General features: G+C 41.3%; 2 protein-coding genes across 3 annotated transcripts in view; both read left to right on the plus strand.

The window, feature by feature from the left end:
• The first annotated feature begins 9,555 nt into the window (after positions 1-9,555).
• FAM160B1 (family with sequence similarity 160 member B1) lies at positions 9,556-43,824 on the plus strand. Of its 2 annotated transcripts, XM_027884852.1 has the most exons (18): positions 9,556-9,801; positions 17,617-17,695; positions 19,722-19,891; positions 21,946-22,050; positions 22,398-22,520; positions 23,873-23,911; positions 25,657-25,950; positions 26,779-26,975; positions 28,166-28,280; positions 28,386-28,462; positions 28,563-28,755; positions 29,970-30,139; positions 30,969-31,112; positions 32,820-32,910; positions 34,651-34,794; positions 38,303-38,443; positions 39,453-39,556; positions 39,647-43,824. In XM_027884852.1, the coding sequence occupies exons 1-18, from the start codon at positions 9,757-9,759 to the stop codon at positions 39,750-39,752; spliced, it is 2,337 nt and encodes a 778-aa protein (XP_027740653.1). In that variant the 5' UTR covers positions 9,556-9,756; the 3' UTR covers positions 39,753-43,824. The 2 variants fall into 2 exon arrangements, with proteins under 2 accessions (XP_027740653.1, XP_027740654.1); XM_027884853.1 differs by lacking the exon at positions 23,873-23,911.
• Positions 43,825-70,943: 27,119 nt separating this feature from the next.
• The window catches only part of TRUB1 (TruB pseudouridine synthase family member 1), a 29,905-nt gene continuing 28,759 nt past the window's right edge, over positions 70,944-72,089 (plus strand). Inside the window, 1 exon segment of the mRNA XM_027884892.1 lies at positions 70,944-71,101. Coding sequence (XP_027740693.1) covers positions 70,957-71,101 — 145 coding nt within the window. The 5' untranslated portion in view covers positions 70,944-70,956.

The following is a 72,089-nucleotide window of genomic DNA, read 5'->3' on the forward strand; positions in this document are numbered from 1 at the left end:
TATTTCAAAGGAGCCTCAAATTACGCACACCAAATATTAATAGAAATCTTCACTGAAGTTTTTTTTCCCCCAAATAGCCCACATATAAAGAGACTTAACCATCATACAAAAAAAAGAAAACCAAATCAAAAAGATAGAAAGTTCCCTTGAGTGAAACAAATCCTAAAGTCATCTTCCTTGTTTCTTCTTATTCCAGTTGTCTTAATCCTCTGAATGTTATTCAACTCTCCACATTGTCTGTGATATATGCACTTCAATGGCAAAAATTATAATATTGAACCTCTGTTATCCCAAGTCAGTACAGACTGTTGGACTTGAATAACCCAAAAACTTTTACACAGATTATGTAAGATCATGCTATCACATAAAGGATACAGGTTTTATATAACCAAGAAATATTGGCAATCCTGGAAAACTAAGGAAAAGCATGCAGATAAGCCTATTTATATCTACTCTGGATTGCTCTTCCATCAAAATGACTACTGTGCCTGTGGGAACTTAGGACAGAAAGGCCAAAATGACAATTCATTTCTGAGAGTCAAGTCTGGAAAGATCATCACTGGGCAACATTTACTGCTGAAGAAGTTCAGCATCACCCCTATGCGTGTATCCTCATCAGGAAGATCCCAAGAAAGAGTTCAGAGTCAAAAACTTAATCAGGTTTTGAATGAGGTTCTCACAGGCTCACACATGAAACATGTTCTGTGAGTAAGAGCTGTGAATACAAGTCTATGGGAGCTGAGGAGATGCATCCCAGAATCCTGAGGGAATTGCCAGATGCAGTTCCCAAGCCACTCTCCATGATACTTGAAAACTCAAATGAAGTCCCTGGAGACTGGAAAAAGGAAAACATCACTCCTATTTTTAAAAAAGGAGGGAAAGTAGGACTCTGGGAACTACTGACCCATCAGCCTCACCCCTGTGCCTGGGAGGACCATGGAACAGATTGTCCTAGGATCTATGGTAAGGCACATGGAGAACAGGGAGGTGACTGGAAACAGGCAGCAGGGCTTCACCAAAGGTGAGATTTAGAGACAATCCCATAAACTGCATTGGTTGGTAATTATACATTATAGTTTTTAGATCTGCATCAAGTAAGGGCATTACCTCACTGTGTGCCCTACTTCACCCTTTACCCTAGAGAATTTGCTGTGGCAAAGAGTTGGTTAAATGTGCAAGTGTTCTTACATAGAGTAATTTTTACACCATGTAAAATGTGGCAGGCATTTGCCTGGTCAAAGTTCACCTTAGTAAAGATCTTAATGAACAGCATGGCAAGAATAGCAAAGAATATTCTGAATAAACTATAACCAAAATCTCTCAGCTTTCCTACATATGGGAAAAGTTTGAGGAATGAGAAGTGAAAATTCACCTGCAGTTGTAATTACAATGAACAAAAATCTGAGAAGTGTGTAAATTACATTCTGTGTGAATAGCCAGGCTTGTGTGGGGCTACAAACCTGGGGTCAAAAAAATTATTTATCTAAATAATTGTGAAAGTTCATCAGTGTGTAATTTGATATCTGGCCATAAAAGATACTTATGTTTGTCCCTGTACTCTTGGAATTCACACATTGCTGAGGCTGTCTTAATTTCTCAAGGCTATTTTCTTTATACATATTTTCTGTTCTGAATACTGTGTTGCAGGGCCCTCTGGCTGAGAAGTACAGAACTGGACAGGCCTCCCTTCAGAGCATTTCAAGATCATTCCTTAATTAGCTGGTGGATGCAATTTGATTTGAGAGACACAAAGTACTGGCTCTTTTTCAGGAGATGTATGCCTTGTTCCTTTTCATAATAAGTCAAGATACCAAGCCCTGGCACCCGACCTGGCACTGATCAGTTTTGTAGCTCAGGCACATGCCTGCAGGTACACAACCTCTTAGACAAAATCTCCTGGAAACTGTGATGGCTGTTTCACAAAGACTAGGGACACACTTGGGAAAGAACATGGGCCAACCAGCCAAAGGAGCAGTCTTGTGACTGTAACAGTAAATGTAACTAGTAACAATAATTTGAATCCTGAAAAATTCCTGAAGAGATTTGGAAAAAGAGAAAAGCACTTTTCTTCTGTTAGTCCTGCCCAGCACATGCAGGTACACAAATTCTGGGTATTTTCTCTCTCTCGCCTATTAGCCAATAAATTTCTCTGTTGTACGTGCAAGATATTCAGAACTGAGCTTTCTTACATAACATTTTTCTTTCAATATATTTTTTTAAAAAACAGTACCAGGTGGTTTAATTTAGCCATGCTTTTCTTTTTTTTTTTTTTTTTTTTTTTTTTTTTTTTTTTTTTTTTTTTTTTTTTTTTTTTAAAGTCCACTTTTGAATCTGTTGGAGCTTAGGGCTGATGCTGATTCTCCACAACATTCAGTTGTTTATTCCCCGGCAAGTCATGCTGATAGAGACGCCAGCAGATGACGGAATTCCCAAGTTGAGCACATCGCTGGAGTAAAACACAGCGTCAGGCTGCCCTCTGTGGGCTGGGATTGGCTCTGGGACGAGTTGTTTTGCAACAGCTCAAGGAGATCGATTCACGTTAGTCCAAGATTTCTACATTTGAACACAGAATTTTGACTTACGCTGTACATGCAGTGCTGGTGTCACAACTGGGTCTCCGTTGCCGAAGAGGCAGCAGGAAATGCAGACTGCTGCAGACTGCAGGTGCCTGATGCAGCAGTCAGGCACTCCAGGTACTAATCACAGCTCAATATACAGCACCTGGGAATTCCTGGGAGGCCCAGACACTGGGGACAACAGCTCCTGAACATAAAACCAGAGAAACTAAATGGCTGGAAATACTTCACTTGGCACATGAGCTGCCAGGCAGGAATCGAGTACAGCACATTACAGCACTACTCCAAGATCTAATCAGGAACAGGTTCCATTATATTAGACATATTACAAACACAGGTCTGCTTACTTCAGCATTTCACAACATGAGGACTGAGTGCCAAACCAGTCCAAAGCAGCCTGAGGCAAAAGAACAGGGATGAGCAACAGAAATATTCCTGCATGACACTGGGTCTACTACAGACTTCATTTTCTTTGCTCAGTCAGTAGTGCCTCCAGCTCAGTTCCTTAAAGGCTTCATCCAAGTACAGACACTTGCTCCTACAGGGCTGATGACTCAGAAAAAATTACAGAGGATCGAGCTGTCCATACTTTTTCTGGAAATGCAGTTTGGCTCAGAGTACAGCTTCTGAACATGAAATTCTATGAGAAAGTGGAGAGGTGGAGGTGGCTCCTTCTACCCTCACCTACAGGTAAAATAATGCAATGGAGATGTACATGGTCACTCTCACCTCCGTGGGAACCGCACGAGAATTCAATCAGTTGTCACGAAGGACCAGTCTCTCAATACAAGACTCTTCCTAAATTCACTGAGGCTTAGTTGTTGCAAAGATGATGCAAAGAAGCAAATATCATGTGGCAGCCACGGGGGTAAGTCAATGTCTTTATAAACTCAAACCAGTCTCGTAGCCTCAAATAACGTGATTTGAGAACCAAGCAGGACAAGTGAACTGCTAATGATGGGCTGTCACGTGTAGCAACCAAAGCTTTTACAAGCCAAGCAATACACAGCAGTTAAGCCCAGAGACAACATCACTAGTTGACATACTAGTTCGTTCTACAGGGGATACACAGGGTTATTTTTTTCCCCTAAAAACATTCTGTGAGGGAATCTCCCTAAATCCCGCTGCTCTGTGTCCCAGAGGTTAAGCCAGGTCAGCTGCGCTCTCTGCTGGTGAGAGCTGGAACTCTCGGGAGTCAGTGGCCACCTTCCCGGTAAACACCAGATTGGAGAACAGCGCTGGAATTTTGTCACGCAACTTTATGGGCAGTGAACGCTGGAGAGCGTTGTGACACTAGTATTTGGGCCTTTCTAGATAATTGTGCCATCAATAATTTAAAATTAATCATGAAGCCGCTATCGAGTGCCTTGCAACATAAATATTTTAGACACTTGCTTCAAAATTAAGACATTTTACAATGCCAAAATTTCAAGTCAGGATCCATAAGAGATTTCAATTATGCCTCCGGATGGAGATATGTGAAATGAACCTCTGACAAAATCCTACTTTTAATTGTGAACTAATGAGAAAGAGAACCCTGCTAACAGCTTCTGTACTTGCATGGCAGTAGCGTGCCTGAATTAATTTGCATAACTCATATAGACTATCAAGATCAGCTTTTGCTTGTGATTAAACAGATTATCTGATGACATTTTAGGGATCAACAGATTACAGCCCTTAATCTAAAGATGTAAGTAACAATGAAATCTTATTATGCATTAGAAAACAAACAATGCAGTCAGAGCTGATCTGAATATCACTTGGAAATCTCTCAGTAGGGTCAAGGGCTAAGCACCTAAATTCCTCCCAGAAACACCTGCAGATTCTGACTGCCAGACTTCTCTCTCTGCAAGTGCTCAGATGAAAGATTGAGGGAACGAATTCATAGCAGACAGTCAGTCAATTATATTGTTTCCAGTATTTCAGGGCAACATCCAGTTTTACAGAGACTCTTGCAGTCATTACTGTTGCAATACAGCATAAACCCAGTAGTCTATCTTTAATCTCTTTGCTTCAGCTTTCACTACCACAAGAACAAGTAAATCTCTACTCCTGCTAACCTGCAGACTTCAGTGAAATTGGTTAAGCTCTAACTGGTCACATTCGAATGTATTTTATCTGGTTTCAGTAATTTATTATATGCTAACATTTGCAGATACCCTGTTGCAGAACATTCATATATTTACTTATGGAGGAAAACCTAGATTATAACGCTGCCAGTGGAATAGAAACATTTCAGGAAAGCATGATGTGTTTGCAAAATAAATGTCTCATTTCACTGACAACATGTACTTCTGACCTCCTCGTGGTCTCCTTTACAAGCCATTATATAAGATAAATCAGGGTAGTACAGACAGTGTAACTGAAGCATAAACATAAGCAACAGCTCCTGGGCAGGCAATATTTGCCCAGTATTGTGTCTTCCACAGTATCAGTGAACGTTGGTGTCAGAAGACACTTGAAGATGTGACAAGTAAGCAATTAGACAGGAGATTAATCACTAGGAATTTTGTAACCCATCAGGAAACAAATGAATATCTGCACAGAAGGAGCAGATGTGCAGATGCGGAGCAGGACGCGCAGGCCAGGAAATGCCTGAAAATGGGATTTATGAAATACTGCATGCGCTGATTACATGGTGCTGCCAGCAAATCAGCAAGGAGGGAGCTGATGCACACAGATGAGAGCACAGACAGCCAGAAATTCATGGCAGAAAATTACTTCAGTTCCACTGCTTGCTCTTCGGTATGTAATGCACAACATGCTTTCTTTCTGTAACAAAGCCCAGAATCAGACAGGTATGAAGATGAAGTTAACAATCCCTTTAGCCCTCCTAAAAAGCAGAGATCATGCTGAGCCACTGAAACTTCATTCTTTATTTCATCCAAGTAGTCACTGAAAACACAGATGTGAATCTGATTATTATAAACACAATAAAATCCAGAATATCAACAGATATTGGGCATAGCTCTACCAGCAAGTTTTCATCCTAGGGTACAAAAATGCATCTTCCAAATTTTCAGCCTCTCTGAAGTGAAAGTCCAGACTGCAAGAAGTTCTTCAGTAATGTAGATAAATGCATCCATTAGACACTGGCTTGATGCCATCAATCCAAATAGCAGAGAAATTTTCAGATAGAAAGGCTGGCCAATTATCTCACTGTCTCACTCCATCTAAATTGATTTGATCTAGACAATTTCATTAATTTGTAAGAAGGAGAAAAGTTCCCAAAAGCTCTATCAATTAGAACAGCCTCACTTTCACACTCTGTCTTCTCACATTCAAGCAAAACACTAACTCAGTGCATTTATTGCCCCTAAAAAAGAACTACCTTGCCAAAAAAAAACCCCAACACCCTCAAACCATCAGAACTCTGCCCTCAAGGGTACTAAAATAGGTAGTAATACTTCAGTGGAAACATTGTGAAGCATGAGCAGGTGAAGATGTATTATTGCACGTGATATGACACTAGTAGCCCATCCATAACTGCATCATCTCCAATTAAATAATCTCCAGGGAGAACAAGAAGTATCCAAACAAAATGTAACCTTAGCTAAGTTCTTGTGCACTGACACTGGTGAAATAATTTTCCCCTTAGTTTCCAGTGATTTGCATTATTACTGGTCTGTGAATAGTTATCCAATATTCCCTGTAGTGAGAAATATATACATATACTTGAGAAATTAAGAGACTATTTTAAAAAAGCATTCAAAAAGTATATCTATAATTTGCAACAGATATAAGCACTATAGGCTGGATTCTGCATGTAAGGCTACAAATTCAAGCTAAATCTATTGGTAAATAAATGCAGGCTTATGTGCAGAGACTCAATTTATTTAATAAGCTTAGGAATAATCATTTAACTGTGGTATTTTCTTTGTCTCCTCTAGTGGAAGGCATTTCACATTGACAAGTCCTAATAAGAAGTCACTTTTACAGTCAAAATCTTAATTTCAACAGCTATGAAATGTTCTGTTTAAATAATAATGAATTTATATACATTAGGCACTCTTAGAAAAGCTTTACCTCACCATCTGTGACTCTGTGACTTATGATTTCATAAATTGTTAAGTACGCTTAGGAATACTCTCACAGTCATAAAACTGCCTCTTTTTATATCTTCATGATATCTTACTGTTTCTTTATTCATTCTGCTGCTCAGAAATGGGAAGGCCCAGGCACATTCTAAACACATTTTTTCAGAAACAAAAAGATTGCAAAGAGCATCTTAAATTACCGTGTTCTCTTAGACACTCTAATTAAGTACACGTGTCTTATATTCACATTTTCTTCTGAAATGATGCAGGCTCCAAAACGGCATCTATAGTGAGAAAATGGGAAAGTGCCCATTAACATCACAGTAAATGACATCACACTGATGGAAGGAAAGCTGTACCACTACTCAATGTTGTGCTGACAACATCTGCATTGAAAACTACAACTCATTTTTATCTTTTTAATGAAGGCATTATGAATTTTAAATTAAAACCATACAAGCAGGCTGAGAGTAACACTTGAACTGTACTTATATTTAAATAACAATATAAATAAAATAAATAGCAAAGTATTACATATTAAAATACACATAAACATTAATAATAATCTGTATGTATTGCAAAACTGTAGTCAATGACACCTAAATTCATCTCAAGAAGGATTTTCCTCCTAGAGCACACTTAAAAAGTCTAACAGAACTTTTAATGTTAAATGATAGAAGACAGGTACCTTCCAAATGCAGCATCTGTCCAGTCAATAATTGCCTAAACACAGAGATGGTACATATGTTTCATCGTGTGACTGCCCACACAGAAAATTTACATTTCTATATGAACATCTATAGAATATAACTTGACAAACCAAGAGTAAGCAGATTTTAAAAACCCAACAGGTAACACTTTTAAAATTCTTACTATTTTATATATATGGATTTTGAGAAGGAAATAACTAGCTCTGCAGCAGAGGTGTCCACATACAACTACTATTTACTTCCATAGAGTACTTGGGCTGTAGCTCTCTGTGCCTGCAAAGCACAGAGGTAGTAACAGCAACCAGTACAGCAGAATCATGGTAGGACTTTATCACTGGGTCAACAGTCATAGTCTGACTTCCCAGGTGACACAATTTAAAGAGCAGAAGTTAAATAGTAGTTTTGTCGTGTCTTTGGCTCATCTCTCTCTGCTTTCTCCTAGCATATGAGGAAATTGTTGTTCATCTCCAAAAATTAACGAGGCAGCTTTTCTTCATTTGGTACTACAGGTTCTCTTCCTTTTCCCTTACTGGTCTGTCACCTTCCCAACATTTCACTCTTCTCTGCTGTGCCAAAGCAATCCTGTTCTCCTACTTTCAATTGCCCAGTGACCAAATATTATCCCATGAATGGCAGCTGTTCCCAAAACATCACACTGTTTGCTAGCTACATCCATAACCTTTGTTCAACCCACCTTATCTCTGCTTCTTGCATGGCACTGGAAAATGGCATGGATGATCTTTCTTTTTGAAGTATTTGGTTTGGAGGTGAAATAAAGCCCTCTTAGTCTCTTTCTCTCTGGAAAACAAACAAACAATCAAACAAACAAAAACAAACACACACACACACACACACCCAGTGAAATGGGTAATGTGCACATTGCCACAAGCCCTCTTAGCTGTGGTACCCTGCAAGACCCAGGCTGACCGCAGTCAGACAGGATCATGCCACCCACTCCACCTGTCTCTCACCCAGCAGCAGCAAGATTGACTCATTAAGGCTGGAAAAGACCTCCAAGATCCTCAGGTCCAACCTTTGACCTCATAACACCATGACCACTAAACCATACGGCAAAGTGCCACATCCACTCATTTGGTGTAGACTCTCCACGTCACTGACTTTTGGAGCTTATCACTCTTGTGCTGCTTTGTGGAGAGCTGGGCTTGTCACTGTATCCTTGAGGATCTCACCATCCCTGTGGACAGTGACAGACCCAAAATATTCTAGCAGACAGCAAGCTGGGCCTTGGGCCACCCACGCCAGGGCTGCTCCATATCTGTATCATGTTGGCAGGCAGGTGGAGGTGGCTGTCTCCCCACCCTCATGATTCTGAAGGGCACATGTAGCCACAGAGACCTTTGTGGGAGACTGATGGCAGTGTCTGGGCACAGGGACAGCAGAGGTGGGCAACTCTTCCCCTCACCTGAGCCAGTGTGTGTGCAGGCAGCCAATAAGACCAATGGCATCCTGGCCAGGATCAGGAATAGTGCAGCCAGCAGGACCAGGGAAGGGCTTATCCCCTTGTGCTTGACAGTGGGGAGGCCACACCTCAAGTGCTGTATCCAGCTCTGGGCCCCTCAATTCAGGAAGGCCATTGAGGTACTGGAGTGTGTCCAGAGACGGCAATGGAGCTGGGGAAGAGACTGAAGCACCAGTCCTATAAGCAGTGGCGGTGAGAGCTGGGGGTATTTAGTCTTTAGAAAAGGAGGTTCAAGGATGACCTTATCACTCTCTATAACTACCTGAAAGAAGGTTATGGTGGATTGGGTATCAATCTCTTCTCCCAGGCAACCAGCAACAGGACAAGAGAACATAGCCTTAAGCTGTGTCAGAGGAGGTTTAGGTTGGACATCAGGAAGAATTTCTTAACGGAAAGGGGTATTAGACATTGGAATGGGCCTAGGTAAGCAGTGGAGTCACCATCCCCGGAGGTGTTCAAGGAAAGACTGGACATGGATCATGGTGCTGTGATCTGGTTGACCTGGTGGTGTTTGGTCACAGGTTGGACTCGATGATCTCAGAGGTCTTTTCCAACCTAATCGATTCTGTGATTCACCTCCCTGCCCGGGAACTGCCCGCAGAGGCGGGGGCTGCCTCGGGGCTCGGTGCCCGCTGCCAGCCCGGCCCAGGCGGCCCGGGCGGACCGCGGCGCTCCGGGCGGAGCGGAGCGGAGCGGGGCGGGCAGGGCAGGGCCGGGCGGCGTGCGGGGGGTGGCGGCCCCTGCAGGGCACCCGGAGCCTCGGCAGCCGCCGCCGCCGCGCCCGGCGGTGTCAGTGCCACGGTGTCCGCCGGGGAGCGAGAGGCAGAGCCGGCGCCCGCCCGATCCCCGCGGCCAGGCCCCCGCATGCAGCCCTCACCCTGGAGCGGCGGCGGCGGCGCATCGAGGAGCTCTCGCGGTCCTCCCGGCAGCGGCTGCTGCAGTCGCGGGACAGGATGTTCTCCAAGTTCACCTCCATCCTGCAGCACGCCGTGGAGGCGGTAAGGCCGCCAGCGGGCCCCGCCACGCCGCGCCGGGGCTGCGAGCCGGGCCTAGCGCCGAGCGCGGGGCAGGGGCTCGGGCGGGCTCGGTGCCCCTTCCCCGCCGCCCCCCGGGGCTGCCGCCGGCCGGGACCCCGCGGGGCCGGACCCGGCTCGGCCCTGCCGCGGGCCGGGGAGGCGGAGGCCGAGGGGGAGGCTCCGCAGGGAGAGCGGGGAGGGAGCGAATCGCCCCAGCGCGGCCGTGCAGAGCCGGGGGTGCCGCGGGAGGACGGAGCGGCCGCTGCCCCTACGGTCCCGGCTCCGCTCCTGCTGTCACCGCCGGGCACTGCCGGGCCCGAGGGCAGCCCAGGCCCAGCCCTCCCTCGGCCCGTGCCTTTTGGCGAGACAAACAATACAGGAGGTGAACCAGGAAGCTCCTCAGGGTTTTCATATTGTAGCGGCCAGCAGACAATAGCCGCCGTCTCCGGTGCTTCTGCGAGACGGTGTCACTTTCCCAGTGATGTTTTTGACCTCTGGTTTATTTTTCCGCTGCCCGGGGGCTCCCGGGGCTGTGTTCGTGCCCCGAGCTGTGCTGGGCAGAGGAAGCGGGGCCTGTGTGTGAGCTGCCATTGCCGCAGGCCGCGTTCGGCTCTGCCTGTCCACACCGCTTATTTTTGTTTGCTTTTCGCCCAGGCGGGGTCCTGGTGGTGATTCCCTGCCTCTCAGCGCCTCTCCCAGTGAGCCAACACGCCTGCGAGATTTGACTGTGAAGGGGTGCTAAAAACTGGCGGTGAAACATTGCTGGAAATGAAGGTGGAGAGTGTTGGAGGAAAATTGTTCAAATGGTTGCAAAAAGAGCTTGCAGGCTACATCCTAATGGTTGTAAGAAGAGCCTGAGGGCCAGCCTTTGTGCATTAATGTTTGCTGCCATCCTGCATTTGAGGACATGCTTGGCTTTACGTGTGCTTGTGGTTCTGTAGGAGCATTCAATTTTAAATTTAGGCATGTATTAATTGCAGTTTGCTCTTTTAGTGGTAAAGTGGCATTTGGAAAGAAATGTTTTAAATAATGACGAAATGTCTTATTTGAAAACATTCTGACCACATGAAAATGCCTTCAATAGACAGTTCTTGGAGAGGAAACAGAAATTAGTGCCTGCCTGACTAAAGAAAGCTTGTTATGGTGACCTGTGCCACATTTTGAGTAAGAATGGATGACAGGGAGATGCAGGAGTGGAGGAGAAGTTACTCTTTCAGGCCTACCAGTTCAAGAGATCTAATAGAAGTTATTCCTAGAAGAATGTTTACATTTTTAATGTGTGCAAAAATAAACAATAAATAAAAAATAAACAATAAACAAAAAGATCTGCATTTATTTGAGATCCATAAAAAGAAAAATGGGAAAAACGAATGGGCTGAATGGAAAAGGAGAAAAGTAGAGGTGGTAGGGACTAGACAATCTTTTTTGATTAAAAAAAAAAAAACAACAACAAAATGCAGAAACAGATTGATACCATCATTTTGCAAGTGAGTGCTATCTAACAACATGCTATTTGTCCTTGCTCAGCTCTGGTGTTCCTTTTAGAATTGCCTCATTCTGTGATGGATCTCCTGATAACAAATACTGCACTAAATTGCATTTACAGTGTTGTGACAAATACTGAGCACCACGCACTGGGAATGAAACATGGACTCACAAAAGCGAGAGGATAATAAGAATGTTTCTTGCTGGATCTAGAAAGTTGGACTCACCAATTCAAGACTGAACTGAGAAATAGAAATTTTACACCAGTTTAGGGGCTGTATGTGACAAAAGTTGTTTCATTCTGCCTGTAATGAAAGTAGATGGGCTGCTTCGCTTTGCTATGCTGAAAATGAGAACTGGTGAATCCTAAATATTAGATAAGTCCACTTTGATGCTGCCTGCTGTTTTCAGAACCAGCTGTTATTGCTGTAGTTATTAAAACCCCAAGTGGACTCTGAACCCTGAGTATCAGCAGTGGAACTGGTTACTAAGATATTAATTCTCAAAGGTTTTGGGTGCCTGCCTCTCATAGGAGTTCAGTTGCAGCTGAACAGTTTTCAGCTGAGCTGGACACTTAAATGCACTTAAAGAGTCTGGGCTTGGATTTCATGGGGGGGACTACTTTAAATCAGAGTGGTTGGTGTAGCCCTTCTCCCCTGTCCTTTCTCCTGCACATCACTTACATAATGCTCCTGCCCTGCCTCAGGGCCCACGGGCCCACAGACTTCAGAGAGATGCATTTAAACAGTAAGTTACTATGCTATTAGATAATCACTGCTATCTTACCCTCCCTGTGCCATCCCTCTGAACTCTTGGCAAGGAGTTCCAAAGGTTGACAGCCTGATAGACATGGTTGTATTTACCTTTTACTTGTTGTGAATGTATCACTCTTCAATTGACTGCCTTTGTGGCAGGACTGCTGAGGCAAATATAAAGGATCAGCTGCTTTTTATTAAGACTTTTTCATACCAGGACTTTTTCCCAGAATGGTTATGGTGGTGTTCAAGACCAGGCTGAATGGGGCTTTAAACAACCTGGTGTAGTGGAAGGTTCCCTGCCCATACAGGGGGATTTGAACTAGATGGTCTTTAAAGTCCCTTCCAACCCAAACCAGTCTATGATTCTGTGATTCTACCTTGAATAACCCAGAACTTTCATTTTTTTCTGCCTGAATTGCCCAAGTGTTTGAAATCGTATTCCCAATTTTCATTACAATTGAACTCTAGTTTTTGCCACCTCTTCTGTCAACCCTCCCAGTGTTTCTGGATTCCTCTGCAGCATGCAGATGAGCAAGCACCACTGTGTCACTGTGTTGACAGGGCACCCTTAAATTGGGTTGGGTGGGTTGGTAGGAATGGTGGCCAGGACTGCAATCCTTGTTCTCTTAACCTTACCTCAGGGCAAAACAGAAATGCTGTTGCTTCGTGGGGTTAATATTACTGAATCTGTGACAGTTTATGTATGGCTTGTCCTCGAGATGTCTTCTGTTTGCTATGCATTTCTGATATACTTTTATCCCAAAGGGCTATCCATGAGCGCTACATTCTCAGCAACAACAGAATGTAGTGTACAGTAACAAAGCAGCAAATCAGACTTATTTTTCTCTTATCTTGTGCTCTTCATTTGTCTTTCCCTGGACAAAACAACTTGTCTGTAAAGTGGCCAGTCACTGTTCAAAGGGCTTTTGTTTGTGTTTGATTTTGGCTTTTAGATGTTCCACCTTAATAGTCAACTTAAAGGGAATTTCCTGCTGTGTACCTTGAGCAGGAAAAATATAATTTTGGTTGTTTTGAATTGTGCAATTTGCAAAATTGTATATTTTTATTTGCATTTGTGTGTTATTTATTTGCAATTTATATTTTTATAATATATATTTGTATCTAAATTTATATATTGATTTATTTGTATTTCATTTATTTATTTACCATTTGCAAAGTTTGTATATTTGCATCTCTCTGCTGGTACCAGAGAGTGAATTAAGATTTAGGTGTCTGCTGCACATTCTTGAGACCCCCTTTCTACCAGCCTGTTATTCCACTATATCTCTTTAACTGGGAGCTTAACATACTTTTAAGTAGGTTCTTTTCTGTTCATATTTTTGAGGTGGAACTCAGGTTTGAAAGAAACTGAGTCACTTGGTGTAGGCATTGCTCCAAAATCATGAACTGCATAGCTGATCAGAACAGAATTTATTCTTCTTGAACCTACTTTATTTAATGTAATGACCTCACATTACTCTTTATTTTAATGTTGTGCTGCTTTAACAAATTATGATGACAAAATTTAATGCATGGCTTACCAGCATCTGCAGCCTTAATTTTTTATGTGAAAGCAGTGGCCATTATAAACTCTGTGCATCCATCAACTGAAGATCAAATAAACCTTCAAGCATTAGTCCTCTTACACATTTTCTGTCAGCCCAGGCATTCACACTGGTGCAGTGTAAGATTGAAGGAAAACATCAAGTGACTGCTGTAGTTTTCCTTGCTTCACTCAGGGCAGTGTGTGAACACTTCCCCTTTCTTTCTCTTTGACCCAGTTTCTACTTTCTTTTTTACTGTGGCATCTGACCAGACGGTACCTGTTATTTTTTTATACAGTGTTCTCTTTACTTTTTGTCCAAAAGATACTCATTCTGAGCTTGTTCAAAAGATAGTACTAGCTTCTGATGTTTCTATTCTTTTCAGTATTGAATTGCACTTCTGAGAAGCATACATGAAAAATACATGCACAAAAGAATTGCTGTTAAATACTGAATATTTCTAAATGTCTTTGCCCTCGATGTTACTTTTTTTCCTGCCTAAACCCAAATTTTACATACTTTTAAAAACTACGTGGAACTGTATTTTGGAGAGGTTCTGTAATGAGCAGGCTGTAGCTCTGGTCAAAGATCTCAAGTTCTCCTGAGAACAACACTTTTCCTGGAAGGAGTGGGGTTTGATCTTTGTTTACATATTGTCACCAGAATGGTAAGGCAGCATGTGTTAAGTTTAGCTCACTCCCAGGAAGCCAGGCTGATGGAGTTGGGCCACCAGATGGAAGAGCTAATCAGTATCTGCTCAAATGGGCTGCTTTTTAGTAGTGTTCACTGAGTTTTGGCTATTTGATATTCCAACATCTACACTGCAGTCTTGAAGATGTTGGGGTTTATTCCCCAAAGGAGGAGAACTTCGCTTTGAGAGTAGGAATCAGTAGCTCAAAGTTAGTAAGAACATAGGTAATTACATCAAGATTAATAAAATGGTGAGAAATAACTGTGCTTTTTAAATTCCTTTAAATTAGACAAATAGCAGGAATTAATGGCCACCCCAATGAATTTTGGTTTGCTTCAGGATCTCTAGACTAGTCTGTGTACTTACACAGTAGAGTGGTTATTCATGCTGGCGACTGTGACGTGTTTCATCTCATCTGATAGCTAATAATTCATCCTAAAATAGAAACTATGACTTCATCCTAGAATTACCTGTCATGATAGGGTTATAGCATGTGAACCGCGTGTTTGGGAGCTGACATTTTAATAAGACCTTCCAGTGCTTGGCTTTGTTCACATGTAAGGTGGTATCTTGGTCTTTACCTTGATTTTGTGTCTCTGAAGGTTTTTGGATTTGTTTCTGGGTGTGTCCTTTGGTGTTTGGTTTTTTTTTTTTTAATTGGTAAAACACTTATCTCAGAATAATGGTGCTGGAGTTATATCTCAGTTGGTGGCAAGGCTGATCATGTGTTCCCAATAGGATACCTGTACACGTGTACAGGTGCACACACCTATTAATAGTATCTCTGTTTGGTGTGTCTGGCTTGCAGTCCTCAACCAGAGGAGACTGTGGAATCACTGAGTGTTTTAATTTAAAAGGGCAGGACCTGCCTCTGGATTATTTTTTCACCTCTGAGAAGAGTCCCTGGAGGTGTTTGTTGGGAGGGAGAGTGTCTGTATCCCCAGTTCTCTCCCATGGTAGATAAATTATTGACAGTGCTGAGAAGTGAAATCCTTTTCCTGGCACTGCTCAGAAGCACTTAATTCATCTTGAGGCAGATGAGACTAGAAGAAGTGGAGAGGAAAATCACATCAGCCAAGGATAAATCTTTAACGTTATCTATCATGTGTTACTTTGTAAATAGAGTGGTCTGAAAGGCCTGTATTCCTCAAAAGTTGTCTCTGCTATCTATCAACCAGTGTTGAGGTGTTTTGTTTTTTTTTTTGCAGAAAGATGCTAAATGATCATTACATTGCTTGAAATACACGTCTGCAGCAGCGAGTGCGACATACGAAGCATGATACAAACTTATCACATGCTCAGTCTTCAGTTTGTTGTTATTCTTCTGAATTTCAATAACCTCATAAACATCACAGTAAAATAAACTGATTTTGTGCAGTGTGTGCTGCCCTGATACTTACTCTGTGGTAGCTGGTGTGCTCAGGTGCTGCTCCCAGTGCCCAGCCATGGAAATGTGGAAGACTTAGTGGGTGCACACTGTCAGGGAGAGGATAAGCACTGTCAGTTTGATTTCCTAGTTCCCAGTTTCCAGGGCACATTTCCACCCAGGATGCAGGCAGAGATAGTTGCCAAGCACCACTACTTTTTTCAGAGTCTTGCATGTCAAAGTCCTGTGTGCAAAGGGCCATTAACAATTAGCATTCCATTTATCTCACATGGCATGCTGTTCATATACTGGGCTCTACAGCTTTACCAAGATAAATTTAAGTGTCATTAAATTCAAGGCAAAGAAAAGACTGATGTGGAAGAAGTCCAGAGCTTTTTCAAAGAGACCAGCACTACCCAGGGAAGACTATACAGATGCCTGGGCCCTGTGCTTATGTTTGCCCAAGAACTGAGACAAGTCAGCACTTTTTAGATCCTACAAGGAGTCACCAGAGGAGTTCAGAGTTACTAGTCCGAAATGTGATATCTATAGTTTTTTTGGGGAGAAAACTTTCTCACTGTGAGATTGACTGAACCCTGGCACAGGTTCCCGGACAGGTTGTAGAATCTCCATCCTTTGATATATTCGAAAGGCATCCAGATACAGTCCTGGGCAGTTGGCTCTAGGTGACCATGCTGGAGCAGGGGGGCTCCAGAGATATCCCCTTCCAACCTCAGCCCCTCTGAGATTCTGTAAAGGACTGGACTCCATACCTTGCTGGGATGGTTCAATTCCTTATGCTTCCAAAATGGACACACCTATTTATACTTGTGATCCTTTGTGTTTGCCCACAGGGCTCATTGCTGCCATCATGTCAAGTGATAATCCCCTATTTCAGGATTACCTTGAGGACTTGATAGTCAAAAAAAAAAAACAAACCCAAAACCTCAAGGAAGTAGGATTAGACCTCAGTAACAGCAGACCTTCATGTGATCTGTTGAGTGGTGGGGGCTTTCCCTACAGGATTGCTGATTTTACCAGCTCAGAACATTTTATATTGTGGTCACAAATTCAGTGTTTGCCTTAACTCTTGCTTTGGAGGACAGGGAGGTGAAATGGTTGTGGTCCTCCTTTTCTCACGTGCTACTTATGGTGTAATGGGCCACAGGGCATCAGGTCTCCAGCTCAGTGGGGAAGGAGCAGTGCTGATGGTGACTGAGTGGGAGGCTGTTTTATTCTTGCAGCATGTTATTCCTGGATGCTGGTCACACCCAACCACCCATCCCAAATTCCTCTAGAAAAGAAGAAACTTTCTTTTCTCTCAGAAATGACATAAGAAATGTGTTTGTTTAAAAAAAAACCACAACAAACAACCTGCCAAGTTCTGGGGATGGGCCTGCTGTGAAAAAAAACCAAAACAAACCCACAAAAACAAAAAACCTTCACCAAAAACTGAACACAGATCTTCTTTTAAAAGAACTTGTGGTTAACAGGAAAAAAGGCACAGCAAAAACGGTATGAAGCAACTGATTGGTATTTTTAAGGGAATAGAAGAGGAGAGGAGAACAGAGTGTACAAAAAGGGAAAATTGCATCAAGAGCAGATGTAAAAGAACATGATTTTTTTCTGCAGGACAAAACTGTGATCTAAATAATACAAACATAGGTTTCCAGTGTTTCTCTGCTGTATGAGCAAGTGCTTTTGTTGCTTCAAATAGATTGTCTGGTCATAGAGACATCACAGAGATTATTACTGATGTTCACAAGCCAGGCAGCGTGACATGGGACCCAGCCATGAATAATGTATGTAGGCCTTGTTAAAGGTAAAAGACCAGAGACTTAATTGTACCACTAGTCTGCAGCAGTTCACTTCCTAAGGTAAAATTCAGTTTAATCTCTGAGGAAACATGTTAATTCCATTTGTAACTGGTTTTTTTTGGTTTTTTCCCCATAGCTCGCACCTTCCCTTCCATTACAAGAAGATTTTGTTTACCACTGGAAAGCCATCACCCATTACTACATTGAGACCTCAGGTAAAAGAAGAAAGCACTCTGGGTTTGTCTCTGCTGTGAAAACTAGAATTCTCAATTTCAGTGTTTTTAAAAAGAAGAGGTTAAGAAATACTAAAGTGAGTCATGTCTTTTATCAAAATGCCAACAGTAATAATTAGTAATCCAAAATATTGTGTACCTCCACACCTTAAAAAGGAGGCATGAAAAAGGATTGAGGGAGAGTCATATTTCTTAAGTACCATGTAGAGAACTGTACCTTTTCATGTCTGACCCAATTTCTATCTTCACATATTTTGTTTAATCTAAACAGACAGCTACAGAAATGTGGTCCCTGCTGTTAACCTTTCTATTGGTTTGCATCAGAGATTTTCTTTTCCTTTCCAAGATTTTAATAAAAGTAATTTTGTGGTCATAGATTTTACCAGACAGACATGAATTCCATGTGCTCAATATTAGGGGTTTTTTTTTGCTTTACTGACTTGTCTCAATGAAAGATATTTTTTGATAATATAGCTCTGAAAAGTGAATTTGTGAGCAGATTAGAGCACGTTTTGTTAAACCTTATCCAGGTGTTACTTTGCTTGTTTAAAAAATGCACATTCTGATGAAATGTGGCTGCAGTTGGTTTTTCTTAAACTTTTTTGTGGATTTTCTTTTTTTGTGTGTGTTTTTGTTTTGTCTTGGTGAGGTTTTGGTTTTGTTTGGTTGGTTTTGGTTTTTGCTGGGTTTTGTTTTGTTGTTTTAGGGGTTTTCTAAGTTATGCAACTTGTACATTTTTTTATTTTGTTATTAAACTACTGTGTTATAAAAATGAATGTTGCCATGCCATGCTTTCCTCAAGTGTACTACTTCTGCATTTCTGCTGGAAGAGCTGTTGAATCTGTTTGTGTCTGGCCTGAGGATTTTGTTTATATCAATATTTACTCGTACAAGCTACAACTTGACCCTTGGTTCTGAATACCCATCTTTTGGAACACGATGTGATGTTTCCTAAGGTGGAAAGGACAGGGTGTCAGGGGGAAAGTGATACCTGCAGTGACGTGGTGCAGAATAAAAGCTGACCTCTCTCCCAGACTTTCACAAATCATTTGAAAAACAAGTTTCCACTGAGTGGATATATTTCTGTTCCTCTGCAGTAGGAGCAGAATTGTGCCTCGGAAATGCAAGCAAAACACTCCAGGCTACTGGCGGTTGTGGCAGAGACCAAAATCACTCTGACATGGCAGTTTTCCTGTGTGGTCTCGTTGCCATTTGCATGTTGCAAGTGACAGTTATTTTTAGAGTATTGCATAAGAAGGAGTAACCATTTCCCGAGCTAGTGGGATAGCTGTTCAAGTAGAATTTTGCTGAAAAAAATAAAAGAGGAAAATCTTCGTGTTGTGGATATGCTCTACAACATGTTAATGCCAGCTCCCACTGCCAGTGGCATAAATCCACTGCAGTTTCATGACCTTAGTATAATGAAATCAGTCTTTCCCTTTCCTTCATGCAATTTGACATTATTGTATCTCAATGCAGAAAGCATAAAAGAGAAATGTAACAACTTGTGAAGAATAAACAGCATGGAGTTTTCTTTTTTGCTATCATTAGGAAAAAACCATTTCTTTAGTTTTCAGATTTGTAAAAGAACTAATCAGGTGCAAATTAAGCTGATGTTAAAGGCCTTTTAGAGCTTTGAGAATACTACATGAAGGGTTAAAGAGGAAGTTAAAAAGACAGAGTGGATACTAACCAGCAGACTGAGAGTTGAACCTTTCTCTCCCAAAACTTGGTTTCTGGCTGTAGAATTTTGCCTTTTTGACCATGTTTTGAATTTTGGCATTTCCCCTTTTGCCCACTGCAAGGTCAGATGTCTGCCCAATGCATATTCCAGTTTGAATTTCCAGGTATGTTTCTGAAAATTTGATTTAGGACATGGTAAAACCATACTGTATGTAAGATTCTTGAAATGAGTGGTCATGTTATTAAATCTTAAATTTGGAACTGAACTTAAGAAAAGCGAGGACAATATTGTAATAATTCTCAATTGCCCATCTCTTCTATTCAGATGACAAAGCTCCCGTGACTGATACCAACATTCCTTCTCACCTGGAACAGATGTTGGATATTCTAGTACAAGAAGAAAATGAGAGGGAATCAGGCGAAACAGGACCATGTATGGAGTATTTGCTACATCACAAGATTTTGGAGACACTCTACACACTGGGAAAAGCTGATGTATGTACTTCTCAGCAGAACGGATTATTCTTTTGTGTGAGCTCCTAATTGTAACAGGGACTGAAGTTCTACAGTAGGTGGTAGTGTGGGACGCCGAACTCCAGCAAAAAGCTGTTTGCTTATGCTTCCAACATAATACAAAAAACAGTCTTTTACAAATGTGATCAAAGTGATATGACCAGGGAGATGCTAAGACAGAACCCTGAGATTTGTTACTCGCTGCTCTGATAATACGGACTGTGAAATGAAGAGAAACATTTTTGTTCAGTCTAGAGTTTTTCTGGCTTCTACAAGACAGTATTATCCCTCTCTGTCCTTTATTGGGAGATTCTTGGGTGGAAAGTGCTGTATTAGATACAAACTTCTGATAAATTTTTCTGAGTGTGGTGCATTATTGCTCAGAAAGACTCCTTGTCAGAAAGCATTAGTTAAATCTGGTCTCCAGACAGTTTTCACATCTGAGTCTTTGGTATGAATATAGCCCTTGGCACATGTGTGGCACACATGAAGTTCCCTGCATGGTCTTGGTGCGTTCTTGCTTCTATCTGTCTTGGAAGACTTCTGAGCCAAAGTGTGTGGGGTTGGATGGGTCATGGGGTGAATGAACTTGGCAGTCCTTGTGCTAGAACTTTCTATATCACGATGCAGATGCAGTTAGGGAAACCTGGTGTGTCTTGTTCCATGGACAAATGGAGCTCTCCAGGGTTTCATTCTCAGTCTTTTACACATTTTTTAACCCACTCGAATTTTTTTTATAAATAGACAACTTAGGATAGGAGCCGTCTGAGCCCAGGATGTTCCATGTTCTGAAAGGGCCAGAGATCTGCAATTCCTGTTGCTATACCAGCTGTCCTACAATTGGGCTAAGATACCTGCTGTATTGAAAATACTTGCTCAGAAATACAGCTCATTCAGTAATCTATAAACTTTTTCAGGAAACCAAGATGAAATGGTGACATATGTGAAGCGGCTAATTGGTGCTGTGTTTCTAAGAGTTGAGAGAAGTAATTTTATACTCATGCAAATAATCCTATACAAGCAATTCTTGTACAGCCTGTCTTTACACTTTGCCTTTTGTGAGTTGATACATGTGAAGTAAACACACAGTTCAGTGCTTGCAAGATGGTGCAAAGATCTGGTGCTTAAAAAATAGTTTTCTTTCACAGCAGTAAGTTAGACTTTCTTCATTACTGTAGATGTGCCCTGATGGTAGATATTTTGACATTTTATTCAACATGGATTACAAATCTAGGAGTGCTTACTTTGAGAGGAGAGTCAGGTTGGGCAGTTGTCGTTCCTGGCTGTTGCTACCCTTGCCCCATTCAGCTGTGCAGCGAACCAGAGGAGGGAAATTATGTGGCTTAAAATGAACTTATGGAATTACAGCGTTTACACACGTGGTAGAACACATGAGTTTTGGGGGATTTAGCAAGAAACAAAGGTACATAAAGGACCACAAGCCATCAGATCTTTCAAGTGATGAGGTGCATGGGGGACAGTAGAACAAGGGTCTGCATGTTGCACAGATATTTGTGATTTGTATTCTGCTCAGGGAAAACAGCAGCTTTCTCTTGTCCTGGAACATCTATGCGTTTATAAATGCTTTATCTGTCTAAGGTTAATTGCTTGTGACTTCAGGAAACCTTTTGTAGATATTAAGATGTTTATAGTTTATAATTCTTTATTTGTATGTACTAACTCAGCCAGTTGCTGGATTTTGTGGCACAGTAACCTAAAAGAGAGCTGACCTGTAGCAAATTAATTCCATACTAATTTCCCTTTATTACTGTAATGATATGGAATGTTTTCTGGAAAGATTGGTAGAAGTCTGCCCTAGGGCAATTAACTGAAAAAGAAAACAGCGGTGAGATGCAACAGTTTTGTTGGTCTCTGTTAATATCAATAAAAGTCATGTGTTAACAGATGATTATTTTTAAAATACTTTTGGGTATATTATTGCTGTTTAATTAGCCATTCTGAGTGAAAAATTTGCATCTGTGTTTTTCTCCACATTTGTTATATTTTTTGTTATTGTTCATCTGGTTTTGTTTCAGTGTCCTCCAGGAATGAAGCAGCAAGTTCTGGCTTTTTATACAAAGCTTCTTGGAAGAATACGGCAACCTCTTCTCCCCCACATAAATGTGCACAGACCAGTGCAGGTACTGCTCAGATCTGAAGTAAACTATATTTTTGCATGACAAGTTACTTTTATTCTACCGTAGCTGATGGTATCTTTAATTCTTCCATTGTCAAGTGAATGAAAGAAACTCTGCTCGAGTGCAGTATTGCTTGTAGTGTGTTGATGATTAGAGCCATGAACTACCACTGCAATGTGAGTCATAAATAATAAAGAAAACTTGTTTATGGCAATCTAAATCTAGAGCAAATGTTCAAGCATAATAATCATACATAATTGTAGTATGTGTATAGAAAAATAATTCAGTCCACTGTTCCTAGAAAAACCTAGAGCTAACTCTCTGTCTTCATTGTTTGCTTTATGCACCAGAAATTAATCCGGCTGTGTGGTGAAGTTCTGGCAACACCAACAGAAAATGAAGAAATTCAGTTTCTCTGTATAGTATGTGCAAAACTGAAACAAGATCCATACCTGGTCAACTTCTTCCTTGAGGTGAGTAAATCTATTCAGAATTTCATGAGACTTCGTTAGTGTTCTTCCCCAAAATAGCAAGATTCTCATATTAAAAAACAGACTTGGAAATCCAGATGATTCCAAATTTGAAAGGGATCTGTAGTTGCAAACAGTGCTGACTGTGGAGTTCAGGCAAGCTGATGAACATTTCTTGTAGCTCCTGGTTCCTTCACAGCATTATTGTGAGTATTGTAGGCTAAGGCGTTTCACAGCATGGGTTGGTTGTTTCCCCATGAGGTACATGTGGTGCAGAATTGTCCTTTATTAGGATAGAATATTCTGGTTGTTCACATCTAGGCCTCTTAGAGGTGCTGCTGTTGTGACTTGGTCACTGTTTCTGACCTTCAAGTGCACGAAAGGGCAAATTTACAGAATTCTTTGTGGCATTTCTCTCTCAAATCTCCAGCACTTATAAACTGAAATGCAGATGGATCTCACCAAAGCATTGTGTGTCTGTCTGTTAGTTTTGCTTCCTTCTTTGACTGTTCCTGATCGGTTTCTTCAGGACTTTATGGGCATAAAAGAACTGAATATGTACAAACCCAGAATTTCCTTTATATGATTCCATATCAAATAGAGTGTTTATAGAATGTTGGTTATATTTTAGTAAAATCTTTCACCTGTATTGCCTAACCAGTAAAGCTCCATGGCATAACTGTCTCTTGGGCAAGTTACGTCTCTTGTGGAAATAACAATTTGAAGAACTTCATTCTGCTTACTTAAAGCTCTAAAAACCCTATACTAATTTTATTTTGGTATTATTGTGCTCTTTTCTTTAAACTGAGTTTTCCTAGCTCTTCTGTAAAGAATATACATTGTAATGTTTGACTTCTTAGCTCTACCTCAGCCATATTAAATGCTAAACTTGCCCCATCTCATCCCATCTTAGGCAAAATACTCCTTGTAACTGATTGTTCCATACAAAGGGACACTTAATTCTATGTATTTCAACTTCTGTTCTTGAGACCTTAGAAAAGTTCTAATATAGTGTCTGCTAAAAAGTTGTGCCTTCAGTTTATAAAATGAACAATAGTTTCACTATTCACTTCTATTTTCAATACTACAAATTATCAGCTTTATGTTTCTCACCACAAATCAAGTAAAGATTCTCATCAGCTGGGATATCAATCGATTTTTTTTCACAGAATTATTTTTAAATCTGTCTGAACTTAGACATGGCGTCATCCACCACAGATTTTGAAACTCTGACAGTTACATATCACGAAAATATAAAAGTATTTTTATATTGTCAACTTTCTGCTGATGCTGAATTGACGAGTACTTTGTATAGAAAGCATTAAATGTGTGTTCTATGTAACCTTTTCTATTAGGTCATTCAGGATCCTGTTTTGCACCTTTGCAGGAGGCAGGTGAGCAGCTGAGCTGCAGAATTGCATGATTAGACAATAGGAAGCTTAAATACACACAAAAATTCTGTCTGTGTGTTGATCAATGTACAAACTGCTTTGTGTTGCCTGCCAATATAAGAGGAATGAGTTATGGACACATTTCTAGGGGCATTCATACATTTATGTATGTTAGGTCTTCTCATCAATGCCTCAGCTAAATAAACAACGGCTTTTCAAATGACAGAAGGGTACAAACATGAAGTAATAAGATAAAGTAAGTCTTTTACAAAATATTACCCACTGTTTGAGAAAAGTAGCTTTTCCCTTTGACAACCCTGCCTGCTACCTGAGTGGTCTCAGCACCAGTGTGTAATCCAGGACAGAAAGGCTGTTCCACCTTTTACTCTCCTTTACATGCAAGGGTCATTGTTGTGATCAGATATTTCTGTGTATTGATAAAACAGATGAGGTGATACTGGAGGACTCCAGAAGCTTTAGCTAGAGATAAACAAGGTTCAGACAGACACATTTTTGCTGCTTTGCCACCTTGTGCTTTTACACTGGCGAAAAAAAAAGACATATGTTAAAGGAGTGATTTTTCTACTGTAGTAAAAAAATCATACTTATTTAATTGCATGCAGTTTGCTGCTTTTACCACTGTTTGCCTCTCCGGGGAATTGGTTCTAGGAGTGCATGACAATGCTCAGTGCAGATTCCCCACAATGAACGCACAGCAATCAAGCAGACGTTCGCAGCAGCTCTGGTTTGCTGCCTGAGACTGTCATGTAGTCAGTCCCTGCTGGCTTGTATGTACTAAATGCATTAACCCCCAGTGGTCGGTCTTTTAAATTATTAATGCTTGAGATATATTTGTAATAATTTTGGTGTTATCATAGAGAAGGGAACCATTTGGATTAATAACCTCACTATTGTACTCGCTTGGAAAAAAATGCCTTGTGCTGCAGTCTAATTTATGATTCCAATAAAGTATTATTCACCTGCACATGTGCCAGAAGAACACTGATTTTTTTGCTTTGCTCTGAGTTTCTTCTTGGTATCACAAATTTAAATGTCTTTTTATGTTCTGGAGACAGATTTATGGGAAGACAGATGGGTTGTTTTTCTTCAGGCTAAGTAGAGATGCCTTGGAGCTTGGGAGAAGGTTCTCTGACCTGTTACAGTATCCAGTGCCCAATGCTAACTTCTATCCCTTCAATCTACTCAACTTTTTCTTCTTGAGAAACACAATTTGAGAGTACCCTGCTGTCATAAAAGGTGTTTTTTTCTCTCTCCTGTTGAAGATAAAATCTCAAGAAACTTAGATTTACTTGTGTGACTCCAACTGGAAACAGTGTTTCAGATGTTGGATGAATTTGAGGCCTTGGCCTAGAAAGGGATGTTTTACGGTATGTGATAAGGTCTAAAGGTGCACCAGTAAGGTAAATGAAAAACTTCTGTCCAATTGTGGGCAAATCAAGTGAATATGTGCCTTTAGTGGCAAACAGAAAAAGTTGCCATCTCTTTGTACATGACGTATTCAGCCTTGAAGCAAAATGTGCAGGGCTTAAGAGTACTTTAAGCAGATTTAAAAATGGCCTAGATTTAAAAAACATGCACATTCCACAGCCCATTACCTTCTACATGGTTCCTGTATCCAGCCTTGACTACTTCAAATGCTGATGTAAAAAAAAAATTGCTTTTAGTATATTTCTGCTTCAGGATGAACAGTGATTTCAACTGTTTTAATTCCAAAAAATGCTTTGCAGAGCAAGTTCAAAGCAATGGCTTCCAAAGAATCAGCAAGTGTGCTCACAGAAGACATGATAAAAGACGAGGACTCTGTGACAACAGACACGGGACAGCCTGTTCAGCCTGAAGAAATGCCCAGTGCAGCCGGAGTGGAGCACGTGGAGAGGGTAGATGAGCTCCCACAGCAGGCAGATGATCTCTCCTTCAATCTGGATGAACTAAATGTCACATCATCACCCGAGTCCTCCACTGTTTGTCCAAATCAAGACTATAATTTAGTGAATTCTCTACTAAACCTCACTAAAAGTCCCGTGAGTTGTTTTTTGGTTTGGGGTTTTTTTTCTGTTTAGTCTGATGAAATGAAATAGTTGGGTGCTGTGTGAAGTGGGCAGAGGGAGTAAATATACACATATATACACAGTGTATTTTAGCTATAAGAGCTAAAATGAGGGTTTTTTTGCAGGCAGCTTTTGTAAATTGACAATTTTTTTTGTCAGTTCAGATTAGAAAAGTTATTTTATAAAACTAATATTGAGTTTGTTGCTGGTAATATAAATGGGGTATTTAAAGAAATATATATGGGGTGCTGTATGTTTCACGGACAAGCTACATAGGATAATCAGAAGGTTAAATATATCACAAGAGAATACTTTTAAAACTATTTTTAATTGTTCTGACTTAACCAATCACGTTCTCTTTGTGATGGCACTGGGCCATCTCTAGAAGTTTGTGTTCTTTAGAAAAACCTGTTGTATATCTTACCCAGCTCCATCCTCAAATGCAGAGGGCTGGGTAAGCCTGTAATTGGTACAGCAGTGTTGAGAGCAGAAAACTGGCTCTGCCACTGCACTTGGTCATTGTTACATGATCAGTTTACAGGATATAATATCTTGGTCTCAGGGTGACCTACAGCACTCCTTCTGTCAGCCTGAAGGTTGCAGTTGCATTCTTAGTATTTGGCAGAGAATCAGGTGAGATTCTTTACATCCAAATTCGTTAACGACCGAAAAGTCAACAAAAAATAAATGCATTCACTCGCTGTGGGGAAATAGAGAGGTTTTATTTGGGAGGTGTTTGCTTCTTGATTTCAAGTGAGCTTCATTCACCCTCTGATTAATTCTTCCATGCCCTTCTGCCAGGACGGCCGGATAGCAGTGAAGGCCTGTGAAGGCCTCATGCTTTTGGTGAGTTTGCCAGAACCAGCAGCTGCCAAGTGCCTGACCCAAAGCACTTGTTTATGTGAATTGTTGACAGACAGGCTGGCCACCCTCTACAAAGCCCTGCCTCAGTCACTGGATCCCTTAGACATTGAAACAGTGGAGGCAATTAACTGGGGGTAAGAATTTTGTTTTTGTATTTAATACCCAAAGTGACTTTACATCCCTCCCTGAAACTAATTCTATAGGTAGATGAGGTGTATAAAATATTCACCCTCCCATGGTAAAGCCTCGAAGGGCAGAGGTGCCACACAGCTGCAGCAGAGCAGTACACTTGGGGTGTCCAGTGTACACATGATTTCTGACACAGGGCCAGGTTTGCCTGCCCGTCCTCGGCAGAGATTCCTCAGGGGGCAAATTTTTCCACTGAGTTATGTTAGCAGTTTGTGGTGGTGTCATTGGAGTATCAGGTATGGATTGTGTTCTTGTGCAGATGTCCAGGATTTAGGAAACACAAACTTTTCACTGTACACAGTGGGCACTGTCAGCTGCTGTGGGGGGCAGGAAGGGTGCATTTGATAACAGGCTGCTGTTGCAAAATTTTCGCATCTAAAAAGAAGAAGGAAAGAGATATTGCATGATTCATCAACATGGAGCAGAAGATGCATGACTGTCATCCTAACTGCTTGCATGTCAGATTCCCAGAACGTTTCTCTTCCCCATTCACCTTACTGTGAATTCCTCATGACTTGTTAGTACTGAGACAAAAAGTAGGTGTTTGCAAAATGTCTACCAAAATTTCTGGTGGTTGGAATTTGAAATTAGAAGGGGGAAAACCACAACTTTTAATTGTGGGATAAATAACTATTGGAGTGCTTTACCAAAGAAAATGGTGTCTATGTTATTCCTAGAACCCTTAAATTGAAATGACATGCTTTTTTTTCTGAAAGATACAGTCTAGTTCAGGTGTACACTGTGTGGTTTTGCTGGACTTGCTTGAGGTTGCTTACAGAGTAGAGAAGAACAATTGCCTTCATTTTATGGTTCTGTGACTACAGGAGTTATTGATCCAGTTTCTGTGGTCTGTGTTTCCTGGGAGACCAGACTTGGTGATCAGTTTTTCCTTCTTACTGCAGAAATACTTAACCAGAGTTGTTCTGCTGTACATACTGTGCATCCTTTAGCATGTCCATGAACACCTGTGTAATGACAGCACTGCCAGATTAGTATAGATTGGCAGAAAAGCCTTTTTAATGTTCCCTTCACTACAAGTAGGTCATTGATTATTCTGTTAGGTTCAATAAGAATGAAGTCCAAGATTCTTCAGTTACTTGCAGACTAAATAAATATTTTTCTCTGTGTTCTCTAGTTTGGATTCCTATAGCCACAAAGAAGATGCATCTGCTTTTCCAGGGAAAAGAGCGTTGATTTCGTTTCTTTCTTGGTTTGACTACTGTGATCAGCTCATCAAAGAAGCACAAAAGGTTTGAAATACGTTCAGATGATACAAATTTATTCACCAAATAAGTAGTTCCAGTTGTTTCTTAGCTTCTGAGTTCGAGACACACCATTTTGTACTTTTGTTTCAGGTGACTGCTGTTGCTATGGCAAAAGCTGTGCGGGAACGATTTTTCATTGATGTTATGGAACCTCAGCTGATGCAAACGTGAGTAGCATCCTGTGACACACAGAAAAAAATCTGAATCAAGCTGATTTTTTTTCCAGCTGAAATCCATTGCTTGTCTGATACGAAATACTTTGTTCAGTTCAGAGATCGGAATCCTCACCTCAACTGCACTATTGCACCGCGTTGTTCGTCAGGTCACCTCAGATGTCCTCCTGCAGGAACTTGTGTATTTTATACTTGGAGAACACAGAGATCCAGAAACCTTGGCAGACATCAACAGGCATCCATTGAGACACAGGTTAATCGAGCACTGTGATCACATTTCTGACGAGGTGAGAAGTGATACTCACACAGTAATGTCTGCTGGCCGGTCCTGGCTTGTGGAGAGTCTGTAAAGACACCATTGTGAGGACTTTCTGTATTCGTGTCAACTCAGTTTTTTTGCCAAGAAAAAGAGTTCTGACTGCCAGCCTCACAAATTCCCCTTAGAAAATGAAAGTCAAACTGCTTTTTCCACCTAGCATATTTTATGAAATATTCTTTTCTAAATTTGCTTGCCCACTATGGATATCTAGTTAGACTTACTCACATGTAAGATAGGGCAAACTCAGTGTCTAATTGCATTTTAATTTGGGCTTTGTTAAATGTTGTGTCACTGTTATTTTCCATGGTGTGTCAGTTCTGTGTTATTATCATATAAGATACAGATTTGGGTTTTAGATGGAGTGTGATCAGAGAATGTACACAATACCAATTAAAAGATGATAAAATAACTTAAAACTCTTGACACACTATAAACATTGTTAAAATAATTTACTTCACTAAAATCCCTCCTAAGGAGCTGCTTGTTTCATTTTCTCCATGAAACAACCTCCACTCTGCTTTTTCAAATAAAAACCAAGCTTGCCTGAAATACAGACCAATGCCTTCCCATACCAATTTTTCAGTATGCCTACCTGCTCACCCTGTCAGAATGAGTTATCTGTATAAATTAGTTGATCTTGGCAAAGCTAAGCACTTTAAAGCTGTCTTTTAAAATTACCTCTGTAATGCTTAAAGTCAGTCTCCTTTTAGAAGCCTACATCTCCATGGAAAAATCTTAGTCTACAGTTCTAGTCACAATATCCCAGCGTTACTTTGTTTTATTCTGGGTATTTGTTACTAACTTGAAGTCCTGTTCTGTGTTTCGTTTGCACAATGATAACCATCTTCCAGCATGGATCTGATTGTAATATGGAAAGCTAAATTGTGAGTTCTCTGTATGTTCTTTGTATTATGTACATGTTATTTTGACAGATTTCAGAACAGTTTTTGTTTTACAGAAAAAAAATACATTCCCATATTGGTTTTCAGATGCGTGTGAACTCTTCATCCGTGTTTATACCACATTCAGCATCACAATTGCCTAATTTTTTATATGATTTTTGCTTCCTTCTGTAATGTCAATATGCAATTGCAATGTTCTAGGATGTACAAAGCAGATGTAAGACCAAACCCACAGGGCAGCAGTGCAGCTGTTTAGTGAAGTCAACTTTTTATGTTGCAGATCAGCATAATGACTTTAAGAATGTTTGAGCACCTATTGCAGAAACCCAATGAGCACATTCTTTATAATTTGGTTCTGAGAAATTTGGAAGAAAGAAACTATATGGAATACAAGCCCCTCTCTCAAGAAGATAAAGATGTGGTAGAGAATGGACAGATTGCTGGAGCAGTGTAAGTTTCATTCTTAAGGGAAGTTTTCATGGCAGCTCACTTGGATCCTTATTTTTAGAACAAAATGGGGTGGTTTTTTTCAGTGATTGCAAGAAAAGTGAGCTTGGATAGCACTTGAGTGCTCTTATGTATTAATCCATATCCGTAAAGTGATGCAGAAATTATTACATCACCAACTTATGTAAATTCTTAGAACAGGAATAGAAAAACTAAAATTACCACAAGCCTTTGTGCAGAACAGTAGGCACTCAAAGGTCTTTGTGTACCAATTTACTTATGCATCTACCTAGCTTAAGTCTGTGCATATTTGTATTGTAATCAGTGAGATTATTGATGAAGTGAGTCACTTAGGTGCCTTGCTTATATTTATGTTCTTGACTCATTTCCTGATGGAAGAACTTTTCTACATAAAATCCTTTTAAATATCCTGTGTAACTCTTCTTAACTTAATTTTTTTACCAGTAGAAGGGTAAGGACTTGCCATACCGGCTATTTGAGTAATCTAAAATAATTGAAATATTTCCTGAGTATAACTCTCTCTCATGTGGAAATTGTGGCTACAGAGTTTAAGTGACTTAATGCAGTGACTTTTTTATGAGTCAAAAATGTCTCCTCTGTTGTTTAGAATGTTTGGCATTGTAATGGTTGGTATTTCTGTGTATTAACTAGGTAATAAGATATGGATATGGTAGTGTTCTGGAAAACATCCTAGTTGTTCAGATAAGAAAAACACAAAGCATGCCTTGTGACACAGAGATATATGTTCTGTCATATGTCCTTTCATAATGTTCTGTCAATGATTGTGTTTTTGTCTAATATAATCTCACAGAGACCTGGAGGAAGATCCATTATTTACTGATCTGTCTCCAGATAACACATTGTCAGCACAGGAGTGGCTCAGTGTTTCTCCATCTGTCAGTCCAGAACATCCAAAAAATGATGGGAAGACTGAAGTTCATAAAATTGTAAATAGGTAAGTTGAAACAAACACTTAAAGAAATGTCTGAATGTGTGGGTGTCTGCACACACTGTGCAAATTAAATGTACTCTGTAATGGATGTTATTCTGTGCCAACTGGGAAAATGACTCCACAGAAGGAAATTATGTGGCATTTTATCAGAAAGCTACTTCTGAAAGATTAGAGCTTGAATAAGTAAAAATAATTCAACGTAAATGAGAAAAATAGAAGAACTTTGCAGCTAATGGTCTAGTTGAATACTCGGAATTCACTGCGAAGGCCTCGTTGATTATAAAACTTGCTTTTCACAGAAATAATCGCTGTTCCAGGACTTGACCTTCCTAGACAAGTCTGGGGAGTCTTGCCATAAACTTTTTAGGAAAAAAAACGCAAAACTCAAAACTTCCTAAGGTTCCTTAAACACATACATGAAAGTAAATAATTGCCATGCTGGAGATAACCTCCTGTTCCCTGAAAATGAGGGGGCACCTCTGTCACCTGTGACACACCTCAGTGCCTCAGTCGTACTGCAAATTGGATATCACAAAGAGGGCGAGCTCTGCTCTAAGCAACTTAGGGATGGTAATTCCCTTAGGAACTAATATTAGGACAAAGGCTGTTTGCTCTGTTAAGACATGGTAGCACTGGTGTATCACAACTGACCTGTCTGCTTACCCAGAAATAATCAGAGGTGTTGGCCAAAGGAAACAAACAGCCTGGGGACAGTCAGGACAGAAAGGCATTGTCACTTCTTGCCCTCTTTCCCCCAGTACTGCTACATATGGTTTGTGATGGACATGGTTTGGAGCAAAGACACAAAGAATGTTCTCCTAAATTCATCTCGTGTAATCCCCATCAGTGAATACAATTTTTTTCAGGATTTGCAGTGTTTTGCAAATTTATATTTTTTCAGATAAGATGAACTCCACATAAAAAATCAGCTACTACATATTTCTTCATAAAAATCTTACTGGAGCACCAGCAGTTCTTGGGGTGTGGAGAAAGCTGAAATTTGGAATCAAGGTCCAAAAACTGAGGGGTTTTTTGTTGTCCAGAAATTTCAGTGGTTCTAATTTTTTTTTTTTCTTCAAGACAGTTACTAATATGATTCAAAATTTGATGATGCATTTTAGGTCAGATATTGGTGAAGTAATAAGGACATATAGTATTTACACTCCATACCAAGGCAATTCAGTTACATTTGTAACTGGGGCATTTATGTGCAAATACTCCTGTATGTCTTAGATGTTAATTTTTTACCACAGCAAACTATGGTAAATAAAGCTGCCTATAAAGTAAGTTTAGAAGAATTTTACCTGTAATTCTCCTTTTTTTTGGACTTGTTTATTCCCAAGTATATCTTTTTTTACTTCTAGTAAGATGGAGTCTGACCTTTAGCAAATACTTGACCTGGTTATGAATATTCCTTTTCATCTCCATTCTGTCTGCTGATTCTGAGAAAATGCTTCCACTGAGGATTTTACCTCCAGTGTTAGATACAAAAGTTCTGAAGTATATATCTTGTTATTGCAAACAGTAGTTGGAATAGACATACCTAAATAGATTTTGTAGTCTCTGTTCCTAATGTAGAGTTATGGTAGAGTCTGTGGATTAATTGGCCAGACAACTCAGCATTGTGTACACTGGTATAGATGATGAAAAACTATTGATCGATGCTCTGTGGAATAGAGACACTCATTAATGTACTTTTGTTCTCTTTAGTTTTCTCTGTCTTGTACCTGATGAAGCAAAGTCTTCATACCATGTGGAGGGTACAGGCTATGACACTTACCTCAGAGATGCCCACAGACAAGTAAGTCAGTGAAGTCCTCCTTGGTCCTTAAGAATTTGAAATGCTTATGAGAATATACAAATGGTTCTGTAAATAGTCCTAATAAATGCATCTTTTGGTACTGAAAGATGGGGAAATTCAATTTTGGTTTTCTAATGAAAATTTACCTTTGGAGATCTTTTGATGATGAATTCACCTTGTATAGCTCTAGGGGGAATAATGGATGACATTAAATGCATTAATATTCATATAACAAATACAGTGAGAGAAAAATCTGAACCGTGGAAAGATTCTTAATTTGCTTTTGCATTTATCTGCATTCTCTTGGAGAATTGCCTGCCAAGCTGTTTGAAAGAACTAAAGAGAAATTAAAATGCTGCATAGGAGTTATGCAATGTGGGACTTTGAAAATAAAAGCTCATCACGGGGAATGTGCAGCCTAAGGCATTCAGGTTGGAAGTTGGGAGGTTGGGTAGCTAGGGAAAGCTTTATGATTTACTGCTTTGAAATAAATGCAAGTTTTGTTTTTACAAATATAATATAAAGTTTCCTTGGTCAGAGGACAATCCCTGTTTGCAGCTTTCATACTGAAGCCCTGTGAATCTTCTAAAATAGAAAGATTTATGCAGAGGAGCAGAGTAACTGAGAGCTATATTTGGTAGGTAATTCAAAAATTCCATAACTTTGGAATTATGTTATCAGCAGTTTAAGATGGGAAGCTTGGATTTCTGTATTTATTATATTGTTTTATCTCTTGAAGTAGTCTCTCCTGAAAAGAAAGGGAATAGAAAATAGAGAATAAGGAAACAAGGGTTGATGTAAAATTCCCCTATCTTCTATTCTTGGATGCCAGAAACCACTTATCATCTTTGTCTTTGTTTCATGCCTTGGGAAAAAGAGTATTCTGGGAGTTATTAGAGAGCAGAATTGGTTTCTGTCACTTCCTGACAGTGATATGGCTACTGTTAAAATATTTCCCCCTTAAGAATAGCCCTGCCTATTGCTGTTATTACATCCAAGTAGCTGTTCTGCTTCCATATTTCTATTCCTGGAAGGCTGCACAGGTAGGTAAGCTACATGCGGCGCAGAATTTCTCTGAGTCTGTTTTCTCTCCCTTTTGCTTCTGTTTGTTCCTGTGTTCCTTATTTTTTCTGCTATAACAGGTGCTCCTTTCAGGGTATAATTCCTTGGAAGTGAGACATCAGGCAGCAAATGAGGGGCAGAGATTGAGAAAGACTGTTAGGAGTGACAGGAAACAAAAAGAGGCAAGAGGAAACTCTGAAATTCTCTTCATTTGTGTGAAAATATATATTTATATATACATATATATATATATACATATACACAGGCCTTTCCTGTCCTGGGAATTAGGGAACAACACAGTTTGGGTAGCAAGACAAGCTACACATAATGTAGTGGAAATGTGATAATGCACTGGCAAGAAGAATGTGTAAGAATGCAATTCCTGCTTTAGAAGAACCCTGATCAGGATGTGTATTGTTGGCTCTGCTTTGTGCTTTGGCCCCAGCTGCTTTGTGGGAGCTCTGTTCTCCACTGGTTTTTTCTCAAGCTACCCTAATAGCAGGAATGTCAAAAAGAAAACGAGGTGCCTGCTGATAGTGTTTACAGTGACTGTTCTTTTTGAGCTCAGAGCTTTCATGTAGCTGCAGATTATAATTTTAAGGTGTATGCACTATTCAAAAGAAATTAAATTGTTTCCATGGAGATTTAGGTCTGTTTTGCTAACTACTTTTTTTCTAGTTCCGGGATTATTGTGTCATTTGCTTACGGTGGGAGTGGCCTTCATCTCCCAGATCTTTGGAAAAGTGCAATTTCGAAGCGTCATTTTTTGAAGGACACTTCTTGAAAGTCCTGTTTGAAAGAATGGGCAGGATTCTTGATCAGGTAAGAAAAAAACAGGTTAGGAATTCCGTTTCTGATACTTTCATCACTGCTAAAGGGCTGATAAGGTGCTGTGGATTCCCATCAGTCAGTTTTTTATTATAGTTTCGTATTACTGTGTAATGTCCCATGTCCTTGGTGCAGGTCCCTGTAGGTTGCAGGATGTTACAGTGATCAGTGTTATGAGTTTAACAAAAGCAAGAACAAAAACTCTCTTATCTTTGTTAACCACCTTTTTTGTGCACCAAATGTTTTATTGACTGGAAATATAATTTAAATTGAGTAAGGAAAGTATATCCCTAAGATAAAAGATGAAGGGAAGATAGTATCTTAGGAATTCCTAAGGTAGTGTCTTAGGAATCCTTCAGTCCTAGCATTTTTCCATTCTGTTTTCATTTTACAGTGTTTGTTGTAAAATGGTTCTGTTTTCATTCTACAGCGTTTACACTCAAAAAGCATGTACATATTGCAGTAAATAAAGTATGATACGTCTTCTTTCTACCACATTTCAGTGAACTTCCATCTGAAGTCTTGTTCAGGAAGCAGTTTATGTCACTGTGGAAGGTGAAAAGAACTTACTGCATCACCGCTAATACTTTCCCCATTTTTTCAGTTTTTAAAAAAATTATCAGTGAAAGTTTCTGTATGATATTCTTTTCTGTCTGTGATGTGAAGTAGGTTTTTTCCTTTTTGATTATCTTCAAATTATAGAAATATATCTGCTAAAGGCAAACAAATGAGGTAAAACCTGAAAGGCTCTGAAAAAGTGGTGTGACATGTCAGATCCAGATTAGTACAAAAGAATTAAAAGAAGGTGACTTTTTCTGATGCCTCTTTGTTTCTGTGTTTGGCCAGTTTGCAAAACCTGGACTGTCTGGGGAGAAAGGGAGGGTTTAGGGAGGTGAGAAGGAGGTTGCCCTTTGTGGAAACTTAGCCTTTCTTTGCCTTCTCGAAACTCTGGGCTTATGTTCCTCAAGTCAATGTTACTGATTTATTTCAGGAAGATAATTTTTCCTTTCCAGTGACAGTGAGCCCTGAAAATCTCGAGTACCCTCCCTGTAATACCAGCTGGAGTGGCTACAAATGTGGTTGGAGCAGTTTCAGAAGCCTGTACAGTTCTTTCCTGTTTTGCATGTGGAGCTATCTGCAGAATAAACAATTAGCTGTGGCAGTGCCAGATTTCCTGGTCTTAAACAGACAAGAGTCCTTTGAGCCTATAAATGCACGGGGAACACGTCAGGAAGCCAGCAGCAGCCTTTAGGTCAGCTCTGTGAGTGTTCAGGGGAACACTCTGATGTGATTCTATGATACCAGAAAACTTTGCAGAGGTGGTAGATGCCACTAAGGTAATTTCTGGCAGAAGATAGCTGAGCCACACAAGTGAAGTGGAAGTACCTCATCTGCTAGACACTACCTTCTTCCTCCTGCTAATACTATAAATTTCTGTGGAACTGACTGTTTGCTAAGAATTTTTTGTAACCTTCCTGAACTTCGAATTTTCCTGTATTTAATCTTTTCAGTTACAGGGAGTTTCTTTAGGTTGTTATCTGAAATGGGGCCGTCTTACTTAGTCTGCTGACATATGGGCAGAAATAAAAGCTCTGTGTGAAGAGGCAGCTTTCCTTAATGCTCTCAATTAGTTCAAATCACAACAGCAATCTGTCTGAACAATGCAGCACGTGTTACTACTTTGTTTCCTTCTCTTCTTGTGAACACCAGATAATGCTCATTGCTTCAAAGCTTCCTAATCTGTTGGCTGTTTCAAATAGCTCTAAAGACCTACAGATCAGCTAGGTAGGCAGTGAATGGATTTATGGAAGGAATTTGTGTCTCTCTGCAGAGTTGCTCTGCCATAATAACTCAAACTGTTGTGCTCTCTTCTGCCTATAACATCTCTGGTCCAGGATCTTAAAGCTTCATTTGTTAGAGGTTGGGATGAATTTGTTGCTGGAGTATCACGTACAAAAATAACTGTCACTGACTGAAAGAAATATGTCCTTTCACTTCGGAAGATCTGTAGGGCAACTTTGCAATGCAGCAGTGTGTGGCAACAAATTCAGGAATAAGGTACCTAAATATTAGTTAGATGTCCGTGTCTAGGCAGTGAAAACAGCCCTGGTAGTCTCTGGAGCTCTCATGCTGAAAAGCAGGTCTCTTTTAGTGCAAAGTGAATTCACCATCTCGGCCTGTGCAACTGTATGGACTGAGAGCTCCTCTCAGGTGCCTGAACTGAGGTATCTGTTGCCCAAGGTGTTCCCACAAGCCTGTGGTTACAACATAGATCTTGCAGGATTTACCCTCTGTGGAACCATCAAGAGACCAGCAGATACTCTGGAGCGTCTAAGATGGCAGGAGATGTTTGTGTGTTGTCAAGTGCATCAAGTGTCAGATCTCTGCTGAGTAGGCTAATGCGAGCTTAGACATGTAGACATGGCTAAGTCTATCTGTCTTAATCTGAGGGTGGATTCTTCCAGATCTGAAAGAGGCAAGAATCTATTCTCTGAATGTTCAGTGGGATGCTAACTTGAGAGCATAAAGATGATGATTTCAGGTCATTAAATCATCCTCTTCTAGATGTGATTATGCCAGTGAGGATGTTACTACCAATATGCAGATACAGAGATGGAATGTTTGTCCACCTCTTGTCAATGTAGTCTGTTCTACCATTGAATAGATAGAAGGAGATTCCACCAGTTTGCAGATTTTGGGCTGAATAAAGTGTCAGCTTGTTTTCACTGTGATGAGAAAATCAAAGATGGAAAAAAACTATTTGGAACATATAGAAGCTGTGGTGAAAATACTTGCTTTAATGGAAATGAGTTTCTTACTAGAATGGTAAAACCCTTTATACTAGGTCCTAATTTTTTTCTAGAAAATTAGGTACTTTTTTTTTCCTTATGAATGATGAGCATCATTCAGTGTCTGACAGTGTTGCATCTCCCATTTGGTTGATTTGCAGAAATGAGGTAGAGAAGCAGCTCAGAATTTCATGCTGCTTTCCCAGCCCAGGACTGTCTCATCTCCCATAGCATGCTGCCACGAGATGACCAGGCCTTCTGCAATGTTTTTTACCCAGAAAAAAAAGAAGTAGAGGAGAAATAACATATTAGCCATAAAGATGTATTTGTTTCTGCCAATTTCCTGAGCTCATATGCTTCACAGTTTCCCAGCAGAAGCAAGCAGATGTTTAATCTAAGCTGATTCCATGCTATTTGTTTAGCTGAAGAAGTGTTTTATAAAAAGAGGACTTAGGCTACAATAAATAAACAAGAGTGCAGAAGCTTCAAGTGGTTGTAGCAGTTATACAGATAATAATATCTAATACTCAGCTGTCATACTCACATCACTGCTGTTGTGAAGAGCAGAAATCGGGCCTGTCTTCTGATATAACTTTTTATCTTTCTTTATTCATAACCCTGTATAGAAGGTTCTGGTAGTTAAATAAACACAAGCTGGGTGAAGAGAAGCCAGCATGAAAATAACTAAGCACTGTGTTTTCCCTTTTTTGCAGCCCTATGATGTAAATTTACAAGTTACGTCAGTGTTGTCCAAACTGTCCCTGTTTCCCCATCCTCATATACATGAATACCTTTTGGATCCTTATGTAAATCTTGCCTCTGGCTGCAAGTCTCTCTTCTCTGTGATTGTCAGGGTGAGTAAACACACAGGTAATGCTTACACATGGCTATAAAGCAGAAATATATTTATTAACTTTGTAGTTAGTGGTAGTAGTTGCTGGGTAGTTGAAGTTGGCAAATGGTTTCTCTCTGAAAGCAGATACTTGAAGTCTTGATTTGAGTCAAGATTTTCTACCAAAAATATTGAAAATGTATTTCATGTCCTCAGAATTTTTTGTTGCTTAGTTTCATTGTGTAGATGCAAGGTATCCCCTCTGGCAATGATGTTGCTTTAAACTGGACTGGGTCACGTTGCTGACACTTGCAGGCAAAGTCAGGTAGTGCCATGGGAACAGGCCAAGTACAGGTTTGCACCTGGATGGGAAAGAGATGGTTTTGATACACACACAAGAACACTCCTTGAGGCCCTGTGCCTGGCTGAGTGTCTTTGCTCAGCCACGTCTTTTTTTCTAATCAAGGCTGTTCTTGATGATGTAGTCCTGGATTTATTGAAAGTCCCCTTCTCCCCCTCTCTGATTCCATCCTCCTGACAGACCTGCATCCTAGAAGTGCTGGCTGGGTGCCTGTCACACTGCAATCTTCCTAGTCAGAATCCCTCGCTTACCCCACGCACCAGCTGTTATTAAGCTGGTCAGGAGCTTGTTAATGCTGCTTGCCCAGTACTGACAGAGGGCTTGGCTCCCTACCCGTTCCAAAATACAAATCTTCGCTCTCCCTTGTGCTTTCCCTAAACTCATAAATTTACTGGTCAGTTGCCTGCATCAACATTTACTAAGACAGATTAATCATCCACATAATTAAAACAAGTAATGCCATTTGTGACAACATCGAGTAAGGCGTTTGTATCTCTTTACTTCCCGCACCCTCTTTTGGGGCAGAGCAGCTGCTCCAGGTGCTGTTCTCTGACCCTGTGAGGAGGCTGACGTGGGTCTGTGTCCTGGGCACCGAAGCTGTCATTAGCCTTGCTGCCAGGCACTCTGCACAGGTGGTAACTTTGTGTGTCCATGGCATTGGGCTTTACAGGTCGTCGGGGACCTCATGGTAAGAATCCAGCGCATCCCAGATTTCACTCCCAAACTTCTGCTGGTCAGAAAACGCCTGCTGGGCTTGGAGCCCGAAGGGCCCATGTGAGTAAATAACACTGCATATTGTCCAAGACCCACGGCTGGTTTTGTGCGTGCCAGTCCTGACTGCCTGCAATTTTGTCTCTGTCCCAGCATTGACCACATGACGTTACTAGAGGGCGTGATTGTGCTGGAAGAGTTCTGCAAGGAGCTGGCAGCGATCGCCTTTGTGAAGTACCACACCTCGGCCACGCCGTGAGCAGCCCTGGGGGTCAGGCTGGGAACCCGCCGGGCTCCCTTCGGCCACAAGTCCACTGACAACAGTCAAAGAGAAAAGGTGGTGCCTCCTGGAAAAATGGAAGGGGACGTTGGGCAGAACTGGAAAACAAGTTCCTTTCACCAGATTGCAGGAGAGGGGGATTCAAGTGGACCTAGAATATGAGTGAAGGCATTTTGGGAGAAACCAATACATAGCATTTCTAGCCACTGTGTGAAGAGCTGCAAAAGCTGCATGAAGAACCACAGACATCAGACCTTGGTTATTCTAATGGCAATGTTTAGAGAGTTTGGTCTCATGTTCTGGGGCTCACATGTATTTTGTGACCATATTTCTTTTAAAAAGCAAATTAATTTTATAACATTTTTTATGTCTTAATTCTTTTTCTTTTCAGTTGGAGATATGAAAGGAAATCATAGTTGCAAAGCACGTTATTAAAAATGATGAGGTTCAAAAAATTCACCAATCCATACACAGTAGGATATGTTAATGAGGGGTCATTTTTGTTTTGATGGATCTTAAAGACAACTCTGAGCTTGATTCCTCGGTGGATTACTTCAAGAGATATGTCAGTATAAAATCAATACTGATGAAATTAATCCTGATTCGGCATCACATCCATAACAAATATATCTGAAGTGTACATGTTTGTAGCATGCTTGTGTCTGTCATTCCAAGCTCTTGATCTCAGGTCATCTGCATAACTAGATTTGCTTTAGGTTTTTTCATGAGAATTGTTTGACCCATGTCACCTTTACAGAGAGGTTAATTCTAGGTCATCAGTAGTTGCTGCTGAAACAGTATTTTTAATTTCTTTTCAATTGGTATATAGCCTGAATTGGTTTAAGTATCTCCTGTGCCTTGAAAATTGGCAGCATTCTGTTATTTTTTGAGATGTTTCTATTGCTTACCTAACCATCACAGTGATGCCAACTCAGTTAAAGCATTGATAACTTACACAGGACCAAAATTTGCACCTGCTTTTCGTGATGGTGGGTTGCAGGAATGCCTTTCAGTCAGTCAGTGTGAATGCCGTCACCCAGGGCAGGTGTTGGCACTGCCAGTGGAGGCTGTGTCAGCGTGCTTTGCTTCTGTTGGTGGCAGCCTGCACTTGGGAGAGTCCTTGCTGAGCACTGGCAGGTGTGAGGGGGCTGTGCTTGAACCTTCCAGTCACTCTGGATGTCTGGGGTGAGAGGCCTGTCCTGCTCTCACACCGGTGTGCAGGACCCCTCCCTTGAACTACCATGGGCAGGCAAGGTAGAGCTTCACTCCTCCTGTTTACATTGTATTTCTTCATTTGTCTTTCCTCCTGCCCTGTTTGCACAGTTAAAGCCCATTTCAGACCTCATTGCTCACATGCAGTGATGGACTAATTTACTCAGTCACTCACATTTTTCTGGATTTACATGACTATACCAGAGGATCAGATTTTGCTCTGAATCCATGCCTTTGGGGTCTTGTTTTTTTAATATTTATGGAACCTGAGTGTTGAGAGGCCTTTTAAGTTAACAGGTTGATTAGAGCAGCGTCACAGTTAATGGGCTAAATTTATTCTTGTCACCAGTGAAGAGGGTTCTGCTCTAAAAGCTTCCAGTGCAGGTTCAGCTGGAGAAAGTAGCTTTGGAACTGGGGAAACATTTTGGCAGGTAAATCCTGTATGCAATGGCTTCCTGTACTGGGACACTTTTAAAAAGTATGGCATTTCTCTGGCAAACAAAAGCATGTTTTACGTCCTCACCTGTTTTGGGTGAGGATTTCTTTTCTTATGAATTTAGCCCCAAATTGTTTTCATGTCCAAATAGCACAGTAGGAGAAAGTTTAAAAAAATGACACTTTTTTTCATTTTTGTTCTTTAGAAACACAGCTTGAAAACAGCAAATCATTTTTAGTGATCTGTATTGCAGTTGGTCTGCACTAGAAGCTTCACTGATACCTGACACATAGTTTAGAACACCTTGATGTCTTTGCAGAGAGATGTTTAATACATATATTTGTTATAAATAAGGTCCCAATTCAACAAAACAGTTAAAGGTAAGCTTAATTTTAGGAATTTTGTCCTTAAATTGCAATTTTTTACATGAACAAAGTTAAGCTATTGAGCACAAATAATGATGCTTTACTGAATTTGGGTCTTTTTTGGTTTTGCATGACCTTAATTACTTTTCCCTCAAATTTTCTATTTTCATTATTTATTTTTTTTTAAGTGTATGCTCCAGAGTACTTCTAATGTCCCAATTTCAGTGGAAACTGGAAGTAATAATACTACTATAAATGAAAGTGAGAGAAATGTTAAAACTTCCAGGAGCATTCCGAGTAATATAAGAATTTATAAAGCCATTCAAGAGATGCCTGATCTCAAATGAAAGCATTAACATCACCTCTTCTGTTGTCATTGCTGTTTTCACTGATACCTGAGCTCATTACACTGTAATGCCTCCGTGGCATTTTAATGCAAAACAGTTTGCCAAGCTGCAAACACAGTTCCTTAAGCTGGTCCATGAGAAAAAGAAGTAGATATAACTATAGTCAGTCTGAAATTCAGGCTATAATTGTACAGTCTCTGGTGACATTGGTGATGTTCTTGCAAACCAAATGTTATTTAGTTGATAAATTTATAAGACATGGATCCATCCTGATAGAAGTGAAGCAATCCTTAAAGTTGCTTTAGCCTAAACTGTCCTTGTGAGTGCTGCCTCCAAACCCTTAATTACCATACCTGATGACAATGACCTTTATTTTTGTAAAAGTGATTTAATCTTCCTTAAGAGATGGAACTCGTTTAATTATTTTTGTGGTGATATTTTTCATGCACTTTTTTTTTTGGAAAAAAAAAAAGGTTAGAAGTTAGTTGAGGTCCATGTTTTCACCTTTTCAATCTATGCATGTCATTGAGGTGCCCATTTTGTTTGTGTGTGTGTGTGTATGTGTGTCTGTATGTGGTTATTTATTACCCAGAGAGGGACACCTGAGAAAATACAAGGCCTGAAGAGTTCATGGCATATGCAGATCCTTCAGATGTCAGTGGGAAATGTGAGTGCTTACCCCTTAGAAAATAGGGCCACCAGTATTAGATTGGAATACTTAAGAGGTAATACTAGAGTAATTTTTTATTTCACAAAGCAGACCCAAACCACATTTTAATCCTGATGCACATGTGTGTAAATAGAAGCAATTTTTTTACATTTTTTTTTTTTCATTTGTAGTATGTATTTGATTTAGACTCTGATTTAGAAGATTTTGTAATAAGCCATGTGCTAGCTTTGGTAGAACAAATTTGTCCTTAGTTTCTCATATGACTGTAATATTGCTGGTATTCAGATCCTGTCTGTGTAATGTTCTTACTATATATTGTCTGTGCAATATAAAAGCTGTGAGTTGATACACAGCTTGAGTCTGGCTGTATATCACCTATGTGTATATATATATATATATACATATATATATATAAAAGGACCAGAATCCCGAGCTTGCTTACACTATGACTAGTGTAAAGATTGCCACACTTGATTTTACAGGGCACAGGTAATCATGGAACGGCTTTGTAATGCTTGGTAATTTCTACCATAACCTGCTGGGTAATCTCACAGATGACATTTTATTAGTGCTCTCTGTCTTGCTAAAAGAAATACTAACTCAAAGTGCTTGGTAAAATCTAAGGGTCCTGTAGTAGACCTGGGGCTACGTGGAAAATCCATACCTGATATTGCATATCATACAGGGTTTTCAAAACATGTCCCTCATGCTTACTGTGCCCTGTAAAATAATGTAACTATATAAAATATATACTCCTTGTTTCGCCTCCTGCCTTGTTTACATTAAACAGAGGATATTCAGTAAAAATTTTCTATTAAACTTTGTGTAGGTCACTTACTAACAGTGTTGCCAAGGTTTCACAGGTGTGGGATTTCCAGTGAGCAACAGTTGAAACAGCCACGTTACCAGACATACGACATTAAGTTTTATGAAGGAGGTTGTGGTAAAATTCAACTTTTTGTGCTAAAAAATGCATGGAGGATTAAAAGGGATATTCTCAAAATAAATTAATTTCAACGAAGCGACTGCTTCTGTTATTACAGAATCCATAATACTTCTTTTATGGATGACCTTGAGACAGAAAATCTTTTAGCATTTTCCATCATGCCTTTGATCCTGAAGTCCTCATTTATTTTGTGTCTGTCACTGCAGTGTCTTCTGGGATAAACCTGTACTGTCCTTTGCAGGGCTCAGCGTGAATCAGCGTGCTCTTGCCCATGAAAATTGGAAGCTGAGGGAAATGGCCAGGATGGAGCCATCCTGAGCACAGATTAACATCTGCTCTTTCCTGAGAGCCCTGATATCTTTCTTGAAAGGCAGCAGCTGGTCAAGACCTTGGTTTTCTATTGCATTTGAGTGCAGAGTGCAGCAGTCACAACATTAGTTTATTGGATTGGGGACAGATGTCTGTCAGATATGTGAATAAGCATAATTTCTTCCTTCAGTGCCTTCAAGGAAGGCTTTTATACATAGGGGGGTTATATATGGTTTTATATATTTTTTAACTGCATTTATTGTGAGGGTTTTTTTGTTTTGTTTTGGTGTCCTTCAAGTTTTCATCAGCCTTTGAAAAATCTTGTCTCTCCGTAGGATCCCCTCTGAGGGCTACACTTGGATGTTAAGCTGTTTCTCCTCAGTATTTAACAGCTGCAAGTGCTCTTGCATCTTTACAAGAACAGCGCTACAGCAAGATGATGCACTTGACAGCTTTTTTTATAGCTCTCTGCATCTTTCCCCCATCCTCTTGGGTCTTGGAGATTGTCATCTCCTACCCCAGATGGTTTATTTGCTATGCCTACATGAGGCATTTAGAGATTTGGGAACACTTTGCTTTCCCAATCAGTGAGGAAGTTGTATCAGATTTGAACATTTGGCATCTTCTTGTATTTTTCTCTCACTTTGATATCCTTGAAATGACTGAGTTATTGAAGCATGATAAGCTTATGGCACTTGCATTCTGATAGAAGATTTTGGGGCTCTACATCCTGTTGTAGAAAAAAAAAACCAAACAAAAACAAACCAAAGAGAATATTATCAGTGTGTGGTCTCTACTTCATATTCATTAACTTATTTTACAAATTCTCAGCCAAAGTTCTCAATATAGGTACAAATAGCACAGGATCTACTGACTTTGTTAACCTTTAAATATTAACAGAACTGATGCTGTGAAAGCCTCAAGGATTTTGCTAGTTTGGTATGTGATCCAATTGGATTAAAGTGGATTAATGCTCAGTGAAGTGAATCTGGCACAACTTGTATGAGCCCTTTCAGCCTAAACCCACGTGTTCCTGGTGCATCCTTTATCAGCCAGGGTTCCCTTTGAACAGTGAGAAAAAGAACTGAAGAGCAGTTTAGGAATCAAGTGGAGCATATGGTGGATTAAAGTTTTCAGGTGTCATAAGCTTCTTGGGAATGCAGGAAAAAAAAAAGTGTGAAACATTAAATGTTACACGGTAGGACTGGCTGCTGGCACTGCCTTTGGAGTCACATCTGTGAGGATAAAAAGATGCATCTTGGAACGTGGTACCTCACTGGGCCGCTTCAGTTGCCCTTGCTAAGATGGAGCATATATTCTGAACTCTGTTTCATTAAACTCCTGCTGCTGGTGTGGAATAAATGCTGCTGGTGGTGTAGAATCTGCTAGAACAGTGCTGTGGAACTGACAGCTTTGTAAGTATCTTGTAACTTTGACAAAGCAGGCACATCTTGCTGGCTTTGCCTTTCTGCTCCACAGCATCATAACTCGGTAGGGGTTTGTAAAACGTGGTGGTAAAACATTTTACATACTGAAAAATAAGGAAATGTGAAGGGAAGAACCCCGTTTCTGTACTAGGAACTTAATCTCCTAATCACCTTAATTTTCAAAAAGGTGAAACTCATTATATTCTAAAGTGAACAATTCAATGAAATAACTTCTGAAACAAGGCAGGGTATCCACAGGGAGCCCTAGATGGTGAGTGTAAACCTGCCTGAGTACTTTGCACTGAGGATGGCAGAAACGAGACATTTGTGCTACATATTTCGAGGTGTACAGCATCCTGTTTCCAGTCTGGAGAGATGAAGCAGACAAGAACAGAAGTGTTTGTGCTGAGTAATACATATAACAAGAGATAGGAAGTTCTGCAGAAACCAGCAAAAGATATTAAACTGATTTTAGAGAGGAGTGCAACAGAGGTAACTAAATTTAGCACAGTTAAATTACGGCTTAGGGTTAGAGGAGCATTACTTCCCAATAAAAAGATCTGGGAGACTTAAGCACCAAGACTGAAAGAATTATGAAGCCTTAATTTATTGGAATGCAATTAAGAATGGAGTAATGTCACTGAGGAAAACTGATACTCATTATCAGTGAGAACTCCCTGACTGTGAATGCTGCTGAAGCAGAAGAGGACAGAGCCTGTATCCTTATGCTTTTAAAACCAAGACTGGACAAAATATTGGATGTTTTCCAGAGGGAACCAGCCTGTGTCGTTGAGGAGATGAAGTAAACACACATTTACATCCTCAGACTCCCAGCTAATGAATGGTTCCAGAATGGCTTGGATTTGTTCTGCTAGGGAGCAGGGAGATGGACTGATCCACTTCTCCTGTGGAGCGTCTCCTGTAAATGAGGGAAGTTGCTGCAATCTGAGAAAAGCAATTTTCAGCTTTCCAAAACGCGACTCCCTTACATAACAACCTCTCAGCAGCAGCAGCAGCAGCAGCACCCATTACACCCAGCGGGCAGCATGGCTTGATTAGCAGGGCCAGGAACCCTCCCCCCCACCCCGCCACCCCGTGCCGAGCTCCTTGGAGAGGAGAAACAAATTACCTGTTCTCTGAATCGTCATTATCCTTTACTTGAGGAGCCCACTTCTGCTTCCCTCATCTCCACATCCACGGGAAGCACCTGTCAAGTTCATATTTCTTAATTTGGGTCATGAATTTTTATTTCCTAAGGCTTTCAGAGACTTCCATTTTCGCTGCTAGCAGGCTGTCCATCAACACTGCACATTTACAGACAATTTTCCTTTCAGTTTCCTGAAAGGGAAAAAAAAAAACCTTGTGTTGTTTATCCTGGGTTTTATACTCACGTTCTCCTGCCTTGTTAATTCCATCCTTTCAAATCCTTGAAAATGTTTTTTGTCTTGTCCTTCACCTTGAGGATTCAGCAGTTTGTGCAGCTCAGCACATAGGGACAATAGAGATAAAATCAGAGCTGCTTCTGCCCACCCTGGTCCAGCTGCAGGATCTGTAGGGGAAATCCCATCTGCATAGCAAACACGGTGGGCTGGTCAGAAGGAAAAACTGAGCACACTGGAATCTGTGGAAATTTCACTGTCAGCTGAAATGCACAACCTCTACTCTCTGCTTCCCAAACTCAGTATGTCAGCTAATGTGTTTGGGTTTTTTTGTGTTTGTTTTTTTTGTTGGGTTTTTTTTTTTTTTTGAAGGAAAAACAGGAATAAAAAGAAAAAAGTGGATTACTGAAGAAAACTGATAGCTTGATCATGTTTAAGAGAAAGACACCTAAGCAGATGTCTTCTGCTGATTTAAAGAGCTTGTCAGCACAACTACTGACACAGCAACAGGGACAGAGGACATGGCTTGGCTCAGGCACGTGTGGGACAACTGTTGGCCTGGACCAAGGGAAATGCAACAGTTTGTGACCCTCAGAGGGGATTTTACAGCTTTACCACAGAAATAAAGTGTTAACCAACGAGAGAAGCTTAATTCATATATGTCGTATATGTGAAATATATATTTCATTTCTTTCATGTTTCTGATGGCTCAAAAATTTATTATTTTGGTGCTGCTTCTTTGTTCAAATAATCAAACACTAATTACTGAAGAACCAAAGCCTGAAGAGTTTGGGATCAAAATGTAATCACCTGAATGTCTTAGCCTTGCTTACCTTGGCAAAAAATTGTCAGGATCATATAAGATACCTATTTAAGCCAGTGATAACTGAAGTATTACCCTCTCAGAGGGTACACCAGAAGGTTGCTTCTCTGTTGGTAACTACGACCTTACATTAACAGCTTAGAATTCTGCTGTTCCCTGATTTTTTGCTGAAATTTAGGAGAAGTAATAGTAATACTGGCTAAATCATGCATCAAAATTGTGGAAGGACTTCCATTCTATATATATTAAATGTCTGCTTCTCTGGATCTCAGCTTGGATCACTAAAAAATGAGTTGGTTTATTATAAGCAAACAGATCAAAATAAATCTTGATGTTTCCAAGGTGGCAAATATGCTTATCAGACCTTATTTTTACATTCTAAAAGATCAAGAGTGAGCACAAACCCTTTTTTCCCCCTCTTTTATAATTACTTCCAAATGTCAGTTGGATCTACTAATATAATTCTAATTGCCACATTTCTAAAATAGCATTGCCTTTTTGTTTCTAAATATCAACCAAACAGAATAATGAAAAAATAGATGCCTTAATAAGATTAAATATGATCTGATCAAGCAGTGGGATGGGCTCACAGCTTCCAAACCCCTCTCTCTAGCTTATGTTTCAAGTGAGATGCTGACAAGGAGTGTTCTGGCTGGTTTTATCTAAGAGGGGAAAGATGCAACATGGAAAGTTTCTACCTTTTAGTTCTGGGGTAGAAGGTAGAAGTACATTATGGTGGATACTTTTGGAGTATGGCAGATATACTTATCCTGGAAACCATTATTTGTATATTTTGTTTTATTTCAGAAAGAAGCAAAGAGGTGGGAACTGTAAATAATGCTATGCTAGTAATTCCAGCCAGCATGTGCAGCAGTTGTTGCCAGTTCAAGGCACATACTAGTTTTTACCCCTGAACTGTGTCTTGTTCTGCCAATTGTTTAGTTATTTTTAAGCAGTTTGCTTTCTCACCATGCACTGAGGTGATGCTGAGTAATCTGAGCAGTTTTGTTGGCTTTGTGGGTTTGAGTGGCAAATATGGTTTTTTTTCTTCCTGTGACAGATGGATGACTTAGTCTGTTAATAGAGGAAGATGTCAGAGGAATTACACATACAGACTTCATTTACATTTTTAAAGTAGAGGCCATATAGGTGCAATTTATCTTTTGAGCTCTTCAGCTATTGAACTGTTTGGTGGAAGGGGCTCGACTTCTTAGTCTTGACTCAGTTTTCTGCAGAAACTTTTTATGCTCAGCAGCTAAATGAACAATTATCAGAAGCCCCTAAGAAATTGCTCCAATGTTGGCCCCGTTGTTTCTTACTTCACTGGAAAAAGTGTGGACTGCAATGGCAAGCTGACCCAAGATGCCACATAAAGATCATCTCCAGACTGAAACTAAAATTTGATCACGAAAACTTGCACCATCAGGAGCCAAGGTCAGTATAATTGTGTAACTCTACTATTTTAGCAGCTGAAGATTCCACCTGATTAACCTATTTATAGCTTCGTGTTAATTCAGTAGCACTTATTGCAGAGGCTCCATGGAATTTCATAAGCACAGCCAAGGAGACACCAATCCTGAGTGCAGTGTGGAATGAGTTGGCTTCATTAAGTTAACTCCTGCTGTTGGGCTGATCTGTGTACCTGCAGCTCCCTACCTTGGACAGTGTCTTAGCAGGGTCTGAGTTGGATGGGAAACAAATGGGAAACTTGAGAATAGCACAGTAATGCAGCCACATAACCCTGCTGTGTTGAATTGCCATTGCTACTAACAGGCCACAGATTTTGTGCTGAGTTTGCAAGGCCTCAGGGCTGAGCTGTGACAGCCCTGCTTGGTTTGAACTTTATTGACCTGCCTGCAGCTTTGTTTTAATTTGAATTAGCTGCGACAGCGATTTTTCGTCTGACCAGGTGGTTATGGCTAAATTCTTTTACTTTGCTTATCATTGTAATGATGCTGCTGTAGTTCTACAGTCTGATGGCTGGTAGGATGGCTGAGGCCTGGAGAGCATCACAGCAGAGGAATGTTGGCATGGGGAAAAGAGATGGGGCACAGGCTTCAAACCCACAGTGAGTTCAGGAAACACCGACCTGGAGCTGGACAAAGCTGGGTTTAGGGATAACAAGGACAACAAAGAAACAATATCTAGCAGATTTAAAAGGTGCTGTAGATAGAAAATGCAGATGGGATGTGGAGGTGCAGAAGGAAGAGGAAATTTATAAATGTGTTAGCAGCTATATTAAAATGAGTCAGACAAAACTAGCAATATGAACACTATAATCTTCCTGGGAAAAGATTCCAGAAACCAGTGACCTGCTGCATCGCCACCACCAGAATGACAGCATGGACCAGACTCTGAGGAGCAGGGGAAGGGACCATCAGGAAACAGGGCAGGATATAGGAAGAGCACTTTTAACAGTTTTATTATTAGCATTGAATTTTTTTGTGCCTAGACAAAGCTGCTTTCTGTAATAATTACGTCTGGGCTGATGGTGACTGTTGGAACAGACTGCAAGTATAGGAAGTAAGAGGATCAAACACATCAGAAGTTCAGTCTCCTGCTGCCAGGGAGAAGACTCTGACAAAGCAGGGACAGATACTTCTATATTCTGTTGGAAAATGTCATCTGTTGTGCTGTTGATTTTGATTCCTGATTCCAGTGCTGTGGGAAAGCTGCTTGGGGGCTTTTCCTGTATGAGAACAGTGACATTTGATCTGAAATCTCTCTGGAACCGAGACTGGGGATATGCATAAGGCTGTTGATAAATACATTTAAATGGTGCTGTAGCTCCAATTTGGAGACTTTAGCTGAGTGCAGCCACAGCATCCCTATTAAAGAAACAAGGGAACACCTGAGTCCTGCCTCCAACCAGGCATTTTATAACAAAGGTTCTTTTTCTTTAGTTTGAATCTGGACATATCTACTCAAGTCATATTCTACTCTGACACTGCCTCCAGGTTTAACCAGAATAAAAAATGACTGCTGTGACAGTCAGTATGACCAGACTGCTAAAATAGAAACAGGGAATTTCATTCGAATGCTCATCATTATTTAATCCAGCAAATATTAAAATTTCATTTTACCAGAACGTATTTTTCTTTGGACTGGGGCCCAAATAATTTCATTCTCTGGTTATTGCATTGTTTCAGTGACAACATAACCACAGTTATTCTTAAGGGGGTCTGTGTGCATGTGGGAAACAAAGCACTCATCAGTGGGTACCATTCTTAGTATCCATTTGTCTCTTGGTTCCCTGAATCACTATTATGAAGCATTTCCAGGGAGCTGATACTTATGTTTTAAACCATTATGTTTTCTAGCCTTTATAAGCATGTCTGAGCCAGAAATCATTCCGTGGCTGTTGCTGCTGCATCCTTCAGGGACAAAATGTTCTAAAGAGCTAATGTTGCTCTTTCATTAAGAAACCTATTCAGAACCACAGAGAGTGATTTTGACAGTGCAATTGGTGGTTGCTCTAGGGCAGGAGCTTGACAGGAGTCCTATTTTAAGCTAAATGAATGTTTTCTGTTTATTTAAAGAAGCAGAGTCAGTTAGAGATTTTGGTGTGCCTGCACAAATATATACCTGTGTATCTTGTGCACTCTGCCTCTCCAGATTGCACAAAATAATTCTGCCTTGATACATTAAAAAAAAAAAAAAATTGTTTCTGGACAGCCCTGGCATGGAGGGTAAGAAAGAAATAGGAAAAGAAAAAGAAAAGGAAAAAGGAAAAGAGGAGAAAAAGATAAAAACAAAAATTAAGAAGAAAATAAAAGAGAGATTCCTGCAAACCTAAGATCAGTCATTTTACTCTGTCTTGTGCTTTTCTATCATGAACACATTTTGCTTTTTCATACAGAATTACAGAATTATTTAGGTTGCAAAGTACCTCTAAGATCACTGAGTCCAACCATTAACTGCCAAGCCCATCACTAAACCAGGTCCCCAAGTGCCACATCTCCATGTCTTTTGAATCCCTTCGGGGGTGGTGACTCCAGCACTACCCTGGGCACAGCCAAACGTTATAAACTGCTAAATGAAGGTGGAAACATGAACTGGGGGGGGGGAATGAGCAGCACATTCTATTTGTCTTCTTGAAGCAGAGCTGGAAAGAGCAGCAGTCTCTGAGAGGGAAGGATGGCTAAACTGTGGCCTGGGGAGCTGGAAGAAGCTGGTGTCTGTTCCTGACCCTCCTGCATGACCCATCACCTCTGTCACTATATCACATGGGAGAAACAGTACTGGAAGTATTTCTTCAGAAGGGTTTAGTCCTGCCTGATTATTGCAAGTGTAATGGAAGATGGTATAAAAATACAGCATTGTTATCAGTCCCTCTCATCTTCATGTCACTGCACAGGTAATTGCAGCCTTTCAAAATCAGATCTCCTGGAAGTGCTACCATACACTTAACGCTTGTGTCTTAGCAAAATGTTCTTTGGGAGGGCTTTGGACATCAAAGAAAGTCTGAGCTTGATTGGAAACCAATTATCTACTGCTCTGTGGACCTTTGAAAACTAACAGGATTTTTATTTCCTTTATCTTTTGATCCCCAAAATGAGCAATACAAAGATAAGGAAAATCAGAACAAAAGAACATATGTACCAAGCAAAGAGTGGAAAGGGGAAGCAAGAATGTGCCTATAGGTTAGCTGGATAAATGTAAGAAAAATTTTTTAAAACCAGGTTTCTGGATTAGAAAATCCAACAAGCTACAGGCATAAGCAATATATCTTTCAGCTCAGTATCTTTGTAACTCAGAAAAACATCTAAACACAGAGGTGCAATATGGATTACCCATGGATATCCATAGGAAAGATATTTTTGGCTACATATGCAACTGGAATTATAGAATTACTTGTGCAGTTGGTGCTACTCAAAGTACCATTTCTCCAGCAGTACACTGATGTACCTTGGATCTTACTGCCTAATTTCTTTAGCCTTTCTCCTACTCTTTTCCTTGTTTGGGCTTCATTTTCCAGGAAGAAGCCAGTTCCTAGGAGTGTGTTTTACATCTCCTGCTCTAACTTGTCATTTCCAGTGCTGTCTGCAGTCTGTGGGCCAAGGAAAGCAGATGCAGATCCATCCACTCCTGTAGCATTTCACCCACTTCTGTGGCCTCTGTTACTTTAATTTCAGTTTCGCTGTCTGGGGTCAGTCCTTGCACAGAGACAATTAACACTGAGCATCTGAAATCTGATAGGGATTTAAAGCAATGGGTGAGTGGTTGCCACCTGGTGAGCGGAGGAGGAAGGAGGGGGAGGATGAATGAGCTGGCCCTTTTCCTTTCCCATCCGGCGCACATTAGCGGATCAATGACTGAAATGGATGAGGGTGCTGCTGAAGTGTCACGGCAGCGTAATGATGTAGCTGCTATTAATGGCTAGAGCTCCAGCCCGGAAATTTTAGATGAAGAAATGGGAAAAAAAAGAAAAAATATTTCTGCGGGCTCTGAATTGGTGATTTGAGGACTGTAATTTAGCGCTTGCTATCGTATTTCATAAAGTGGCTACTGTGCACATTCTCAGAAGTTCGCTTGTTAGTTAAGGAAGGAATAAAGCCAATAGAATGTGTTTGATCAAAGTTCTGTTCCCCATCTAAGATACAACACACAGTCAGCAATGGAGGCTTTCCTTTAAATCAAGGTTCATGCTTTTCAGCAGATCTGTTTGCAGTGGGACAATGTACCTTCAGCCCTCAGGCTGTCTGGATTTAGAGCAGATATACAAAATATTGTCGTTTATATAGCCTGTGAACTCAGCATATTTCAAGGTCAAATTCCTATTTCACTAAAATCACTGGCAAACCCATGGTTATCTTCAGGCAGCCTGGATCTAGACACAGTAAAAAACCCCACAACTGATCAAAGCAACCCAAAAATCCCACAGCAAAAGCACCTCATCTTGCAGAACTGTTGAAAAGGACAAATCTGCTATTCTCAGCTAAGTCTGTGACCCAAGGGAAGCTGTACCCTTCTACCAGCAGTTTGACCAATACCAGGATCCAAAAGGGTTTTATCCATATTGACTTTCTTTGGGCTGCCCTTCTCCTACAGCAATTAGACAGGTCAAAGGGGAGAGAGCTTGAAGGGAGGGAATTCAGCTCCCTCCTCACTGGAAATGATGCAAAGAAACGCCCTCTGCCTCTGAGCCACTGAAAAGTGAATATAGAGAATTCTATATGAAAGGTGTCTGTAAGAGCACTGTTTCCACCCACATCTTTCAGGCTAACCTACTTTCTGCTGCCTGCTCTGAGGCTTTTCCCTTTGTCCCTGCTGCGGGTGGCTGCTGTAGTTGCTACTGAGGCTGCAGCTGCCCTTTCTGCAAGCAGGGAAGGGGAAGGCATCCAGCACGGATTGGGTGAAACAACCGAGCAGATCACTTAGTGGTTAATAGCTGGGCCTGAAAACAGTTCCTACCTAAAATCCACAGCAGTCAGACCTGCTGAGATGGGGGGAACTTTGCCCTTCACATGCTGGGGCACCCTCTGGTCCCCACTCCCAGCCCTTTCTGCCTGACAATTAATTCTCCACAGCTCTCCTAGTGGAATCTTCAATGTGTGTCAAAAAGGTTTTTCTCTAATTTCAGGCTCCTCCCTTTTTCTTTGTGCTTCCTAAATAGCGAAGGCTGTCTGATAGGGCAGCCTGGGGGTGAGCAAGGAGAGGAGGCCACAAGATAAACAACAGCGGGTGATTGGGCATAAATATTTCAGAAAAATGTGTCATAGTAAAAGGCTTGGCTGCAGCTATTCCTCCTCGGGGGTCGGGTTGCAAAAGCCTGTTCCTCACTCCCCCAGCACCTGCCTCCCTGGCTCTGAGGTGTGGACACATCCAAGTGCGAAATAAATTTCCAGGATGGGCAAAGCAGGGAAGCAAATATTTACATTGCGCTGGTAGAACGGTGATTATAATTCTGCCTTGTCGCTGGCTAATGAAAGCTCACACAGCCAGTTCCTCACCAGTCAAAGGCTGCGAGCCCTGATCATGGACAGGCGGTTCTGCCCCCCTCAGACCCGTCCCGATGTGTATCCCGGTAACTGAACCAGCACCCAGCCCTGGGTGAGAGTGGGAATTGGCACATCAGTGGTTTGACCCTTTTCTCAGGGACTGTTTAATAGAAAACGCTTCACTGCTACTGGTATTTGTCTCAAAATGCGCGTTACAGAAGGAATTCTGTAACACCCTCTCCAAGGATCCGACACACAGATTCAGTGCACCCTGGGGTTTTCTGCTCCTGCTGCTTCAAGAGGCTGCTCTGCTCTCCCCCCACTGCCCACGCCTTATCTGTCCCCAGAGCAGGGGCAGCAGAAGGGGATGATGCATCTGCTCCTGACCTCCCCTGGTTCCCAGGCCAGCTACTGCCCTAAATACATCTGGTATATCCTGCAGAACTGTAGCACAGCTGTGTTATGCTCTAGCACAGCCAACCTCAGCTTTCAGCGTTGCTGAGAAGATGGGAACATCTTTGCTCTGCTTCATTTTGATGGGAGCTGGAATCTGAGGCCTCTTAAGCAGCCTGTTAGTGCAAAATACCATGTATTAAAGATTGATAAAGAACTGGGGAAATTATTATTAAAGTCTCTGGGCTGTACCATGCAGTGTGTACACCCTGAAAGTCACACTGGGCCCAAATATTATGTCCAGAGAAGTGTCCTTAAAAAACTCGAGTTGTGTGAATTAGAGTACATGTCAGCTTGAGAACTCTCCGTGGGTGGACTCAAGCAATGGGACTGCCCTGTAAACAAGAAGGTTGTTCACTGTCCAACTTAACTTCATCTAACATTTATGTTTTCTAAATGTGCAACAACCAGGATGCCTAGAGGAAAGGAAATGCAGCAAACTCTCGAGTTCTGGGTTCATCTGAGGGCTCACAGGTTCCTCTCGTGCCCTTCAGAGCTCAGCCAGCCTCAGTGCATCCTAGCCCTGCAGCCACGAGGCAAAACACCCTCACTGTGCTCCTGGAAGCGAAAATGCTGCCAGAGTCTTGAGGTTCAAAGGCCTTGCTGGTGGAGTATGGGGGCATTTTGGAAAAGCTAGGTAGTAGTTCACTACTACTAACTGGTAGTAGTGTAAGACTTTGGAGATCAGGAAGCATCCAGCTGCCCAGGATGTGCTGTGACCAAAATTTGAGTCAATATACAATCTACTCCACAAACTACTGCCCTTCTCTTAAAGAGCTTGGGTTCATTGATTGAGCAGCGTCTCCGAGACAGGTCTGATATTGAACACTACTCGGGTTACACCATTTCTGGAAACTGGACAGTGTTGGTTAGATTGCCTTGCTCATTGATAATTTTGCCTCTGGTTCTCATTATGGAGAATGATGCTGATAAACAGGACATTAGAAAGTCCATCAAATATTGCAAAAGGTACAATAAAGGCCTATTCTAAAAATATTTCTTTATTTCTATTTTTTATCTCTGTAAACTCACCTATGTTTACGTTCAAGATGTATAATCAACGTAATTTTAAACTCCATTGTGGGAGGGAAATAGTTACTTTATGGACTGGGTGTATTTTGAGAAAATACAACCAGAATGTGGATTTTTCTTGTCAAACCCACTGCTTGGAGATAAATGATTCATCTTTGATTTAACATGTAATTTATTAATTTTTAGTTAATAGTACAGACAGCACTGGACAATTATTGTTACTTCTTTTGGCCTTTTCCACTTATCATGGAAAACAGAAAAATAAAGCTTAGCATGTTCAGAAAGACTCAACAAAATGTTTGTTCTGACCCTGTGTAACTCTCAAGGTTGTTTTCATTTCACATAGAAAATAAAAGTAAATCTATTATGTATTATTTGAAAGTGTAAGGGAAGAAGCACAGAACCAACACAATGGTCCCAGCTTCTTGTCCTCTAAAGGTCAGCTGTGAGGATGTGACACTGTTAAATTACCAGGGCAAAAGAAGCTGAAATGCAAAAGAAAGTATAGAAATAAATAAATAAATAAATAAATAATAAAAAAAAAATACTTAGGTAATTCCAGGTCACTCTGTCATGGTCCTCTGAGCACCCAACTGCTCTGTAAATGCTGCTTAATTAAATGAACTTAGATTGACAGCAATATTTAATTCCAATTGCATTAGAAAGGAATCACTACCTGATTATTATTATTATTATTAACTAATTCCAAATACTGCAGCAGAAGCAAATTAGGGGTAGGTCTGAATTTACATCCTGATCAAGAATTTATGGTGCAGGTCCAAAAGCATGAAGTCAAAGGACAATATTATTACAAGGTCATCCAGACCTCCACCTCCTTGATTCATGTTCTCTGCTCCCAGCTTTACAGAAGACCTGTGTAAAGGTCAGCTGCTTAGTCTGAATGTCTTGAAGAAGAATGAAGCATATATGGTCACCCCTTCAAGTTTTAGCTTCCTAGAGAAATCTGGTAGTACATCAAACAGATATTTATCTTGGATGCTGTGGGAAGTGCATGCATTTTGGTGCAGGGGGCAGTGGCTGAATGGGAAATCTGACATGACTACAAAGAAAGGACTTATGATCTGCAGCAAATGAAGGTCTGTCAGTCAGACAAAATGTGAGACTCTGCTAAACCAAATGGGCTTGTTTATCACTGTAATTATATAGCCTTACAATGATAAGGTATTACATCTACATGTCTTACTCTGTGCCAGGAACTGTTCCGCAGCAACCCGGTAAATTTAATTACTAGAGGTAGAAGAAAATTCCTTTATTTCATGATCTATCCACCCCTGCAATGATTACTCTAGGGAAATTCCCAGTCAAGCCAAGCAGATGGTTCCTACCTTGTTGTACACCCAGCTTATTTTCTTTTAAGCTATGAAATGCTTTACAATGCCATTTTTCTCTGGAGCTGCCTTGCATTTGGCAGAGTTCTGACTGTGTGTGAATTCCTTTTTATTGTATATGAGAATAAATTGCTTGGTTTCTTTTTTAACCCAGATAACAAATCCCATTTCGGATTTATATAAATAAGGACATGAATCAGACAAGTATCTAGTCCAAACACACTTTAAACAAGATGACTCCCACTGACTTTGTTACAAGGGAGTCAGATTTAACGTCACTGTCTCTGGTGCATTTCCACAAACATCTGAATTGAGCTCTTAAACACTTGTCTATGGACCAGTATTGTGTATTTCTGCTCCTGACCAACCTCTTGTTCCCATTTTACACAGATATGTAAATTTACAGCAAACGTGAACTGATGCTGGTTTGGTGAGGGAATTTTCCCTGTGCTGCTGGTACCAACACTGATCCTGAGGGCAGGATGAAATATGCCTGTGATATCCTCCAAGGCAAACTTTGTCCTTGTGTCAGAAGTCAGCTCAAGCCCTACACGCTGTTCAAGGGATTTACCCAGGACAGAGGTGTGGGATTGAATTGTTCTCAGCAGAAAGGTAAAATTCTGCTATTTCTCCTTTCTTCTTATAACCATTCCAGGCTAGCAGGGCTCTCAGAAGAAATATCATACAGGTTTTGGAGAAGTGATGAACACTGATGATATACCTCAGGAAACTTTTCTTTAAGTCCAGTCTTTGTAAAACTGGAACTGCCCAGATTAAAGGCTAAACCCAAATTGGCAGGTGCCTGATTGAGGAATAGCATGTACTTTATCTGATTGGAGACTACGTAGCTCCAAGGAATTCTTTAAAGAGAGATAAATCATTAATCCCCACAATCAGTTCAGAGCAGCCAGAACAGAAGATAAAGTTCCCGTGTCTTTGTGCCACATACACCTCCAGGCATCTTCTAACAGATTTCTCTGCAGTTTGAATTCAGCTCTCTACTTCAGAGTCAGAGACACAGAGGGAAGCTGTGTTTGAAAGCAAAGAAAATAGCTGAAAACTCTCAAGAGATATAATTTAAAATGGATGGTGGGGGAGGGAAATTTATATGCAGGCATTATGGCATATTTTTTCTCTGATACCCATTAATGGCATACACAATACCTGGATGACTTAACCTGTGACCATTATTTATTGTAACCTACTTTTTCCCCAGAGTGAATGCCTGACTTTCGAATCTTCCATTAATCGCTAAGTGCACTTCTGGGAAGGGTAAATACAACAGCAAAGGCCTGGATCTGCAGGCAAGAAGCACACAGCAATCAAAACCAGAAAGTAGAAAAGTGATTTTAAGTGTCCTTTTTGCTCCCTGAGCCTGGACAGGCTGTATAGGTCTGGCCCCAGTGGAAATGAGAAGACCCCGCAGCTTGCTCATTCTTCTGATAGTTTGCTTCAATCCTTCCCTTGTTACTGTGGAATAAAGAACCTATTTTCAGGCTTTGGTTGGGAGAAAAACATTCACCCAGGAATGGCTCCAGCACAGTGACTTGTGCGGTGCAGTGGTTTGCCACACAGTATCTTTGATGCAGAGTTACTGTGAGGATCAAAGCAAGTTTAATCAGCTCGGTGGTTTGTAAGTGTTTGCAGCCCCTTCTGCCTGCCTGCAAGTGGCCAGGACGTCTCCTTCACTTTGGACAGCAGTGAGGCAGGGAAAACCAGTAATAGCTCTGTGGCCAGCCTTCCCTCAGGCATGTCTGCACCCTCATCCTTCAATGGGAGGACAGATGGAAATATGAATTACGAGTGGGAGACATTGCCAACTCTACCCATTGAGGGAACGGCTTCTGAGGGAAGATCATCCTTTCTATCTGTTCCCTACCCCATGAAATGTCTCAAACAAGCTCAGAAGATTTTCAGAAACATTTGGAAGCGCGTGCCTGTGAACTGAAGCTTGGCCTACCGGCATCATACAAGGCTGTCGGTCCAGCTGCCGACCCCAAGCACAAAGCACAGCTGATTTTGGAGACATGATGAGGATTCTCTGACACACAAACACCTTCCTGGAGCATCTCATCTGGCTCCTCTATCGTTTTTATGCTGGTCAGACAACATAGAGCTTCCTGGGGAAAAAGCAACTGTACTGTGTTGCTGAATCTCACAAACCCCCCGGTTTTCAGTGTTGAAACAGTTGGACTTTGAAGCTAAATCCGGATGAATGCTTCTGGAGAGGAAAGCAGATCCTTTTAGTGTCTGAACCATTAAGCTGTACTTAAAAGAATGAGGAAAAGGTCTCACAAGTCTTGTTTAATACAAGCTGCTATTCTAGGCTTCATTCCTCCCCCAGCTGGTATTTCCTGCTCTGCAAAACACAGGGGAAAGCTAAGGCATTATTTAATGGGATTTCTCTGAAAGAGAAATCTTTAAACTCTGCTGTGGCACAAGAAACATGGGTGGGAGCTGCATGGCTGGTACCTGCCCAGGAGCGTGTGCTGTGCAGACAGGCCTGGTGAGTGAAGAGCAGAGAGGCTGCTATTCCGTAGATCTGCCTCTGCGCTGTCCAAGACAAATCTAAGCTTTATTTTTGAGGATTTAAGTGAGGAAAAGCCTTGTCCTTGTTTCCGGCACAAGAGGTAAGCTCCCAGCAGCTGGAGCTGCTGGCCATGGAGCAGCTACAGTAACTGTTCCACTATTGCTGAAAAGTAACTTATTAATTTGACTATCAAATCACAGATGTCTTTGAGCTCCTCTCTTCCATTGCCAGTACTGAATGGGCAGGTTCCCATATTAACTTTTTGAGTTGCTGTCATTTGCAGCAATTCATCTATTCCAACTGTCTCCCCCTTAAGCTCTTTTGGGCTGGAACAACTGTAAGCTCTTTGCAGTTCATTCATGGGGGCTCTCACTTTGGCAGAGTATCAGACTGAGCCAGGACAGCCACGGCCATGGGATTTTTTTAAGGACATTTAGTTCCTGCCATCTGTCTGTTGGCTCAACTCTAAGAAATTTAGATTCTGCTGCCTTCCCAACGTTTTTTTCTCCCCCTTGGACTGCTGTCAGGATATGCAATCTGTCTCTGTGAGTCTTCCAGTGAGACAGCACTTGAGATGCAATAAAATGCCTCGGACTCTTACGTGTGTTACTGTATTTCTTGAGAACAGGTGACGATAAAGACGCAGAACCACACACGTCACTTGAAAGGCAACAAGAACAAAGAGGTTCCAAACTTTTAATGTGGACTTCCTGTATTTTAGGAACAGGGTAACAACACTTTCCGTGCTATTTTGGCCTTATAGAGCTGGTTGTTTGGTCAAGCTGAGGTGTGAGATGAGTGACTCATTTTTGTGCTGTCACTAATCCAGTCTGGAGCCAGCCACAGTGGGGCCATTTCATTTACCAGTGCAGGCATTGAGGGAAAAATGGGGGTAGCTGCTCCTGGGATCCTCCTGGTTGCACGTAGTTACACCCCACCTTATTTTTCATATCTATTTTCCCCCGAGATACTTTGGAAGAAGGTGATATTTCACTGATGCTCTGGTACCCCTCCCCTTGAGCCTGGGTTTGCCCATGGTGTCTGACAGCCCTCTAGACCATAATAGCACTGAGAGACCCCAGAGCCAGTGCCCTGAGCACCTGATCCATTTTGATGCTGGCCATATGTACATAATCTGTTGAAGGTTGAAACTTTGAAGTGGTTTATGAATGAGTCCCGTGGGAGCAGAAAGTCTCTGTTACAAGATGGGATCAGAGCATACAAGTTTCCTCAAGTGAGCTGTTCTGCTTTTGTGAAAGCTGGGATACGTATTTTGTGATGGGGCTTTCATATATGACTTTTAAGAATGGGACATTCCCAGCATGTATCTGAAGGTCTGACAGATTCTGTCTGTTTTGGTAGATAGGTTATGAGCCCAGCAACATTTACATTATAATAGACTCCGTATATTTAGACTCTGCTTGAGGGCCTACTTAGGCTTAGATTAGACCTTTTACCTTACAAGGTTTATTTATTTTAAAGATGCTAAAAATATTACATTGATAGCGTGTTTCTGGATCTAACCCATACAAAAGAGACATTTAGTTTATAGAATGAAGCAATAAAAATCTAAAAATGTAGGAGTGCAGCTGGTTAATATCTGTGTTCTTGTCTAATTGACAGTTTTTTAAAAATACTCTCTTAGCTAGAAAATAAAATCATTGCTTTAACAAAACACATCTTCACAGTCTTCCTTGATTGCAGGGCTCACATTTTATATATATAGCTGAGGTCCAACTAAATGATCTTTGTTTTTAGCTGACTGCAGTGCTTCTGCAGAGAATGACGATAAATCTGCAAGTGACAAAAACTGAGTGTTTTCAGTTTCAATAAAAATTAGTTATTTTTTTAAAGTGAGAATAACAACAAGGAGGCACAAATTAGACAATGTAGGATTTAGATAAATTTAGGGTTATGACAGCTCGCTTGGCCTCAGCCAGTATAATGAATAATTTAGAGCCAAATTTAGGGGCACTCCAGGACTAAAGTATTACATTATCTAATTTCTCTTGTTACTCTGAAGTGTAAGCAGCAAGCTTATTAAATATGAATGGAGTAATCAGACAAATTCTATGACTGTGTGCGTGAGCTTCTCATTAATGATTCACAATGAGGCATCTTGAAAGACTAAATAGACTGCACTGGATTTAAAGGTAATAAATGTACTCCAGAAACAAAGTAATTTAATGGCCTTCCTATGAACAACAGGGCTCAAAGCAAAAGGATACTCAAGCAGAGTATCCTTATTGAAGCACTAACTCAAGTAGATCATCTGTGGCACATCTCTGGTCACCTCTTGATTATCATCTGTCAAATCAGCCCTGCCATGGTACACCTGTTTAATCCTCTTTCCATGCTACGTTTGTAGCCTGGTAGTCTCAGCCACCCCAGCACCAGGATTCCATCTCTGCACGGGATGATCATTACTGGAAACTGGATTCTTAGTAGGACACAGCACTTACCTTCAAGCCAGTTTAGCAATTAGGGCATGATTTTGAGCATCCTTTACCTCTCACTGACTTCAACAGATAGCACTCCTGGGATCAAGCTCTTCAGCTGTGTAAGTGAATACTGCTTCAAAGGGAAATTCTGAGCTAAAAAAAAAAAAAAAATCTTTGGCCTTTTTTCAGCTTTCCAGGAAGCAGTTTTCAACATCTAACAGAGGAAAAGATTCCTTAGTTTGTTTTTTTTTATGTTCGAGACTGGGGGCACTGATGTTTCTTGCAGCAGTGGAATGGGAATCAGAACACAATGTGAATGGCAATTTCTTCCCTCATCAGACAGTTCAAACAGAGATTCAAATTAACCAAAAACAGTTTAAATTTACTTTCTATGTTATCAGATTTATAGTTCTAGCTAATAGGGTTTTTTCCCCCAAGCAAAAATATTTTAAATAAACTTCTCATTATCATTTCCCCACAGTGATTACTACAAAACCCAAATCATGGAAATACATGAAAACCTGGAAGAGATGTCAAAAAAATGACAAATGCTCGACTCCATTTAGCTTTCTCATTTCAAAGAAAAGTGTAGGTCTTCAGATATGACATGAAAAATACAGTCTCAGGGTCACTCGTTGTCCATGATCAAGATATGGGATGGGATAACCCAGACTGAGTGGAATATTGATCTAGGTATATGGGCTGGTCAAAATATTTATTACTTTGTTCACATAGACATGGTAAATATAGAACATAATCTTAATGATTGCAACCCAGAATAAAAAAGCAGAAATCATCAACTTTTTGATCTTGTTTTTAACAAGGTACCTCTAAAATCAGTCTTTTTTCTCTCTGCGATTGTAAGTCCGTATTTATGAAAATAAAAACTAGGCATTATCAGTTTACTCTTACAGTGTGCAATTAGCATCTTTACAGACTCCAAAGCCTAAACAATTAAAAGTTGAATAATTTATGGCAAATGGAACAATTCCTGTCAACAGTATTATAACATGCATTTGAGACATACTCTGCTGCCTGGAGCTGCCTGATGATTGATTCTGGAGTGCTCATTAGTGATGCAACTGCAGCCCCCGCCCGTGGGCAATGGCTACTTTTGTTTATCTGCACTTCTGAATTAATTGGAACTAATTCATGGTTACTTGAGCTCACTGAGGGTGAGAGTGTGCCAGTGAAAGAGGGTGGAGGAAGTGTTCTTCGGCTGTCCTATTGCCAGCAGGTTCTGTTCCAGTCAAAATGTGCCAGAATGGCCACTGACTCCTCTGGCCAGGGAACGCAGCAGACACTGCCTCAGCTCCCATTTCCTTCCCAAGGGATAGCAAGTTCACAGCTTTGACCTTCTTATCATCGTAGGTGCTGGTGATGTTTACAAGCCTCTCACAGCAAAACAGGTGTTTAGCTGGGCAGATATTGGGAAGCAGCTGCAAGGGGTGAATGATCAGGTAGAGGAATATGGGGACTGTCGTTCTTTGAGACAGTTTAGAGCCAAGAGGGTTGAATATTTCTAGGGAACAAAAGCACCAGCAAGGTGGCTTGGGGAAACTGCCAGGTTAAAATGAGGTTGAGAAAGGCCAGTTTCTGCCAATGTGTGGGGGATGTCTCCAGTTAGAGGAGAGATTTACTGACTGAGGTCATGTCTGGGGAGTAGTCATTTACTTAATGATCCTGCTCTTGGTAGGAAGAATCTGAGATGCTTAACCATTGCCCTTTGTGGGGTTTCTGGACAGCTCTTCCCCTTCAGTGTGAGAAGAGAAATTTCCTTTTTCTAATGAGCATATGGCAAAACAGAGCTTTTGAGCAATTTTTACATTTTGAGCTGTAACTCCATGACCCTCATGTTCAGTGAACCTTCATCTCTAAGCTGCTTCCAACTGCCTTTTGCAGGAGTGCTTATCAGCTGGCTCTTCACTTTCCTGTGAGTCACCCAGTGCAGGCCGTTCTTGGGAAGGGTGTGAAGGCTTGGCAGACTGGGAAGAAAGACTTATAAGCAAATAATGACATGTGCTCCTATCCTAGGTCTGCAGAGAATTATTCTTTCCCCCAATAATACAACTGGTGTGTTTGTCCCTCCAAAAGCATCCACGCAATGGAAGATGGAGGATGCAGGGAGAAAGAGAACAGCTCTCAGGCACCAGGCAGCTTCCCTTGCGATACACAAAGTGTCAAGCAGTCAAGGGAATGTGGTGAGGGCCTGGGACACCTGCCACCATCTACCCCCTGCTCGGTTAATGGTGTTACAGGTGCAGAAAGAGGCTCTACAGCTGTGCCCGGGAGGTCAAGCTTTGCACCTCATAAACAGGTCAAAAAAATAAATTGGGTGTTAAGAAGTTCAGGAAGGAACATAAAGCACAACAGAAGGTCATGTCATGCCGTGCTGTAAAACCAGAGCACGGCCAGGTTTTAACTGCTTAGTAAAATACTGGTCATCCCATATCAAGAAGGACGTTGTAAAATCCAAAAATAGATGGAGAAAATAGAATCATAATGAGGATTATAAGCCAACAAATAGCCTCTGTCCAAGGAGCGACAAGACAGAGAGCTTCTGAAAGAATTAATAGGATTCTTCACATTGAGAAGAGACAAGTGGGGAAGAGCAAGATATGATTTAAGGCCTTTCAAATCATGAGAGAAATGGAGGAAGTAAATGCGTGAATTTTTCATTTTTCATTGTACTGGAATTGAGAGGCACTTAGTGCAAGTCAAGGTAGCTGGAAGTAAAGGACAAAATAAATAGGACTCCCTCCTTCATACAGCCTCCAAATAACTTGAGAAAGTCACTGCCACAGATTAAAAGCTGAATGTACATATGGCTTCAAACAATTAGGCAGATTAGACAACAGCCAGAAGATCCATGGATAAGGGGTAAATATAACAGTCCACATTCCAGCTCTGGCTAAAAATACCTCCACTTGGTGACCACGAGAAGCCGAGAAGAAAGAAAATCCTTGCAGTCTTCATTCTTACACTTTCCCCAAGGATTTGCTCACTTTCCCCAAGGGTTTGCTCAGGCTCCCAGAAGTGGGCTTGAGACCTGGGCTTTTGGGTTGTTCGTGCAGTTACAGCACATTAAATCTGGAAGTGCAAGAGTGTTTTGGAAGAGGAGCTCACACAAGAAAATTACACAACATTTATTTAACTTTGATGTGAGTTTAATGGTAGATGTTGAAGGTGGCCTTTTTTCTAAAGGTACAATCTCTTCCTTCCCTTGAATGAATAGCTGAGGAAAAGAGGTCATTTGAGGAGCTCAGGTACGCACTTTTCAGCACATTCATCATAAACCATTAATCAGAGTCTATATGTGTGCTCACGAGATGAGAAAGAGTTGCCAAAGGGATGATAATTAACCTATTTATTTATCTGAGTGCTGAAATTGTACAAAGCCAATTGAGAAAACAGGTAGAAATTTGAACTACTAGTGAAGATGCAGCCCTATTTATTTCCCTGTCTCCCAGTATCTCCAAATCAAGACTGAATGCTTTCCAAGAAAACACACTCCAGGTCAATCATTGCTGAATTTATTTTCTAGCTGTGGCATTTAGCAGCTTCTCAGATTTAATAGTGTTTAGGTCCTTCTAACTTTGTGTTCTAAATCTAGAGAGGGACAGGTTGGACTTAAATTGTCCATATAAACAATCCCTTATGTGATGGTTTCTTCCACGTATACATCTCGTGAGTTCGTAATCATTCCAAATTACAATAAAGAGGGTTGGAAAATTACTTCTTTGAAAGAAACTGCATCAAGAAACTGTGTAAATTTAAACAAAACCTGAGAATCCCCCTGACACTTTTATTAGCAACAAAATCAAAGATCTGCAAAATGTATTTTCCTTTTTTTTTTTTCCCCGTCAGCATCACTGAATCTTCTGATTCCATACCATGCTTAGTCCTCTGTCATTATAGACAGAGCTGGGCATGTATCAGAGATTAAAAGTTTTTCCAGATCTGTCATCATTAATGCAGTATGTTTATAAAGAGTCCATAAGGAGCAATTGAAATCACATCTGTATCATATTTTTCTGTAGCTCTGCATCTACCAGTGGTGAGGAAAAATTGCTGTTTTCTTGTTTAGCTAACTGCCAAAACTGCATTTCACATAAAGAAGGAATAGCTAAAAACATTTGGATCCTACTGTAGTCTGTCCAACTCAAATTGACACTATAAATGTGCATTAAATTAAACCAGCTCACCAAAACCTCCTCTTATTTGCAATTAAAAAGAATCCCTCTAATAGCAGAATCCAGAGAATAAAAATCTAAAGAAAATATTCCCATAAATAAATAAGTCTAGACTTAAAATCCAGATTGGTATAAACCTTAATTACAGATCTTCTTCTGGACAAAATGCAAAAAATCTGCTCATGAAATACTTGCAGTTTAGGCATCCTTTTTCATGGGGAGAATGACTAACAATATTTGCCAAACCTAGATGAGTGTATGCCGTGGGTAGTTCTATCTTTCCCTTGCATGCAGTAACTGATATTCTTATTTCTCAAAACTGCTGCAGTTCAACAAGATACTGAAGAATTTACCTTTGTTCAGAAGAACCACTCACACACGATGAATTATGTGCTTCATGCCTGTTTGAATGGGACCAAATGAACTAACAAGTTGGCGTTATTCATCTACACCTTATTGTCCAAACAGATGGAACAATTAGAGGGGAAAAAAAAAACCCTATGTATTTCAGACATAGTAGTTCCTACTACAGACAAAATCCCTCTGGCTGAGAAGGGAGCTGTTTACATGACTGTGACCTGAACTTTCAAACAGCTGCAACTCTTCGTTTTACAGGAAGACCATGAGCTGTGATTGACCTCCTTGCCATTGTTTGCTCTGATTTGGCTGCAGATGATAAAGCTGGAATATGAAGTGAGCACAAATACAGGAATGGCCTGTTGCTGCTGAGCCTACTTCAAAAGCTGTACTGCAGCACCATTTTCCTCTGCATTGTGGTCTGGGAGCGTTACCTCACACAAAGCCAGGCTGAAAGCACACAGAGCAGTGAGCATTTGCTGGAGGAGATGGAAGAAAGTGTTGCATCTGTTCTGCACAAGCAAGTCAGGGAATTTCTCCTCCTCTGCAATAGCACTCATCTGCTGTTTGCATGTACAACATCTCCTATCCATTATCTCTTCTGTATAAAGCATAATTGCACCAGATCCTTGAGGCATTACTCCGTGCAATTCCAGCGACCCTGAGTGGAGGATTTGGCCTGCCTCTACTAGACCTGCCATGTTCCATGCATAAAGCAACATTGTCCTTTCAGCCATTTACTGAGCCCCTTTATTAAGGTTGCAAATAAAGTCAGTAACTCTAATCATGCTTCTGGTTGTTGTGGATCCTGGCTTGGCTAGGAATCGTTGGAGATAAACATCTCATTTCAAATAAGCCACTGAGCAGATGGTAATGGCTTCTAATCACAAGCAACACAAGGAAAATCTGAAATAAAGCCCTTGAGATGAACAGTTTGGTGCATCATTCCCACCATTTTGAATGCTGAATAACCTTGTCCCACAAAGAGAGCCATGTGTGCTTTATGTACACATACACTTCCAGCTAACTAAAATACTGACAGTCAATTGTTTTTCACAATTCTAATTTTGGGCCCTTGTCCAATGCCCACTGAAGTCAAAGCAAACATCTCCTTTCTAAGCCTTCAAAGACTCCATCTGCTGCAATAACAAAGTGGTGTGTTTTAATTGTGGATGCAGAAGTTTGGGAGACCTACAAGAACTTCCTGCTCAATACTGAAAATTAGATTGGGGGCAGTTTCTTTATACACCTTTCCACTTCCCCTCAAAAAAAGAAAACCAAAGCTTTTTGCCATTTGTGGGAACAGTACTGGGGGTCAGACACTGCCTTTCAGCTCATGGCCTGTGCCTGTGTCAGGTTACTGATGTAATTTTAGATTATTCTTACCTTAGGTCAGTCCTGAGAAGGCAGTACAGGGAGTTTTTTCACAGAGCCTGTCCGCCACTGCATTATCGGAATGTTGAGGTGCTCTTTGCATTAAGGATGATTTTATGCCAAGAGTGGAGCTCTCATTTCTGTATAATCTCCCTCCAGTGTGTTGTGTCCTGTGATGTGTTCAGAACAGTCTGGTAACCCAATGATATTGCTGGCCATGACAGAGTGACAGATTTGCATTTCAGTCCTTGGGCTGCAATCTCCCTGCTTAGAAGCTCACTAACACCGTTTCTTAATAGTCATGTTTGAATAGTTTTGCTTGAGCCCACGTACAGAGCAATCTGTTTTTAGCCTCCTTTTAGCAGGGAATTGGCGAGAATAGTTTTCAAACAACCTGATTAAACCATGTCTGCAATAAAAACTCCATCAGAGTTTACAACGTGCCTTCCACAACTCTGCTTAAATTCTAACTCCATGTAAATCAGTAGCAATTTTCCTGCTGAGCTTTCACCCGAGTGTGGCTTTGCCATTTTATCTTCTGGAGGAGGACTCTGACACCTCACTTCATGTCCTGCAATGGCAGCCACCTGCACCACTCATCAGGGAACCCACCCTCGCAGTTTACGGTAACAGCCAGATTACAGCCCTGTAGATGAGATCCAAGCAAATAAGGTGACTGGTTAATTATCCACACAAGAGGTGTGCAGAGGAGGCTGCTCAGCATTGCTGGGGGCTGGAAGCTGCTTCCCATCTCATGGATGCAGTGGTGGCAGCTCCAGCCGGTGGAAGCTGCATGCCCCGTGCAGCTGCTGGGGAAGGTGTGAGGAGGCATGGAGTGACCAATGACTCCAGCGTGGGCTGAAAACCCACACAGGGACCTTGATCCTGCTCTGCACAGAGGCAGCCATTGACTTCAGCAGGGAGATGTGCTTCTCTCAAGCTCTGGGAAGGTCTGGGAACACGCACAGCCCTTCGCTAGCCGTGTATCTTTTTTGCTGTAACACTGTCTCTTCATGGTTTCATCTGCAGGCTCTTAAAAATGAATAAAAGAAATGCATGTATGAAACATCCAAGCTCTCAGTGCCTTGCTCGAGCATAGCTTGCTCAAATACCTTGGGAATGGTGTCAGAGAAATGAGTCTGTACAAATCAGGCCTGAAGAGGAAATCCCACACACTGTACTGATGTATGGAAGTGAGAGATCCAAGAGAAGCCTTCCCAGCACTCTCTTACATGACACATAAGAAGGCAGGAAGATTAATGGACGCAGCAATTAGTCAGCGGATTGTCACAGAATCAGCTTGGTTGGAAAAGACCTCTGAGATCATCAAGTCCAACCTATGACCCAGCACCACCATGTCAACCTGACCGTGGCACTCAGTATCTTTCCTAAAACACCTCCAGGGATGGTGAATTCACCACCTCTCTGGGCACCCCATTCCAATGTCTAATCACTCTTCATGTGAAGAAATTCTTCCTAATGTCTGACCTGAACCTCTCCTGGTGCAGATTGGGACTCCCTCCTCCTATCCTCTCTAATACAATTCTTTCAAGTTGGGCAACAAAAGTACCATGACACACTGGTCAGTGAAATGAACTTTCCCCAGCAAATCACTACGACTAAAGCCAAGTCTTTTGCGACCCTATAAACAGCAGTCCTAAGAGAGACCCTTTGAGCTCTCCTGGACCACAATGGGCTGTGACCAGCACCTCCCTCTGAGTGGGGTCTGTCAGAGCCCCCACGTGAGTCAGTGAACTGTCATGTTTGCTGTACTTTGAGGACCATCACCAAATTATGATGGAGCGTGGGCTGATACCGCTTCTCCTTTAGGCTCAACCCTTCACCGGCTGAGAAGATGCAAAGGCATCTGACATGAGCACTTTCACAGGTACAACACCTTGCGCAGGAGTCTGTGTGTGCAAGTGTGAATATGCTATAGCCAATGTACCACGGATGCTGCTCTCTTAGATTCTTAAGTACTTTCGATTTGTAAGTTACTCCTGTGAGTTAATATAGAGCTTATAATAAATTCTGTGTGAACCCTTTGTAAAATTGTTTAACTTAGGCTATTAAACAAGTGGTTTAAGTTTAAGTGCAGTTAAACCTTTAGGGCTAAAGTGTTGGTGAATTCCTGGGCTCAGTTTGGCAAGGGGGTCCACTCTGAACCTTGTGATCAAACGGGAGGGTCTCCCTTATTCCTCTTTATGCTTACCCTTTCCTATCCTTTCCCTTTCCCCCCCACAGACACCCACCCCTCCAGCCTCCACACAGATATTTTTTTGGGGTTGATTTCAGTTTTAGACTGGGCGACTTTAAGATTTCAGTCTGCTTTTCATCTGCGCGCATTAACCACCGCGCGAACCTTGCCGACGGACCGCTTCGTGCTTTCGCTTTTACATTAAACCCGTGTTTTTGTTTTCTTTGTTTGTTTGGTTGGTTGTTTTTTTCCGAGACCTTGTGCCGGCGATTCCTTTAAGCGACCTTAACCCACCTTCCCTCTCGCCGCCCGGACTGCAAATCCCGGCGGGCTCTCCGGGCAGGCCGGGCCGGGCCGGGCCGGGCCGGGCCGAGGTGTGTGGGGGGGCGGGCCGCGGGCAGCATGGCCGCCAGGGAGGCGGGCGGCGCGGTGCTGGGCACGGCGGCCGAAAGGCTCTTCTCGCTCAGCGGGCTCTTCGCCGTCTACAAGCCCAAGGGACCCACCTCGGCCGGCGTGCTCAACCTGCTCAAGGAGAGGCTGCTGGCAGGTGAGGGCGAGGAGAGGCGGCCGGGCCCGGCACAGGCGTGCTCAGCCCGGCCCGGCCCGGCGTGGCTGCGCGATGGGTGCCATGTGCGGGCGTTCCTCGGGGATGCTGCAATCGCAGCCCCTGACAAACCGCTGCGCCCTCTTTCTCTGCAGTCTGAAAACTGAAGGAGAACTGGGGTTTGGGGTTTTGTTGCTGTTGTTGTTTTGGTTTTTTGTTCGTTCGTTCGTTTGTTTGTTTGTTTGGTGGTGGTTCACAGGCACGGCACGGCCCGCTCGGGGGAATGCTTCCCTTCCTGGATACATTGCTGCGGCAGGGGAGGTGCAGGTTGGACATGAGGGAGGGATTTCGTCACAGAAAGGGTGATTAAACATTGGAATGGGCTGCCTGGGCAGGTGGTGGAGTCGCCGTCCCTGGAGGTGTTTAGGGAAAGGCTGTCCCAGCGAGGCTCGGTGTGTTGGTCACACTGCACGGGGAGCCGAGACCGCATTCACCCCTCTCTCCTGAGGGCGGGCACCTCAGGGACAGCAGGATGTGAGCCCTCCTTTTGGATGGGGATGACATCTGCCCTAGCAGAAAGCTCCAGCCCTGCACAGTGCAGGGGATCCCAGCTTGCTTGGAGAGCTATCCTGTCCCAGGCACAGCGTGTACCTGTCTGCCTGAATGGGTGTCAGCAGCATCCCCGCTGGCGGAGTGTTCTGCTGCAGTCCCACTGTCTGCCTCTTCTAAAAAAAATATCACCAGACGTGTGAAAACCATAGTGTTCTAAGGAGTTTGAAAGTCCTGGACACAGTCTGCAGAAACTGCTTTTTCGGAGTACAGGGAATCCTGGATGTCGGATATTAGGGAATAACATTGCCAAAGTGTGTGAGACTACGGCCTAGATCTTTTTTATAATAGGGGGAATTAGTTTTATAATGGGGACTTGAACATCTAATCTGGGCTTTTGGGCACTTCCTGATGAATTGAGAGCATACTTTCATACCAGTGA

This window comes from Empidonax traillii, unplaced genomic scaffold (assembly GCF_003031625.1).
Source record: "Empidonax traillii isolate 1590-97213 ecotype Southwest subspecies unplaced genomic scaffold, ASM303162v1 scaffold156:size1289327, whole genome shotgun sequence".
Classification (NCBI taxonomy): Eukaryota; Metazoa; Chordata; class Aves; order Passeriformes; family Tyrannidae; genus Empidonax; species Empidonax traillii.

Excerpts from the sequence above, each read along its gene's own strand:
- FAM160B1 (XM_027884852.1), top strand. The coding sequence starts at position 9,757 with ATGTTCTCCAAGTTCACCTCCATCCTGCAGCACGCCGTGGAGGCG. Across the intron at positions 34,795-38,302 it reads TGGGCAGGATTCTTGATCAG|CCCTATGATGTAAATTTACA; the intron begins GTAAGAAAAAAA and ends CCTTTTTTGCAG. Across the intron at positions 38,444-39,452 it reads TCTTCTCTGTGATTGTCAGG|GTCGTCGGGGACCTCATGGT; the intron begins GTGAGTAAACAC and ends TGGGCTTTACAG.